Source organism: Equus quagga, chromosome 1 (assembly GCF_021613505.1).
Source record: "Equus quagga isolate Etosha38 chromosome 1, UCLA_HA_Equagga_1.0, whole genome shotgun sequence".
Classification (NCBI taxonomy): domain Eukaryota; kingdom Metazoa; phylum Chordata; class Mammalia; order Perissodactyla; family Equidae; genus Equus; species Equus quagga.
Genome location: NC_060267.1, coordinates 97,888,664 through 97,951,407, shown reverse-complemented (window position 1 = coordinate 97,951,407; position 62,744 = coordinate 97,888,664). Strand labels below are relative to the sequence as shown.

The window sequence follows — 62,744 nt, the reverse complement described above, 5'->3', positions numbered from 1 at the left end:
GGGCGAGGGGGGGGGGCGGGGGGGGTTGCGGTCCTGCTTTGGAAAAGGAAACAGAAACAGAGGGGGAGAAAAGGGGAGAGGCTGGTGGGAGGGAGGGTGGGAGGGACTGGGGGGTTGCCAAAGACACAGACAGACAGACAGACAGCTGCACACCATGACAGGGACCGAGGCTGGAGCAGGAGAGGCAGACAGAGATAACAGTAGTGAAACAGCGGACTTTGGAAATAGCTCAAAGCAGACCAGCCGGGTTTGAGGGGAGGGATACAGTGGGGGATGAGCTGCCTGCAGTCTGGGAGAGCCCAAGGCCCATGCCCACGGGGGCCCAGGCCACAGAAGCACGCAGCCCCAGATGGGCGGGCAGGCACCGTCCCAGCCCAGTGGGCCCCAACCCGGCACCCTGTGGTGCCTCCTGCCTGTGGGCCCGCAGCCCTGGGGAGCACTGCAGTCGGAAAGGGGGCAGGGCTTTGGCCTGGTGGGGGACCAGTGCAGGACGAGCCTGGGACACAGCCAGGCCCCCAAATTCCAGCGCCTGGCTCCGTGCTTTGAGCACACTGACACACTTAGTCCTGCCACATAGAAACTGTCATTATCCCCATTTAGAGATGGGGAAACAGGCTCAGAGAGGCAAAGACATGTGCCAGAGGCCTCACAGCAAGTAAGGGCCAGAAACAGGACCTGACCCCAGACGACAGCATGAATGCAGCCTTGCTGTCCTGCCTCTGGGCACCCACTCCACCCATCCTCCCGGCACCCACAGGCCAGTGGGTGATGTGCCACACAGGGAAACAAAATAGAGACACCCAACAGATCGTCCTAGGCATGCCCACTCCAAGGAAAGTCTTGGCCCCCTGGCAAGGGAGGGCACAAGTCGCTCAGTGGACAACCTGTGCTTCACCACTTTGGGGGGAATGCTGTTTGGTGATCCCCTGTTCCATGAGCAGAGATTCCGACACACGAGTTCTGGTTAATGAGTTCTAGCTGGACATAGTGTTGCAAGACCAGACGCGGAGCTTCCAGGCCCAGCCAGCGCCGCCCGCAGCGAGCCTGCACTGGGAGCCCGCCCCATTCGGTCCCCGCCGTGACCTGGCCTTCTGGAGTGACCTGTGTGCCCCAGGTCAGGGACATTCCCTCCAGCGATCAGGCCTGGGGAGGGACATGTTGACCAGCCTTTCACAAGTAAACAACAATACCACCTTTTTTTTTTTTGGAGGAAATAGAGCTCTCTCCACTTGTATTTAAAATTCAGATTCTACTCACTGACCTCCACAAACCATCTGGAACGGAACCCTGATCTGACCGGGCCATTCTTGGGTAGAGTCCCCTCAGCCCTGCCTCCAGAACCATCAGGAGCGCCCACTCCTCCACGGGAGCCAGCCCGGGGCAAGCCCCATCCACTCTGCCCAGGGCAGTCCCAGCCTCTCCTCGCCAGGCTTCTTATTTCTACTTGCTCCACCTGGTGATCTTAAAACCCAGTGGCTTCCCACCGGCTAACAACAAATCCCAGTTCCTCCCCAGGGCCCCTCTGGGCACAGCTCCCCGCTTCCCTGCGTCCTCACTCAGCTTCAGCCACACGGGCCTTCCTGCAGATCACTGAGCACACTAAGTGTACTCCTACCTCAGGGCCTTTGCACTGACTGCTCCTTCTGCCCGGGACGCTCCTCCAGGAATCTTTACCCTCTGGCATAGAAACTTCTTCTTGTTCAGATCTCAACTCAAATGTCCCCTGCGGACAGAGGGCCTCTCCAATGAACAGGTTCCACACTGGGATCTCTCCCAGTCTCTCCTTTTCCTGTGTTCACGGAGGTTATTACTGCTGAAATCATCTCTGTGTGGGTGACACCTGGCTGCCCTCTGCAAGGGCAGCTCTGCAAGGCAGGGGACTCTCCTGTTTCCCTATAAACGCTGTACCTCACTAGTGCCAGTGGATATTTACTTAAAGACCGATGACTATAGGGAGAGCACCCTAACTCCTGGCCTGCCATTCAAGGCCACTTAAGACTGGGCCCCAACTTAGAATACCTTTCTGGCTTCCACCCCACCACTCCCTCTCATAACTCCTGAGCTCTGCCCACAGCACATCCCTTAACACACCAGGCCATTTCACTTTCCCCTGCTTTTGTCTGTGCCATTCCCTCTCTCTGCAATTCCCTTTCCTCATTTTCCCACCTGGTAAACTCCTATGCCACCTTCAAAGCCCAACTCAAATAACTCCACCCTGTAGAGTAGAAAGCATAAGGGTTTTGGATTTAAACTAGGGTTTAAATCCTGGCCCCTACACTTCCCAGCTGGATGACCTTGAGCAAGGCGATTCCTTTCTCCTGGTCTTAGCTTTTCCTCTAGAAAATCACTGCTGTGGCGAGCCATCGCTCTTGCCAGCTTACCTCTTCTCGCGGGATTCTCTGGAGGCCCAGAAGGTGCCTCTGAGCTCCAGACACTCAGGCAGGACCTGAGAACAGACAGCAGTGTGGCGAGCTCCTATTGATTTGGCTCCCACCAGCCACTCCGTCTCCTTTTGCCAGCCCACCTGACTTCCCTCCAGGAGCAAACTGCCTACATTTGGTCCATGTGGTTCAGATAGGCTGCCCTCTGCCCACAGCTGCTGGGATAGGCATGTGAGCAGGCCAGGCCAGTCAGAGCAGTCCATCCCTTTATGCCACAGCAACTGGCTCTGTGTGGGCACCATGCGACCCAGTCCAGGCCAATGAGATGCATCCTTGGAACTCTGGCTGGAACTACTGGGAAAGGAGCCACCCCTTTCTGCTGAGGGGGAGCTGAGAGTGAAGCCACCATAGAGAAAGGCCAAACCTAGAGCTGGAGACATGGTTTGAGCTTCTGGATCCATCTGTGCCTGAAGGCAGCAACATCTGGCTTAAGTGGGTCTGAGTTGGACTGTCCTTGCTGGGACACTATTGTCTTGGGGCTCCCAATCTCTGATTCCTCACTTGCCTGAGAGGGACCAGGGGCTGGGATTGGGGAAGGAGTCAGGATGTGCAGAGTCAGGCACTGGGGCCCCACTGGCAGGGGTGCTGAAGGAGAGCCTACAGACGGGGGGCCTGCAGGGGCTGAGTGGGAGGCAGTGGACACAGGGCAGCTGGGGAACAATCAGCCTACCCAGGCCTCCTCTGGCTGCTCCTGCGATGGCCGTGACCTCTGCACTGAGGAGCCCTGCTGAGCCCTCCAAGGGCCTATCTGAGTCCCCCTCAGCCTGCCTCAGCCCTGGCAGCTTAGCTCCCCACTAGTCACTGGGCTTTCTGCATAGGACCAAAATACTAATATTTCACTAAAAACGCTGGATGCTCACAGGGCCGCCACACTGTACACTGCATAGGGGCCATGACTGTCTATGCAGCCTGTGCCCCCAGGTGCTGTGGTGGCAGAGCAGGGAGAGGGGGCCAGGGCCCACCTGGGCTTCCTGGGTCTTACCCCTGGAGACTCTCCAGGAAGGGTTATGTGGGGAGAAGGTCTCTGTTAGCACACATCACCCTCGGACCCCGGACAGAAGCGCTGGGCCCTAAGGGAAGGGATGTGGCCTAGAGGAAGAGGAGGACGGCGATCCAGGAGTGGGGTAGGGGGGCTCCTCTGGAACAGGCCCTCCTCAACCCCCACCCAACGTCATTCCAGACCTTCCCTTCCCACCACCAGCCCCAGGGTCCCCTGGAAGTGGAAAGAGGCCCAGCCTGGCTCGAGGAGAAACACCCATGACTTCCAATGTCAGGAAAGATGCTCAGCCCCTGGGAACCCAGGCAGGGGATGGAGGGTCAGAACGAGCTGGGGATGGTCCAGCACCCCCAAGAAGGCCCCTGTGGGCCAGCCGGGGGATCTAGGGTAGCGGCGTCACGGCTCTCCCTGGGTGTGCCACTCGGGGCGGAGGGTGCAGATGGAGACTCGGGTTTTTAATATTGGACATGCTGGCTCGGTGAGGACAGGGACATTAGTCAGTGTTGTTCCCTGTCCCAGATAGACACCTCGCACAAGCAGGCGCCCAGCGAATCCCTGGTCGATGGTGTCCCACAGCAGCACAGTCACCCAGGCAGGGACACAGAGGAAGCAAAGGTGGAAGGGGCCAGGTGTGACAGTGCACCTGCCACTGGGACCCTGGGGGCGAGGGGGGTGCTGAGGCCAGCAGCGTCCTGGGCAGCTGTCCCGCCTTCCCCCTGCATCTTCCTCATCCCCAGGGCCCTGGGCACTAGGTTAGCGTTGGTGGAGTCCTGGGGGCCGGAAGGTGCTGGGGCGGGCTGCTCCAGACCTCCCCACTAGGAAAGGGGCAGCAGGAGCCCCAGGCCTGAGCTGACAGCCATTCACGGGTCCCCTGCCCAATTTGTGGCAACACCTTCTGCTTTGGAGGAGGGGACAGTGCCCGACCCGCCCACCTGGAATTCAGAGAGGCTGAAATTCCTCCTGGGCTCTGGAGGCCCATTCCCAGGCCAAAGGCCCTTAGAGGCCATGAACCACATGCTTCAACCCTTCCAACTCAGGCCGCAGCTGCAGGACACACTCAGAGCTGCCGAAGCCCCACTGACGCCATTTCCAGAGGCCTTGGAGCAAGATCCACCTCCGGTGGGATAGCTGGCAAGAGGCCTTTCCACCCAGCCATCTCTCCTCCAGACATGCAGCCTGTGCTGCAGGGACCCTGTTAACACACCCTCTCTGGCTTGGGAGGGAGAAGAGCCAGCAAGGTAGGTCGGGTAGGTAACCCTTGCTTATCCAAAGTCACCCACAAAGCTGTGATGGCTGCAAAGAGGCCATGGGGAAAGGTCTGAGGGCCTAGCAGGAGCAGAAAGGGACTCTGGGAGGCAAAAGGGGCTGCACTATGGGAGCTCAGAGAAGAGGCCCAGCCCAGCCTAAGGAGAGCAGAAGCAGGGGTCCAGAAGGGTCTGCCAGACCAGACATGGTGAGACAAGCCTGCTGGCTGGGAGGGTCATGGCCAAGGGTATCCCTGAGGCAGGGCACGGCCTGGGCAAAGGCTGGGGAGGGCAATGTGAGCCACCCGAACACCTGCTCTTCTGGGTCTGCAGGAGAGAGAGGGCCATGGGAGGGAACTCAGCACAGGAGAGCAATGCCTTGATTTTTATCTCCTCTCAACACTGGGTGGAGCAGGTTGGGGGGAGATGACACTTTCTCCCCCAGAGCCTCGGAGACACACACTCGCCTCACAGGCAGCCACCCAAACATGCCCACACCTCCACCGATCCTCCCTGAGCACACTCGCCCCCTGCCGGGGCCCAGGCGCCCTGGGGGCCCAGGCGCGCTGGGGTTCTGTCCCCCCACACCAGTGGCTGAGCTCCGGGGCTGCGGGCCACCATGTGCTGCCCCGTCCCAGGGCCTGGCAAACATTCGTCTATGAATGACTGGGCAGACAGAGACTGTCACGGCCATAGACACCAGCACCACAGCCCACACTGTGCCGGGGGACACTGCTCAGCTAAGACCTGGGAGCACCCACCACGAACTGGGAGCTCCGCCCTCAGATGGCCAGCCAGCCACTTCCCAACACAGAAGGTGGAAGAGTGACCGCGGCTCTCTCTTGTGGGCTTGGGGAGGCGTCCAGGTCTGGGCGTCTGTGCCCAGAGGTGGAGGGGATGATGTGAGTGACAGGGTGACTGAGGAGGCTTCCCCAAGCCCTGCTCACCTGGATCCAAACCAAACCCTGGCTTCCAGCCCAGAGGCAGCCAAGAGGAGCTGGAGGTAGGGCAGGAGAAGGCAGCCCTCCCCGGGAAGGAGGGAGCCCTGCCGCCCTGAGGCTCAGGGTCAGCCCCTCCTGTCTGCTCTTGCATAACTTCACCTCCCAGAAGCGTGTCAGGAAGGCCCTGAGCTGCCCATTTGATAGATGGGAGTACTGAGGCTCTCAGAGCGGAGGGAACAGTCACCCGCAGGTAAGGCTGTAGGATGACCCTCACTCACGAACAAGACCCAGGTGGGTGGGTGAGTGCCACCCCAAGAACAGCCTCCTCAGCCTCATCTCTTGGGCCACCCAGCCCCACTGCCCCGGGGTCCCTGGCCATCCTGCGTGTGCTTCCTTACTCCCTGGGACTGTGTCTTCAGGCTCCAAAGATGGGACCCCGAGGATTCCCGAAGAGCCCACAGGGGGCGGGGTAGGAGAGTGCAGACCCCTCCCCCCCCCAAACCGGGGAGAGGCTAACAGCCAGAGGTCAGGAGAACAGGCCACTGCCTGCGCACTCAAGTTAGACATCTACACCTGTCCCTCGGCCTCTCTGACCTTAGCTTCCTCCTATGTGAAATGGGGAGATGCCGTAAGTGAAGGCTCAGCACATGCCTGGCCCTGAGCAGGTACGCCGCAAGGCAGAGTCCTGACTGGCTGCCTCAGTTTCCCCAACTAGACCATGAAGTAGGTGCGAAGGAGCCCCAGTCCTTCTGGCGGGAACTTCAGGGCGGAGCAGCGCCCTCCAGGCAGAGAGCCACCCGCACAGGGGGATCACGGTCGGGACCCAGCAGCGTCAAGCTTCCCCACGCCCGCGCATACGGTTTACGGGGAGGGGCTTCGGGCGCTCGGGGGGCGGTGGGGTGGGGGCGCGGTAAATGAGGCTGCCTTCGCCACTGGGCCCGATGCCCTCGCCGCCCACCCCTGACCCTCGGCCCCAGGCAAACGCTGTGAGGCCCGAACGGTCACCGCTCCTGGGAGCTGGGCAGGAACGGGAGGCTTTCTGGGCCCACCCAGCCCTATCCCCCAGACCAGGAGGAGACAGCAGGTGCCCCCAACACGTCGAGGGGCCAGGCCGCCGGGGGGTAGGGCGACCCCCGGGGCCCGGCGGGCACTCACCCGGGCGCAGGGCGCGGGGCGCGGCGCCCAGGAGCAGGAGCGCGGCGCCCAGACACGCGGCCGCCAGTGCGCGCCGCCGCCAGCAGCGCCTCCCCATGCTGGCCCCGCCGCCAGGCTGCTGTCGCCGGCCGCGGGGCCAAGGGACCGACCCGGCTCGCCCCAGGGCCCGCCCGCCCGGCCGGCGGCGCGGACCAACCGCGCGGCGCGGGGGTGCGAGGGCGCTGCCCGCGGGGAGGTGGGGGCGGGGCAGACCGCTGGGGCCTGGGGAGCGGGCGAGGGCGGGTCCGAGGGCCGGGTCCAGTGTCCAGGCCCCCCTGCCGATGAAGCAGGGCAGAGGTCCAGGGCGCGAAGGGTGGAGACCATGTGGAGGCAGCCCTGTCGCGGGTGAGGCTCCGCCTCCTGCAGTTTGCCCTGGGGTGCCATCCTCCAGCCAAGACCAAGAAGCCCTGTCACGGTGGAGGGTGGGGGACCAGAGGAGCGCCGTGTCCCCTTGCCTTTTTGTTGCCTTATATGCTAAGGGCCCAAGGGCGGGTATGGGAGAGCAGCCCCCTATATGCGACTCTCCCAGGGCCCCATCCCAAGTACCAGGCCTAAGGGTGCCCCTTCCTTGCCCAAGCCCACCCCGTAGCCTTGCTTTCCGTGGGTGTCTCCAGGTCCTGCGTGAATCCTGGCTCATGCCGCTTCCGGCCAGCCTCCCTCCATAGGAGAGGTCTCAGGTCACCACCCTCTGGGCATCAGGACAGTTGTGCCTCACCTGCTCAGCCTCCAGACTCCAGGTGAGCACTCAGAACTTGCTGAGGACTCCTGTGTGTGAGGGGATGAGAGTAAAATCAAGGCTTGAGAGAGAAAGACATCCAGCTAGCCCTTGGGGTGGCGAGACCAGGTCTGGCTCCAGCATCTTGCTGCCCAGAAGTCAGGCTAGCCGGGAACCCAAGGGTACAGCTGGTGCTGTGTGCATGTGCGTGTGTGTGCTTAGCCCACACTTAGCAGCATGAGCAGGTGGGGAAGGGTGTTGCAGTAAATTCCAGTTTTTTAACTGCGCTTGAAAAATCTAGTGACTCCAAACCCTGCGGGTGCCATTTACTGGCTGTGTGAGATCAGGACAGTCACCTAACCTCTCTGTGCCTCAGTTTCCCATACAGTGGGGTGGTGCTAGTGATGCGGGGTTGGTGAGCCGAGGAGTCAAAAGAAAGATTTCTCGGACTCTCAAGGTCTGGCAGTGGTGCTCTTTTATTTAGAGAATAGTACAGAATAGCATGGGGACGGGACCCATGGGCAGTGAAGAGCTGCAGGCATGGGGACAGGACCCATGGGCAGTGAAGAGCTGTTGCTGCTGCTGCATGGGGACAGGACCCATGGGCAGTCAGAGCTCGTGCTGCTGCCCTGAGTTGAGGGTTAGGGCTAAATTTATAAGGCATGGGTATGTGACTTATTTTTACTGGAAAAAGAAAAGATGATGTAAAAAGTCATTAAGTGATTTCAGTGCAGGTGGGGTCTGGTTATTGTGCGGTCATATAACTTTAGATACGAATCTGGTCATATAGATCGGCATGTAGGTGAGGATGCCCTGGGCTTCTCTCCCTGGGGCAGCCCTAATTCATACCATAAAAATCCACCGGGTCATATAGTTTGGCGTGTAGGCCAGGTCACCTTGGGCTTCTCTACCTGGGGCAGCCTTAATCCACATCACTAGGACATACCTCATCATGTTGTGAGAACTAAATGAGATGCAGGAGCTGTTTGGAAGCGGCTGGCACTCAGTGAGTGCCATCTAAGACTTGATATTAGTGATTAACTATTTTTACAGTTACTGCCTGTTTCTGGCAAGTGACTCTGGTTTCTGTTACAGTGGTGGTGTAAAAATTCCTTCCTGTTACATTGATTTGTTTTAAAGGTATATTTAAGGAAGAATATTAATTAAACAATAGTTTTGCTGGTTTAAAGAGCTGTCTCCAAATGGTGATGATAGGAGTCAAATGGCAGAGGGGTGGGAAACCCAGCCCACGTATCAAACCAGAAGCTCCTTATTATGGCTTTCCAAGTGACCTGGACAGAGAGCCTTGGGGAGCGTCCAGCTCACCCCCGGACTGGCCCACAGGCAGGGCTGCTGCTGCTCTGGGCCGAGGCCCCAGAGATTCCGGGTCATCCACACCACCAGCCAGCCCAAATCTCATCTACACCTGCCTTCCTGAGCCGCCCAGGCAGCAGGGTTCTCTGTAGGGAGTCCCAGCCCCTGGCCTCCTTAGGGCCTGAGTCTTGGCCTCCTGGGCTGCCACCTGGTGGCCACAATTGAGAACAACATCTCAACCCATCCGTGTCCGGAAAAGTCCCTGGAGACCTGGTCCCTGGGGGCCCATGGGTGGCCCCACTGTTGGGTCTTCTGGTGGGAGGGTGAATATGCCTCTCCAGAGCCCTGGGGCCTCAGTAGTCCCCTGAGCAGACGCCCTCTGCAGCCTCTGCCCTCTCTCAGGGGCTCACAGGCATTGGTTCACTTGTTCATTCATTCATTCAGCCGGTCCTGAATACCCACCTGTGCTGAGGCCCCAGGGGGAGGACAGGAGAGATGCTCTCTGCCCTCGTGGGTTTACGTCGTAGATGGGGAGGCACAGAAACCAGGGGTAAGTGTATCCCATGGGGACAGTGTAGCTGGTGCTGTGAAGAGAATGAAGCGGATGAACAGATGTGAAGGGTGCGTTGCCTATAACAAGGGTGGTGGGGGAGGCCTGGGAGGAGGTGACACCTGAGCAGAGGTGTGAATCCAGTGAGGGGAGCCATGCTGGGATATGGGAGAGGCGCCTTCCAGGCAGAGGGGCAACCGTGCGAGGTCCTGAGGTGATGTTCTGGGGCTGCGGCTAAGTAGCAAATTTTCCTAAAATTTAGCAGGTTAAAACAGCCATTTAAATTTTGCTTACAATTTTGTGGGTCAGGAATTGGGGAAGGGGCTCAGTTGGGTGCTTCCCACTGAGTGCCTCATGCTGCTGTCAGACGGCAGCTGGGACTGGCTATCTGGAGCCTGGCCCAGGTTGGCCGTTCCTGCGGCTCCCTCCCACTGGGGAGCTCAGCAGGGAGGTTGCCCTGAGCACCTCCACATGGCACGCCCCAGCCTGGGGTCCCAGGGCACTTGGACTGCTCCCACGGAACCCCGACCACGTTCTGTTGGTTACCCGAAAACTGGTAAGGCTGGGCAGGCTCAGGAGGTGGGGCCACACCCCAGCCTCACTTGGAGAAGCAAGATTTGCCAGCATGTTTTTAAACCATCACAGGCGTGAACACGCACTCCTTGAACAAGGACCAGCAAGGAGGCTCTGGGGTGGATGAGAGTGGATGGGAGAAGTGGAGGAGGCAGAGAGGCAGACAGGGGTCCCTGTCCCCAGTGCATCCTGGCTGCGTGTGGGCTCCTCTCAGCACCGGCCACAGCTGTGTCGCTGGTAGGCTGTGGGCGGCGGGGACCGGAAAACAGGCTGGTGCTGTCTCTGGGGGAGGTGCTGGGCGTGGACCAGGGTGTGGTGGTCCCAGGGTCCAGGCTATGTTTTGAAGGTAGAGGGGTCAGGGCAGCTCAGGGAAGGTATCTGGTGCCCAGGGTGGCAGAGTGACAGGAGGGGAAGGACGGGAAGGTGGGAGCAGGCTGATGATCCAAGGGACAACAGTACTGCCTGGCTTAGGAAGGTCAGCTGGACATGCTGGTGACATGGCAGAGATTGGGGTCTAGTGTGGCCTGGATTGGGAGTGCCAGTTGGGCAGGGCTGGGCTGTGTGCTGCTGGTTACCAAGCGGTGCTAGGAGGAGAGAGTGGCCAGGACAGCAGCAGCCACTAGCTAGGGGGCGACCACCAGAGAAACTAAGGCAGACACTTGCTGGCTGAAAAGTGACAGGCCCTGTCCAGCAGCAGGAGCCCCAGGGCTGAGGCCCCAGGAGGCGCACATTGTGAGACAGGGCTTGGCTTGCAGTTCCTGCCCACCTTTCTTTTTTATTTATGTATTTTCTGTGTGTGAGGAAGATTCACCCTGAGCTAAAATCCATTACCAATCCTCTTTTTTTTGCTTGAGGAAGATTGGCCCTGAGCTAACCTCTGTGCCAGTCTTCCTCTGCTTTGTATGTGGGGTGCCTCCACAGCGTGGCTGATGAGTGGAGTAGGTCTGTATCTGGGATCCAAACTCACGAACTCCAGGCCGCTGAAGTGGAGCGCAGGAAACTTTAACCACTCGGCCACGGGGCCGGCCCCCCGGCTGCCTTCCTTTACTCCTTAGTTTTTAAATTTTATTTACTTTGCTTGTTCATGGATCAAAATTCAGAAACACCAGAGTTTTTTTTATTGAGGTCAAATTCGCATAACATAAAATTAATCATTTTAAAGTATACAATTCCATGGCATTTAGTACACTGACAATGTCAAAAGCACCAGAGACTTACAGTGAAGTCTCTTTCTTCCTCATCTCTCCCAGGCCCTCGTGTGTCCTTCAGAAATAGTTCATGCCCAGATCTCTCTCTAAGTATATGTCTGTATATATGTGTGTACATGTGTATGTATGTTTGCATATATTACTTTCATTTCACAGCTGAGGAAACTGAGGCACAGAGAGACTAAGTTACTCACCCAAGCACACACAGCCACTGAGTGATATAGCCAGAGTTTGAACCTACCAGTCTACCATATTTAACAACTGTGAGATTCTCTTTTTTTAAAATAGCTTGTACAATTTTTTAAAAATTAAACTTTATTTTGGGATACTTGTAGATTCATGTGAAAGAAATAATACAGAGAAACCCTACGTGCCCTGTTGTCCCAGTGGTAACATCTCACAAAACTATGGTAAATATCTCAGCCAGGACACTGGCATCGATACAAGCCACCCACCTCGTTCAGTACCATGTTTAACAAATAATTTGAATTGGCTGCAAACATTTAAAAAGAAAGAGATTTTACAAGACCTGTCAGGTTTCTCTCTTCTTTTGAGCAGTCAGATGACAAGGCGCCCCCAGAAGCAAATCCTGAGAGGCTTCAGTCCAGGCAGTTTGTTGAGGGCTGTCTGTTCTGGGAGCGGGAGGGGGCGGGGGAGGGAAAGCGGCCCGCCGAGGGTGGGGGGGGGGGGTGCGATACCCACCAGGGGCGGCTCAGCCCAGCCCTGCTGGGGACTCTGGAGACAGAGTAGAACACTACACTGCCCAGAGTTACGGCCCACCCCCACCGCTGACAAGGGGCGAGGAAGCAGGTACTTATCCCCCAGCCCCCATCTGTTGCTGGCCGAGGGCTGCTCCCGGGCAGGTGGGGAGGGGGCTGTCGATTCTCCAGCCCTCCCAGCGCCTCTGAGCCAGAAGCGCAGGCACCGGGTCACCTGGAGCAGCCCTGGAGCAGAGAGATGCAGGCGCTGGCCGCTGGTAGACAAGGCTGCGTGCAGTGTAGGCCCGGAGGGCGGGGGTGGGGGATCCGGGTCTGCAGCCAGGACTCCCGTCCCGGGGCCTACAACAGGGCCTGGCGTGGGAAGGTGCCCGGTCGATGGTGCTGGAGGATGGAGTGAGTGCGTGAGCGCCAGAGCGCAAGCACGAGGGCGCTGGGCGCTCAGCCGTCAGCAGCCCCCGCTGGGGAGGGGCGCCCGCCTCGCTCGTGTCCTCACTGTTCTCCCGCAGTGAGAACAAGAGCAGCCCGGAGGGTGGCTAGAGCCGGACTTCTGGGTTCCCAGGGTTCAAATCCCAGCTCCACTAGCTGCGTGGCCTCGGGCAAGCCCCCTCATCTCTCTCAACGTCGGTCTCCACAACCGTAAAATGGGACAGTGAGCCCCACAGGCCGACAAGAGGACAGCGTGGACTGGGTCACGTGGCTGGCTCGGCAGCGGTAACACGGGAAAGGGGTGGCTGCTCTTTCCACCTTTCCGCGCAGGCGCTGCGCTGGCGCTTACACAACCAATTTGCGTCTCCGCAGCCTGATGGGTTAATTACCACCCACTTGTGTGTATTGGGATGGGTCCCAAGGCCACAGGGCTGGTCAGGAGCTGCGCTGGTTCACACCCAGGTGGGTTGCTTCCGCGGACAGCCAGGATGGACTCCAGCCACTTCCTGGCTGTGTGTGTGAGACCTGGGCCTCCGTGGCCTATCTGTAGAACAGGGCTAAAGGGAAGTACTTTCTGGAAGATTGTTGATGGGACTGAGGATGAGGGCCATCTCTGGGGGGGCGGAGCAATGTGCACCTCAGTGGGAGCCAACAAGGATACACCTGTTGCTGAGTGGGCTCCAGGCCAAGGGAGAAGTGGCACAGGGGACACTGCGTGCTTTCTGCACAGAGCCCAACCTCTGGGCCAGGTTCAGTATCACACGGCTCCTCTTCAAGACCCAAACCCCAACATCACCTCCTGTGTAACTCCCCGCCTCCACGGCCAGAGCAAACCCCAACACTGGAGCCCCGCCAGCTCTCCAAAGTTGCGTCCTAGAGAACACAGCAGCCCCTCAAAGCCAACACCCCACCAAGAGGACAAATGGGCCTCCACCTGGCCGCCTCCCCTGCATGAAGCCTGCACCCCCCCCCCAAGTCAACACCTCAGGCTGCCAGCCTAGAGCCAGTGACCCTGTGACCTTCTGCAGGCCCTGGGCCCAATGAGAGGCTGGAGGAAGTGGCCCTGGGGTGGGAGGTCCCCGCCCACCTGGACCTTGACTGCCCAGTCTCTTCCTGGCCTCCCCACAGAGCTAACCTCCATCTCAGCCTCCGCTAGACATGTCCAGTCTCCAGGCACTGTGCTCCGGCCTGCCCCTGTGGCCTCTACCCGAGAACCGGGGCCGCCAGGCTGGGGTGCCACATGCCCCCGTCAGGACCCCACGCCTCAGCCCTGCTGAGGAGCAGGTAAGAAGTTGGGCCCCATTCCTGTGGGGACCTTTGCTCTCTGGGTGGTCCCAGTGGGGTTCTCTACTTCCTGCTCTCTCTGCAGGAGCTGCAGCTCCTCAACTCAACGCCCCCCACCCCCGCCCTCCAGGAGCTCCCAGTGCGGGGGCAGTGGGGTGTGGACCAAGGTGTCCCAGACTCCATCACACCCCATATCCCTCATTCTCTCCCCAATGGCCCCCCCTTCAGGGCGGGATTACTGTCCCCATTTATTCATGAGGACCTGAGGCTCCAGGTCACTCAGCCAGTCAGTGGTGGCCCTGTGGGGGCCTCCAGTCGGAGGAGTGGGGGGCCGGTGTGCAGTGCCGAGAAGGCACAGCAGCCCACCGCGAGCCCTCCTGCCCCAGACAGCCAGGACCGTGCAGCTGTACCCGTAGCAGGGCAGCTCTTGTTTCCGTTTGTGTCCCTCCCCTCAAATCTTCAAGGTCTTTTGCAGCTGCGGGGCAGCACCAGTGGGGGATGGATGAAATGAAGTGGGTGACCCATTATAGAAATAGTTCTCGCCTTTTCCTTTACTAAAAATTACTCAGGAAGTTTGGGGGCTGGCCGGTGGCCCAGTGGTTAAGGTCGTGTGCTCTGCTTCCCCGGCCCAGGGTTTCCTGGTTCGGATCCTGGGCGCAGACATGGCACCACTGTTTAGGCCATGTTGAGGCAGCATCCTACGTGCCACAACTAGATGGACTCACAACTAAAATATATAACCATGTACTGGGGGAATTTGGGGAGAAAAAGCAGAAAAAAAAAAGATTGGCAATAGTTGTTAGCCCAGGTGCCAACCTTTAAAAAAGCAAGATTCCTCAGGAATTTCAGGAACAATGGGAAAAAGAAAATACAAATAGCACAAAGATGAAAAGAGGAGTCCCACCACTCCTGATAAACACTGCTTCGCTTCCGGTGGCTGCCCCCCTAGTCTGTGCGCGGGAGTGGGCGCTGAGGAAGGATGGAAGGAGCGCTGGGGAAGGGTGGGGGTGGGGCGGGTGGCGGTGGGGCCGGGGAAGGATGGGGGGGGGGTGGGTGCAGGGGGGCTCTGGGGAAAGGTGTGGGGGCGGGCCGGGGTGGGGGGGCGTGGGGGGGTGGGGCCGCGGTGGGAGGCGCTGGGGAAGAGTACGGCCCCTCTTGCATGGTCCTTTCGACCGGCCTCAGCCTGGTCAAAGCCGTGGTTATATTTCTCCCCCTTGATCACCTCCCTCCTAGGCGTTAACGCCTCTTCCTCAGGTCCCCGGGGGACGAGAGCTCTGCCACCTGCACATCTCAGATGTGTGATGTTGTGTTGTGCTGGGAGGAGGGCACTGAGGAGCTGGGCCACCTGTCTTTGTCCGTGTACGTCGGCGTTTGCTTGAAGGGCAGAAGCCCTCGGAGTAGGGGTGACTTGTTGGTCTGGGGAGTTTGAGCTGTTGAAGGGCTAAGTCTCCAGTGTGGGTGCTGGCCTCAGCCGGCCTTCAGCTCGGCCTGTGAAATAAGATAGGTATGTAGATGGTGACTCTGCCCGCCCTCCCTTTCTACTGGTACTTGGTCTTTGATCCTGGTTTCTGACACAGGGCTCCTAAATCCTTAGGAATTTCCTGGGTGGTAGGAGTGTCTTTTGTTCTAGAGAGGCCGCTCTCGGCGGGCTCCTGGATGGGGGCTGGTGGCCAGAAAGACCAAGCTATGATTAGAAGTTTGGACAGGTCAGCCCCACCCCCCATCCTCCAGAGACGGGACAGGGGCTGAAAATGGAGTTAATAACTGATCACGCCTACCTGCTCAAGCCTCCATTACCTATGGGGGTGGAGAGCTGAAGAGGGCATGGAAGCTCTGGAGAGGCCTAGGAAGAGACTGAGCCATAATTTGGACCCAGGAAGTCTGGCTCCAGTTCCTACTAGAACTGGCCTAATGAAGGCTGGGCCAGAGCGGGTGCAGGGATGGGGTGATTCAAACAAGGCCAGGCCAATTGGATCATGGCCATCATTTTCGGCAGAAATAGTGACAAAAACTTTCAGGTGGGTGAGGTTTGCCCCACAAGCACGCAGCCAGGTTAGAATGAGAGTAAGGCATAGGCCAAATTCTCTCTCTCACACACACACAGTGTAAACACACACTGTGTACACACACACAGACACTTGTCTGTGAGCTAAACAGAGTCATAGGCCAGTATCCAAGGTGGTCAGCCACCACACAGGAAGGGTTTGCTCATGGCAGGAGAAACCTTCTTCCCGAGGCAGGATTCTGTTACTGAGTCAGTCTCCTAGGGCTGCGGTAACAGCCCACCACAGCATGGTGGCTTTCAAGTATCGCACTTGTGTTCCCTTACAACTCTGGGTGTTGGGAATCTGAAATGGTTTCACTGGGTTAAAGGCAAGAAGTATTAGTGCAAATGCAGGCATGTTGAAATCATACTTGTTCTTTTGCTTCCCCTGTTGGGTCTCGTGATTCTCATTTTTTGGCACAAATATTACATATCAGATTGTCCTAGTTTATGTTTTAAAAGTTCATAATCTATTTTTAGTAGCATTAAGTATTTTATAAAATGTCAAGTTAGAAAAGTATATGCAGGGCTGGCCTCATGGTGCACCGGTTAAGTGCGCACGTTCCACTTCAGTGGCCCGGGGTTCACCGGTTCGGATCCTGGGTGCGGACATGGCACCGCTTGGCAAGCCATGCTGTGGTAGGCGTCCCACATATAAAGTTGAGGAAGATGGGCATGGATGTTAGCTCAGGGCCAGTCTTCCTCAGCAGAAAGAGGAGGATTGGCAACATATGTTAGCTCACGGCTAATCTTCCTCAAAAAAAAAAAAAAGGAAGAAAGAAAAGTATATGCAGCAGAGCTGCGTTCCTTCTGGAGGCTCTGAGGGGAGGATCCCTTTGCTTGCCTTTTCCAGCTTCCCAAGGCCACCTGCAGTCCTTGGCTTCTGGCCTCTTGCTCCGCCTTCAAAGCCAGCAGCATAGCAAATTCACATCTCTCTGGCTCTGAGCCTCCTGCTTCCCTCTTGGAAGGATTCTTGTGGTTGCATAGGGCTGACCTGGATAGTGTGGGATCATCTCCCAACTAGAAATCCTTGTCTTAATCACACCTGCAAAGTCTCCTTTGCCGTGTGTTGTGACATATTCATAGGTTCTGGGGAATAGGACGAAGACAGCTTTGGGGGCCGTTATTCTGCCCACCATACCATCAGGAATTCTCCAACCCAATGGCTGAACATGGGACCTTTTATGAATCAATCCTCTGGCCCTAAGGGCGCAGGCTGCTAAGCTTGTTAGATTCTTATGCCTGTTAAGCATAGAAGACGATTTTCCCGAACTAAGGAAAAACATGAAATTGCAGATGAAAAGATAACGTTTATCCTCAAAAGAAGAGAAAAGGAGACATGTCTAGGCTAAATTAGTGAATTTCAGGGATAAAGAAAATTTCAGTGGTCTTAAGATGGAAATCTTATACCAGGGAGAATGTGGGAAACAGCTTTTGTGCTGTGCTTAGGATTCAAGAACTTTCCAGAATCCCCTTGATGTTTATGGCACACGTGCATTCCTTTTAGAACAGACTGATGTTAGTACAGCCTTTAAAACATTTAAAGAGTGGCCAGGTCCATTCTATCGATGATACAATTTAAAAATCATTAATTTTGACGGGAACCTTAATTTTGCTTTTTCGAGTTATATACACTGTTGCAAAAGCATTTGACTCTGTTCAGCCCGGGCCCCCCTCCATCTAGCATCTTAGTGAGATGCCAGGCTCACCCCAGTAAGGAAGCAGCAGTGCTGGGAAACGGGAACACGGGGTTGCAGACTGTGGCTGCCACCTTTTGGCAAGTTATGAAATTGGTTAGGGTGTTGCATTCAGTATTTGTTAGAAAATGAAATGCAAGAAGCTAGAATAGGGTAGACTATATTAGGACCCGGGTAGTAAGGTCAAGTCTTGTGTGTGTGTGTGTAATAGATATTGCTTTTGAAACTTTTCTTTAAATGTTCAGTTTCGCTTGGCAAGCTCTGATTAGAAGCTGTGTTCCCGAACCAGGCTTGTTTGGCCTGCCACGCAGAACGCCCATCACTGAGATGGCAAGTTTGCCGCAAAGAAAGGGGTTATTCATGAGGCAGTGAAGCAGGGAGAGGGGAGCACAGATCTCAAATCTACCTCCCCGAAAATGGGGATTAGGGACGTTTATGGGATAAAAGGGCAGGGTGGTGTGAAGTGTGGGATGGATGGTTGGAGGTGAGCAGGAGTAAGGTAACTGAGGATCTGGGCAGGCGTGGCCCAGCTTCATGGCTCCTCATAGGACATGTGTTCACAAAGTCGTGGCCTCAGCATGATCTGAGGGTGGAGTTTTCGGCCCTCTGGCATCAAAGGGTGCCTGTCAGTTGATGAGTCAGTGATCTTAACTGGCCTCAACTGGACCAGGAGTCGACTCTCAGTTCCTGAAAAACAGCTTAAGCATGCGTTACCATGGTGACCAAGCATCAGAGCTGCTGTCTGTAGGTTGGGCTTTGGTAATGCGCTATCTGACTGCTTTTGCAAATAACTAACTGAGTATAGTTAAAGCAAGTTGGCCCCTGGTTTCAGCTGTACACAAGGAAAAAACGAACAAACAAAAACCAGTCTTTGTGATGAAGTGTAACGTTCACAGAAAGCAGCTGAAATCACCTGTGCACAGGTGTGCCCCTCACAGACGCACGGGCAGAAAGGAGGGGCTGCGACCCCGAGGGCCCGCTGCCCTGACTCCTGAGCGCACCCCTGAACCTTGCTGCTCTTGGAATCCCAGGCTGCAAGCTGTGCAGTGCGCCCCTTTTGCGTTGGCTTCTTTCTCCCAAGCTCACGGCGGGAGAGTCATCCTCCTGCTGCACAGAGCTCTGGATTGTTCATCCTCGTTGCTGTCCTGCAGCCATTCCCGAAGTGGGGCCCCTGGGCCAGCAGCAGCAGCGTCACCTGGCAACATGTCAGAGATGCAAGTCAGAGACTTCGGGAGGCCCAGCCCTGGGCTGCACAGACCTGGGCGATGGTGATGGCCGCTGGAGTTTGAGCGCCTCCTGCTGGGGCGTATTCCAGCCACCATCCTGGAGAAGCTCATATTCCTGATCAGGTTTTTCTAAGGGAGAAGGGAGTCTGTGCTTTTATTCCATGTGAAAATTAAATGAGGGAACGGCTCTGCAAACCTTTCCAGTTTCTATAGCTCCCTGAGCTGGTGTTTTCCCTCGTTATCTGGTCTTGCCCTCAGCTCCTTCCTGAATTATCCCTCTCTTTCTCTCTCCTCCTGCCCCACCCCACCCCTGAGGCCCCCAGTGACACCCTTGTCATTCCATCCTGGGGACATGTCTTAGCCTGGGCTGTGTTGGACCTCTGGGTGCACTGGACTGGCTGTCCTCCTTCTCCACCCCTCTGCCCTCGTCCCTAGGGCGCCTGTGCTCCTGACTGAGCTCCCAGCTCCTGGTCTCCCTGGGTGGCACTTCTGCCACTGCCCCAATACTGATGTCCTCAGGGCCCAGTCCTGTGCCCTAGGCACTTCCCCTGTCGCCTCCTGCCTTCCACCACATCTCCCCTCAACACACACGTGTTGAATGAATGAATGAATAAATTCGTCACACCCAGCTCCTCATCTCCCCTCACCCCCAAAGTGGTTTGTTCTCCAGGGTCAGCTGGTTGAATAAATGGCTTCAATGTGCACCCGTGCACCAGGTCATCACCCTGGGCCCCTCCGCCTTCGCCTGCTCCCACCATCAGGATCCAGTCCTGGTGTTGGAAGGAAGAGGGCTGTGAAGGGTCCGCCAGGACTCTGGCCCTCCTTAAGCTTAGCGAGACAGATTGGAAGCAAGGAAACAAACCGTAGAGCGCTGACAATGTAAGGCTTGGGAAGGAAACAAAGATGGGGAGAGAGGCTGGCAGTCAAGAAGGCGGAGTCAAGGCAGGCCTCTGAGGAGGGGCCTGGGGCCGAGGCCTGGGTGAAGCCCCGCCCTCCGAGAGAAGGCGGGGTGGTGGCGGGGATTCAGGCCGAGGGAAGGGTGAGTGAAAGGCCCTGAGGCAGGACAGGAGCAGCCGGTGTCTGGAGAGGCCTGACGGCTGTGGGGTGTGGGAGTTGGGGCTGCCTTCCCTGGTGGGACGAGGAGAAGCCCTCGAAGGTTCCTCCTGAGAAGAGCTCCCCGGGATCCGCGGGCTCTCCCTCCAGAGCTGCAGGCATGCAGTTGAGCACCGCCTGAGGCTGCTGACCACACTGTGTGCTGCTGGAGGGTGCTCCCCCTGCGCTTGACAAGGTGCCTGTGGGACCTGCAGGCCTGCTTTTCCTCCTCTTGAGTCTGCATCTCTCACTGCAGTCTCGAGCCTCAGAGCAGACCCATCTCTGGTCCTTGCCTGGGGTCAAGGCACTTGATCCCCAGTATGTGGAAAAGAGAGGGACTAGAGGTCTGCCCATGTGAAGGGGGAGGGCAATCCAGGAAGGCTTCCTGAAGGAGGTGACGTTGTAGATGGGCCTGGGGTGAGAACTAGGCAGTCTCTGAGTGGCACCGTATGTTTCTGAGTGGAGCAGAGGCAAATCCAGGTGAGGACAAAGGATGGCCCATCCTGGAGCCCTGCACCGCCTGCTGCCCCTCACCGCTCTCCTCCTGCAGCTGGCACTGAGGAACGCCCTGCGCTACTTCCCCCCGGACCTCCAGGAGCTGCTGGCCCCTGAGTTCGCCGAAGAGCTGCGACTGTACGGGCACATCTACATGTACCGGTTCTGCCCCAGCATTGAAATGAGGTGAGCACCGGAAAGCGCACTTTCAAAGGGGGCGCGGAGCGGGGCTACCAGGAGGGGTGCTGGAGGTCAGGTGCCCGGGAGAGCCAGCAGGAGGGGGGCACATCCGGCTGTGCACCAGGAGCCCCTTGCACGTGGCATGCCGAGCTGACGCACTCGCGCAGAGGGGGTGGCTGCGTTGTCATCTGTGGCGTCTGCAGCCTGGGGCTGGTCTCTAGATACGGGATCCTTATCAGATGGGTCTCTGCCCACCGTCCTGGGCAGTCAGTTCTGTGCAATTCTGGAGCCAAACTGTGTACAAAATCCCTTTCTAAACTTCACATCTTGCCGTCCTGCCAGAGGGTGAGGAGAGGGGTCTCTGTGCATCTTCACATGCTCAGGGTCCCCATTAGGGGTCTCAAGCTGAATCATGCGCGGCACTGGAGGCCCTGTGAGAGCGTGGCTGGCTGGCCTTACCCAACACGGTGGATTCGGTAGTTTTAGGGTGGGGTGGGAGGGTCTGCCTTTCTCACAGTTCCCAGATGCTGCTGCCCCTGCCCAGGGGTCACACGCTGAGCACCGTTGGTCTTGAATGTGCCAGAAGCCAGACTTGTCTGAGACTACCTAGGGACTGTTGTCCTCCCCATAAAGCAGGAGCCGTGTCCCCTCATTCCTGTCAGGGTCTGCTGGCCTGCACCTGCTCTGGAATCAGTGCCCAGGAACCCTGGTGACATGAAGAAAAGAAGGAATAAGTAAACTCTGCCCAGGGTAGAGGCTTCTGGAAAGCAGCCATCAGCTTTGCCTCAAAGTCAGCTTTCTCCCAGTTGGAGCCTGCCAAGTAGGAAGGAAGGGTGGCCCAGGTGGGCTCGGGCCCTACTCCCCACCCCTAGAAGGGGGAGCACAAAGCCCAGCATGAGCCCCTTGGTAGCTTGGAACCACCTCCTGCTAGGAGCTTCTTGGCGACTTGTGCAGGACGCAGGTCTGGCTGTCCACCCCTGTGTGGCCAGGTGCTGGGTTGTGGCCAGTGTGGGCCTGAGCTCTGCCAGAGGGAAGCCTGGTGCGCTCCCATCCTCATGCCTGGCCACTGGCCTCCCCTTGCAGGGCCTACCCAGTTGAGCAGTACCCCTGCCGGACGAGAGCCGCTGCGGCCATCATGCACATGATCATGAACAACCTGGACCCTGCCGTGGCCCAGGTAACGGCTGGGGGAGCCAAGGCCTGGGGGCCAGCGCTGTCCAATAGAAACATGATGTGACCCGCACATGTAATTCCTTTAAGATTTGTACTTAGAAATAATGATCGATTCACAGGACGTTGTAAAGATAGTGCAGAGAGGACCACATACCCCCTCCCAGCTTCCCTCAGTGGTACATCTTCCATCTCTATAGCAGAGCATCGGCACCAGGACGTCAACGTTGGTACAATGACACACGTGTAACTGTAAATTTTCTAATAGCCACATGAAAAAGTAAAAAGAAGCAGATTTAATACTGTATTTTGTTTATCCCAATATATTCAAAATATTATCATTTTAACATGTAATCGATAAAAAAATTATTGACATATTTCACAATCTTCTTTCCTACTAAGTCTTTGAAATTGGGGTGTATTTTACACTTAGAGCATATCAAACGAGCCGTGGCTCAAGGGCTTGATAGCCACACGTGGACATGGCCGCACATGCCTGTCACAGGCATCCTCGAGAGCCGGTCTGTGCACCGGATGCCCACATCTGAGAAAGGATAGCCTCTGCGGGAGTGAGTCCCAGGGTCATACTTGAGGGCAATACATCCCTGGAATCTGGCCACTGTGCCTCATGGTCAGAGCTTCTGCAGCCCTGGCCGTGGCCCCGGAACCTGGTCACAGAGTCCTGACATTGACCCCAGGATGAGTTCCCAAAGTGACCTCAGACCCAGCTCTGACCCTCACCCCAAGCCACGCCCTTACCCCACAGATGGGCCAGTCTTCCGACAGAGGCCTCTGTCCCTGGGTCTCGTCCCCTCTGGCTTCTCCCCCTGCCCCCCCCAACTCCTTCTTCAGGGGCTGTGGGCCACCGTGCCCTGTTGAGCCCAGTGCAGGGATGGGGGCCCTCCCTTCCCAGGCCCTCAGCTCAGACAACACTGCGTCTTCTCCAGTTTCCCCAGGAGCTCGTGACCTATGGAGGAAATGGGCAGGTGTTCGGCAACTGGGCTCAGGTATGCTGGCCTGGCCCTCACTCCCAGGCCTTTCCCCCAACCACGTCCTCTGCCTGGAAGGAGCTTACAAACTCACAGCTCAGGACTCAGGTCTCTGCTCCCCGGATGCCTGAGATGCCATCACTGGAGCCTCTTTGGGGATGTTGAAGGTCCTGCGGGCAGGAGTGGCATTACTGGGGGCCCCAGGAGCCGCTGGAGTGCAATGGAGACCTGGAGGGACAGAGGCACCAGGGGGGACTCCCAGGGCTTGTGGGGGCCTCTGGGCCTGGTTGGTGACTTGAGGCCTGTTGTGGGGCCCCCACTAACAGAGCCCTCTGTGCTTTGCTCTCCTCTGCAGTTCTGGCTGACGATGTCCTACTTGTCACAGATGACAGAGGAGCAGACCCTGGTCATGTACAGTGGACATCCGCTGGGCCTCTTTCCGAGCAGCCCTGGTGCCCCTCGGCTGGTCATCACCAATGGGATGGTAGGTCTCGGGGCAGCTGGGCACAGAGCCTGCCCGGGGGCAGCAGGGAGAACCGGGTGTTCCTGACACTTGCTCAGCCGTCATTTCCGAGGGCTCTGTGCTGCCCCAGCCCTCGGCTCCGTCCCTCTCTTCCAGGTCATTCCCAACTACTCCTCCAGGACAGAGTATGACAAGCTCTTTGCCATGGGGGTTACAATGTAAGTCGCTATTTCAGTTTATACTATGGCGTTTCCACCTTAGCCGTCGTTGACCTTAAAAGCAGAAGAGCCACTCATTTTGCCAGCTAAATGAGTTTATTCAGGGATAGCAGAAGAATTGTAACTCAGGACGTGCAAACTGTGGCAAAATCATAGGCAAGTCCAGAGAACAAAGGAGAGGGACTTGCTTTTATAGAAGAAAGGGCGAAGTTGGGAGGGGCTGTTTTGAACAAAAGTCCCCTGGAGGAGAGAGAGCGTTCAGGGTGGTGACAGCTGCTTAGCGGCTGGGCTGTTGCTGGGCAGGGGGGTCTCCCCTCCTCCTGCTGGCATGGTGACTGACCTGCTTCCTCCCGGAGCTGTGCGAGAAGCTGCGACAGCCGGTGTGTGCACCAGAGCTCCCCCTTCAGGGCTTCCTGGCCTCACTTTGAAGGAGATTTTCCTTTATTCATTTCACGCCATGCTTCATTATAAAACAATGTAGCAATGCTAAATACAGTTTTCAAAACCACTTCCAATCACAGCACTGGAGCACAATTTCATATTTACGTGTTCCCTACTAGTTTTCATGGATATGCTTACAATTTTTATATACTTGTAAGCAAGTGAACATACAGTTTGAATCCTTTTCTCCAATATTTTATTATGAATAATTTCAAACATGCAAAAAATTGAAAGAATTTAAAGTGAACACCAAGATTCTGTGATTAACACACTACTCAACTCACTTTATCCCATGTTTATCTTTCTATCTGTCCTCCCATCTATCCCTCCAACTTGGTTTTTGATGCTTCTCAAAGTAAGATGCAAATATTATGGCCTGGAATTCCATATGTGTTTATATTTTTTCTTTTGAGGTGAAATTTATATGTAATAAATGTACACCTTACGTGCACCATTCAATGAGTTCTAACCAATGCGCGCACCTGTGCAGCTCGAACCCCGTCAAGGTGCAGAGCACTACCGTTTTATGTTGTGCAATCAATGCATGCTCTAGACTGAGAATTTGTCCCTCCAACATTGTAAAAGGAGCTACAATGAAGGGAAATCCTCTCCTACCCTGGATTCCCCAGTTCACAGTGACTCCTGTGTCTGCACGCATTTCTCGTGTGTGTGGGTGCAGGTTTAGGTAATGAGCCCGTCATCAGTGCCCTCGGCACTGGCCCTTCTGCTTTGACCTCACAGCCTGGAGCATGCTCATTTGCGGACAGGTGGTCTAACTTACTCTTGTTTTACCTGTGGTGTCAGTTGCACCATTATTTACTTTATTTAGCCCACTTGCCACCTGATTTGGGTCGTTTCCAGTTCTCTGGGATTATGAATACTACAGTGAGTGTCCTGATTCGTATGTCTCTGTGGCTCTCTGGGAGCGTTGCTCTGAGATAAAAACCATGAGTAAAATGTGATCATGTCTGTCGTACCGGGAGCCAATTAAGCAGGCCTCAGGCTAGTTAGCTTTAGCCTCAGCATTAGCGTCATCGTATAATCATAATAATAGTCACCACTGTGTTGTTCCAGGGTTTATAGATGCCATCACATTTAATCCTCTACACAACCCTCTGAACTAGGTACCCTTATTAACCCATTTTGTGGAGGAAGAAACTGAGGCTCAGAAACCCAGGCACTTTTTTGGTTGGTCATAGTTGTTCCTGTTGCTGTTAATGTTATTGCGAGGCCTGAAGACCTCTTCTGTACCAAGAGAAGCAGCCGTGCAGTCAGAGGGTCCACATCCTGGCTCCACTGTTGCCTACTGTGACTTCGGGCAGTTGCTGGACTTCTGCTTCGTAGATTCAGGATGGAGGTTTAAAGAGGGTACAGCTGCAGAGTCACACCTGGTTGGCTGCACCTGAGGGTTGACCCAGGTGCTGTTGGCACTTGACTAAAGAAAAGATGCAAATCGCCAGTAGGGACAGGAAAAAGTTTGTCTAAGCAATCTGAGAACAACTAAATAAAACAAAGCTTTTTCACTCTCAGGCTGACAAAAAATGAAGCTACAGATGGCACCGAGTGCTGGGGAGGCTGTGGGGAAAACAGCAGTCACAGATTGGGGTGGAGTCTAGGTCAGGACAGCAAGGCCACAGGTGGCCAAGAGGGTCATCCAGTGACTGGGGTAAAAGTTCAAAATGGAGAAAATTTGTCCCCACAAATTTACTTCCAAGAGTTATCTTGGGAGCAGCATGCAGCAGGTCACAAAGGATTGAGGCAGAAAGAGTTGACGTCAGTTCCCAGCTCTGCCACGTGTCCCTGTATAACACCAGAACACGGGTCCTGGCCGTAAAGAGGGCATGTTGATGCTCCTGTCTCAGAGAATTGTGTGAGAACTAATGAACTGATAAGGTAACACCCTTAGCACCGGGGCACGAAGGGGGCCCTTGGGCACTCCGCTCCAGTGGACGCAGGCCCACCAGGGAGCACAGCTCTGGCACGGGCTGGGGGTCTGATGGTTTCACCTGCCCCCGATGGAGGTCTGTTATGTTAGCAGTGTTCTTTTACGTTGTGTGATATTCATACCAAACTCAGTACGTTCGTTTCTTGGTGAGTGCAGAGCTGAAAAGCACAACCAAGGCAGAAGTGGGTGAAGGAAAGGTTTATTGCTTTCACAAGCAATGGAGAACACCAGGGACATTTCTCAAAAGCAGTGTCTCCCTGAGCTCAGTGCCAGTAGAGACGTCGTACACAAGAGTTCTGAGGATAATGGGTTTATTTGCTACAACTGTGTAATGACGGTGCTTAACTAGGGCGCCTGTGTAGTGGGTCAGCAGACCCTCACGCACCAAGTGCAAGGTGACACACCATTACAGAGCAAGTTCCAGGCAACTTTTGGACGCTTGCGGCTGGAGCCTTTTGTAGGGGTTTTGCTGCGTTTCTCTGCAAGATGGCAACATCTGTGAGACCGGTACATCAGCTTCTGAAAAACAGCACATTCAGTTTCTCCTTGTCTGGAAAACATTTGACAGACCTTCTCAGTTATTGATGAGATTCTCAGTAACCCTTTCTTTGCCTGGCTCCCCCGTCACAGAAGCAGAGGTTCCAAGTGGACCAGTGCCTTGCCTAAGCTTTGGGACAGGCTTGGCATTCAGACACAGACCTGTGAGAATCAGGGTCCACCCTTGATCCAGAAGAGAGAAGGGGCTGGGGAAAGTTGCTGGGGGGCAGGAGCCCAATAGAGAAGAACAGTGAACTTGAAGTTTACAAGGAAGTAAGCGCTCAAGACTCTCCTTACCTCTGCAGTCCTCTGGGAAGGGTGAAACTCAGGCAAGAGCAAAAGGCTGTCATTCCCGTCACACGGCCCAGATTCCAGTGTTGATGGCTGTCAAGTGATGGGAACAGGCACACTCATGCATTGCTGCTCACAATCCCTCTGAATTTGACGGTATCCATTCATATTTTAAATGTTTGCACTGAGGACCCAGGACCCAGTGCTTCCCGTTTCTGGTTTCTACCCTGGACGGCATGGCCCCTGGGCCCGAGGAGGGGGACAGGAGGTCACTCGCTGCAGTGTTGTTCGTTGTCCGTGTAGCAGAGTTGGAGCCATCCCGATGATCAGTAGGGGAGAGAAGAACATTCTGTGGCTCCTGGTGCTGTGTACTGCGAGCCGTGAAGGCAACGAGCAGGATGTGTGTGTGCTGATGTGCAAAGACCCCCACAGGCGTTGTGTTCAGGGGAAAAACAAGCTTCAGAAACAATACCTACAGAATGAGGCCGTTGATGTGAATAATACTAACAATAATAATAACTCCTCACGCCAAACAGCTCTCTGAATGCCGTTCCCACACAGCACAGTGCACACACCTGAAGAGTGTGGCTCGGAGAGCCCTGACAAGTATGCGTAGCTCGCTCCCCCCTGCTGGCGGGCAGGCTCCCCGAGTGAAGGTCCTTGAGTGGACCCCTGCGGAATGTACTCTTTTTAATGTCTGGCTTCTTCGCTCAGCAGGGTGGCACATGGGAGGGCTCCGTTCTTCTTTGCTGGGTGCATTCCATCATGCTCACTGCAGTTCATCTTCCTCCTCCTGTGATGGGCGCTTCCCCGTCTCAGGGTTGCTGTGAACGATGGTGTGCGCGTCCTTACGTGGGCACAAGCTTGGAAAGTGCAAGTGCCGGTGCTGGGTCAGGTCACACTGAGCGTGCGGTGATGTGGCTAAGTATTCCCCACTGCAATCCTGCCACTGAGACCACAGCTTCTGAGAGAGCGAAACCTGTTTATAGCAGGTCGAGAGGCCAGAGGGCACCAGGAATGGGGACTGTAGCTTTTTCTAAAATGCTTTTTAAGGAGACTGTACTAATGCATTCTGGGGTAACTAAAAATGAGTTTTCGAGCATCCAAAATGGGTGACGGGGAGAAGCTGGGCCTGGGCTCACCTCGCTGCTTGCCTTCTCTGTGGTCAGGTATGGCCAGATGACAGCGGGCAGCTATTGCTACATCGGTCCCCAGGGAATCGTCCACGGCACAGTGGTGAGACAGGGGCCGCGTCTGGCCGTCGGGGATGGGAGGTGGACATCCTGGGAGTGGACAGTGAGCGCCCCACTCTCTCCCTGCAGCTCACCGTGTTGAATGCCGGGCGTCGGTATCTGGGCACCGAGGACCTGGCCGGGAAGGTCTTTGTCACCTCTGGGCTGGGCGGCATGAGTGGAGCTCAGGCCAAAGCGGCAGTCATCGTGGGGTGCATCGGCGTGATAGCAGAGGTGAGCCAGTAGGAGGGCCGAGTCTGCTTCCCACCCACCTCCCCCCATCCTCCTTCCAGAGCCGCTCACAGCCTCACCCTCTCTTCTCTCACCCCTCCTCAAAGCCTCCCAGGCTGGGTCCCCACCGCAGCACGCCTGCTGCCCTCGATGTGCCCCCACCTTCCCTGGCCTGTCGATGCCCCCATGACACTGACCTTCTGTGGGCACCACTTCCCTTTTCCACCACATCCCTGGAATGTAGGTGGGAGTTAGTAAATGTTTGAGAATAAATGAACACAGACTCCCCCAACTCAGTCCCCATTCGGTGGGGAAGGTGACACGTTGCCGTCTGCTGGGGGCGAGGGCAGGTGGCTTTCCTTCAGGGCTCTCAGCTTTCATCGGTAGTGCCAAGGAGAGGAAGGGAAGCAGGAAGAGGAGGTGAGTGGCTCTGAGGAAAGCCTCTGATACACACCAGTGTGATTTGCTCTTAGTTAATACTAAACCTGTGACATATGTAGCTGTACTTGTTTGGAGCCCATTTGGCTGCAGCTAGCAAAAAACTGAACTAGGCAGCTTACACAAATAGTTTTATTTTTCTCATGTAACCAGCGGTGCTGGCATTGGTTCAGCAGCTCAGTGATGTCAGGGCCAACATCTCTAGATTCTCTTGAGCTTCCTTCATGGATACAAAATGGCTGCTTCAGCCCCAGCCATCCCATCTATATTCAAGACAGGAAGAAGGGAGAAGGGGAAGTGCCAGCTATGGCTGACTCTATTTTAGCAGAAAAATAATGTCTTAGAAATTCCTTCTTTTATGTCATTGGTCAATCTACAAGGGAGGCTGGAAACAGTGGGAAGGACAGTTGTGATTAGCTGGGACATGGTTCATCTCCTGGGACTGAGCACAGTGTCAGTCTGAACAAAATCCAAGTTCTGTTGATAAGGAAGGCACTGACTGTTAAAAAGTGGTGATCTACATGGGGCCTGGCACCTGCCTAGAGGAGGGTGACACACTCAGGGGTGACTAGTCACTGGGTGGCTCTGTGTCTCATGGTCCCAGGTGGATAGAGCAGCCCTCATGAAACGCCACAAGCAAGGCTGGCTGATGGAGGTAGCCGACAGCTTGGACCACTGCATTCAAAGACTCAGGTACAACAACCGATGTGAGGTCGAAAGTGGGGACCTGGAGGCTGAGCTGCCTCGTGTGGCTGTTCAGTGCCTGACACCCGGCCACCGGTGGGCACCACACCAAGTGATACTCAGGTCGTACAGGAGAAGCATCGGGGGAGGGTCTTCTCCATGTCTGTTTCTTGCTGGTCCGTATTGCCAGTGCATAGGAAACCCCTGGGTCTGCAGATTTGTGGTGAGACACTGGGTTCCAAGAGATTTTCAGTCACTCTCTTGGTGTTCCCACAGTTATGCATGATATTCAGCCACAGTTCTGCACAGAATGTGTCTTGTTTCTCCCTGCTGTGGCCTCAGTGCCAGCCCGGACACACCACATAGCATGTGCCCGTCTCACCTGCTAGGGGGCGTGAGCCTTTGAACGGTGGAGCTTTTCCTCAGCGGGACCCCTCAGGTTCCTCCCCATTTAGGCTGGGGTGTCTGTGCCGCATCAGAGGCAGCGTTTCCCTCCTCGCTGATGTCTCCTGAGGTATTTTAGTGGGAATGGGGGGCAACTGGCTGGGAGCTGCCACCCAGATGCGATTTGGGAAGCGCCCTCTCGGCTCACTTGCTAACAGACCTGGGTCCCGCGGGGAAGGCCGCCGCTGCACAGCCACGCTTAGAACCCGGGGCTTCAAAGGGGGTTTGTATGAAATGTCAAAATGCACACTGAAGACTGGGTACTATTTTGACATAGATCTATCTAAAATATCACTTTGACCACATTGCTCTCAGCTGACTCTTCATCAATTATGGGAGAAATTCCAAACTCCTGGTGTGGCGTCGAAGGGTCCGGCCTCATCTGGCTCCTATGTCTGTTAATGCTGTTTAGCATCCTGAAAACACACACACACTTGCACACTGTCACACACGCCCACATACATACACATGTACACTCATTCCTACATATGCCCACTTTCACACACATGCACACATACACACATGAACAGACATACACACTCAACATGCATACGCTCTCACACACACTTCCAACTGCTCTGATATTTTTGTCATCTCTAAATATCTCTCTTCCATCTGCCTTCTCCCTCTTGTAGCTCACACAAAGTTTGGGCCAGCTTAATTCCTGCTGTCTCTCACACACACAACAAAATCACTTCAAGTCAGTTTAACAAACTGCCTTAAGCAGCCTGTCGTCGCACGTCTGCTCCCTGAGCTGCGGAACACACACTTGGGGATGGAGTGAGGCTCCGGGGCCCCGTCCCTGTGCTGGCCCTTCGGCTGGGATGCAGTCCTCCTCCAGCTCAGCACGGTCTGGGGGCCCACTCACTGCTCCGGGACTCGGTGCCTTTTCCTGCTTCGTCGTCCTTGCACTCTTGGGAGAGGAGCGTGCCTGGCCTCCTCCGCCAAGCTTGGGCTCAGTCAGTCTGCATCTTAAGCAGGTGCCGTGCCACCTCACTGACTGCTTTCTGACACCTCTGATACCTGTGATGGCTTTTATATGTTCAAATCTCTTCCCCAAAATATGTTTCACATTTTTGTCCTTTTATTTTTCCAAGTAATGTTTGGAATCATCTTTAATGACATCTACAATTTGAGGATCACCTTGAGTAAGTTCTAGAAAGATCTCCCAGAGCCCTAATAGCAATAGCCCTAGTTCTGTGAGTCTCCTCGTCGTCCTTGGGTGAGGGTTGTCACACTGTTGTGTCCGTTCTCCTGTCTGGGGCAGCCGAGACCACGGCCCTTACAGTCAGGTCCTCAGATGGCATGCCTCATCGGTGCCTGCACCTCAGGCCCTGCCCTCCACTTGCACACAGAACTTTCGGGGGTCCTCTGGGTTTCCTGTAATCTGGCCAGCTTGGTGCCCCCTGTTTGTGGGGGGCAGCTGTGGGCAGGTGTGACAGGAACATCTGTCCTGCTTGTATCCTCTTCTAGGGAAGCAAGGAGAAGGAAGGAGGTGCTCAGCCTTGGTTACCATGGCAATGTGGTGGATCTTTGGTAAGTTGGGGTATGGCATTGGCAGCCTAGAGAACCCCAGGTGAACCTCCCCCTCTGGCCAAGGTCCTCAGGGCGGCCAGTACTCCTGGGACACAAAGCTTCAAGTGTCAGCTCACAGCAGCTTCTCTGCCAGGCCCGGCAGTCTCCCCAGCAGAATTCTTTGTGGGGGGGATGCAGGATTAGTCTCAGCTTGCTGCAGGTCTTGTGGGCTGCAAAATGTGCTACAGGCCAGAGGGTGCCCGCCCCTGCCCCCAGCAGGTGCCACCTGGCAATCACCACCCACCCTGCATCTCCCCAGGGAGCGCCTGGTCCACGAACTGGATACCACAGGGGAGCTCTTGGTGGACTTGGGTTCAGACCAGACGTCCTGCCACAACCCGTTCAATGGCGGCTACTACCCTGTGCAGCTGGGCTTCACAGAGGCCCAGAGCCTCCTGGCCTCTAACCCAGCTGCATTCAAGGCCCTGGTCCAGGAAAGGTGCGCTGGCCCTGGGCTGCTCAGGGGGTGGGTGTGGGCCTGGGGCACGGGCGCAGAGTCGGGGAAGCACACACGGCCGGCAGAAGCTTTTGGACTGGGCTTTTCTGGCCTCCACCTGGTTCTCCAGCGGCCAGGTGCGTGGCCTTGGGCAAGACCCTTAATCTCTCTGAGCCTCTGTTTCCACCTCTGTCAGACAAAGTGGAAGTCAGCAGAGCTGCCTGAGCTCCAAGGGGTGGGGCTCTGGGATGACAGAGGTGGGACAGAGAGGGCCAGCTCTCAGAGCCTCACTGGTGGGCCGAGCTGACCACTGGCCACTGCTTTGTTGCAGCCTGAGGAGGCAAGTCTCAGCCATCAACAGGCTGGCCAAGGAGAACTTCTTCTTCTGGGACTATGGCAACGCCTTCCTCTTGGAGGCCCAAAGAGCAGGTGAGAGGAGAATTGAGGCTGGGTGAGGGGGCCCCAGCCTCCCTGGCTGGGAGGGGCCAAGATGCTGGCACTGGGCAACCTGCCCTCTCTCCAGCCAGGGGTGGCTGGTAGGTGCCTGGGGGAGGTGGGGACCACGGCATGCAGATTCCACAGTGCCCCTGCCCAGGCCTTCTGGAAACTGGCCCCGCTAAGTCTTTGGCCTCAGTAGGCCTTGGTTTCTCCATTTGCTTTGAGAACAACGGAAAGCACCATGGGGAGAGCAGGTGCGATGCTTGGGTATAAGGGAAAAAAGTGCAAGAAAATGCACTTTTACTTTTCTGTGATGGAAACTTCTTTCTATAAAACAGGTGAATCATTCATGGAGGGTAAAGTTCAAAAGGTACAAAAGATAGACAGTGGGAAGTCTCCCTCCTGGCCTGTGTCTGGCACCAGCTCCCTCCTGGAGTCTTCAGCCTCTGGAGTGCCTGTCTGGATGCGAGGCAGATGGACGGGCAGAGGCAGCCGTACCCCGTGCAGTGTGCACAGAGGGCAGCGTGCCCTTGCTCTCTCTCTCCTCCTTATACCTCGACAGAGACGGGTGGTGCTTCCCTGTCGGGACAGGGTGCTCCCATGGTCCTTCCTCAGGCCTTTGTTAAATCACCCTCTGGATGGTGGCATATGTCCTACCTTGGGGGGCCTGCCAGCCCTCGGCCCCTCCAGGTGATTCTGGGCGGGGGCTCTGTCCACAGGAGCCGACGTGGAGAAGAAAGGCGCCCGTAAGACAGAATTCCGCTACCCCTCGTATGTCCAGCACATCATGGGGTAGGTGATGGGGCCCCTCCCAGCGTCCTGGGCCTGGATAATCAGGTCGGGCAAGCTGCCCTCTCTGACCACCGCTGGGGTCGTGCACTGACGCCTTTGCTCAGCCGTAGAGTGGCCATCACACCAGGTCACAGGGCTTCCACCACAAAATGCAGGTGAAGAGGAGCTGAAACCCTCAGTGACCTGGTGCAGGGCCTCAGGGAGAGAGCAAGGAGGCTGGGGGCGCCAGCCGAGGTCACTTCCTGGTGAACACCCCAACCTCTGTGTACCTTGAGTGCTGCATCCACATTGCTGCCCATCTCGTGGCCACAGCCGCAGGCTCCGAGCAGGCAGCTGGTGGCTCAGTCCATGAAGGCCAAGACTTTGAAGCCTGTGTGCCCCCCGGCCTCTCAGGCAGGTCTGGAGAGACCAGCGGCCCAGGACACGGAGGGAGGAGTGGGCAGTGCCCAAGGGGCTGGGCTGAGGGTGGAGGTGTCGACGCCAAGCCAAGCAACCTAGGCTTAAGCAAGACAGATGCGCAGGGGGCAGGGGGGAAGGGGGCGGCGGGGGGAGGGGGAGGTGGGGGGTCGGCAGCCTCATGATGCTGTTGGAAGGTTGGCCAGCCCTCGCATGCACCAGGTGGGCAAGAGGGCGGGAGGGAGGGAGACCAAAACGCCTCCTTCTCAGGCTCACTGGGGGTGGGGAGGCAGAGCCGTGTGGGTGCCGGCCACAGGGGCAGGGGCAGCTGGGGTGTCTCTGAGGAGGGAGGCAGGAAGGTAGCCTGCAAGGGGGCTGGTGAGCATGGGAGGCCAGGGACGCCCAGGCTGCTGCACCCTCTGCTCGAGGTCCCCTGGAAGGCCAGGTCCGCAGGAAGGCCAGATCCCCTGGGAAGGTCAGGTCCCTGAGAGGGTCAGGCCCCTGGGAAGGTCAGGTTTCCCAGGAAGGTCAGGTCCCCTGGGAAGGCCAGGTCCCCTAAGGCAAATGTGGCCAAGTCCCCACTTTCACTTTTCTCCCAACTATTTAGTTTTACTTGACTGATTTTTAGGTTGTCTGTAACAGCAGTTTAAGGACATTTCTGCTCGTGTCCCAGGTCCCTGCTCCCGCAGCTAGAGATGGTGCAGCTCTGAGATGGGGGCAGAGGGCTAGAGGGAAAGGGAACACTGAGGGGGCTGAGGGGGGCACTGAGGTCACGAAGGGGCTAAGGGGAGGGAGGGGGCCTGTGGCAGGCAGGGCCTCCGCAGCTTCCTGTCCAATAAATGGCTTAGGGGCTTCCAGTAACAATTCTAGATGTGGAAGCTCCCACTTCACTACACATGCCCACACGCTACGCACCCCAGCACACGCCCACTTCACACACAGCCGTCACCCCACTCAGTTCTGGATCATCTGCTGGCCTCCCCTCCCTGGATCGTGGTGAGCCTGGCCAGGGGGTGCAGCCAGCTTGGGAAGCCCCAGAGTGATAAGGCACTTTGTCTTTGCAGGGACATATTCTCCCAAGGATTCGGGCCTTTCCGCTGGGTATGCACGTCAGGGGACCCCCAGGACCTGGCGGTCACGGACCAGCTGGCTGTGTCTGTGCTGGAGGCGGCCATTGCTGGCGGAGGTAGGGCCGTGGGCTGGGAGGTGCTCTTGGCAGCCAGCGGTGCAGGCGGTTGTCCTTGCCCCTCCCCACCCCCCGACTTCTCCGCTGTCCCCTGCCTGTGGGCGCAGGAGCATGCAGCCTCAGGGGGGTGCCACCAGCGGTGCTTCTGGGTCTTTGCGGCTGCTCTCTGTGCCCCGTCTGTGCCGTGGCCTTCACTGCCCCCAGCCCCCCTCCGCTTTCCCCACCAGGGCTCGTCCAGTGCGTCTCTGGTTTCTCTGACATGGAACGCCAGCTCTGCGTCCGCATGGGGACGGCAGTGGCGGGCCACGTCTGCTTGCCCCCTCGGTTAGCCGCGGTCCCTTCTCGTGGGGTGGGTTTGCCGTGTCTCTGATCCGGGGAGGGGAGAGGCGCTTCCTGGGGGACGCTTCCTCGCCGTCAGGGCTCCTGCTGGCTCGCTGCAGCTCTGCCTCGGTCCAGGAGGCTTCTCTCCCCGTCTCTGTGCGGGTCAGCCAGCCTTTGCTGTCATTTTACATCCCCAGGGGCCATTTTTGCATCCAGGTTCCTTGGGCCGGGGGTCAGGGCTGCGGAGCCAGGCTGGGGGGTGCGGGGGAGGAGCTGGCGGGGGCGCCTCTGGGCAGGTGGGAAGTGGCCTTTGCTTGGAAATCTGGTCAGAGGCCTCGCAGGTTTCCTGGTGTTAGAACCGCTGCACGGCCCTCGGCAGGTGGTGGCAGGTGGCCAGCGGCCGCCCTCCGGCAGGGGCCTCTGCGCGGGACACATGCTCCCGGGGTGGCTGCTCTCGAGGGGGCTCCACTGGAGCAGCAGCAGTGTTTCCACCAGGCAGGAACCTTGTAGCACAGGTCCTGGTAGAAGAGAGTAAAGGAATTAAGATGTGACAACTTGTGAGCGTTACCTTCATTTTTAATAAAAGCTTTTTAAAGTGTAAGTTTATTTAGTTGAAATTTTAACCACTGGCTCACACAATTCCTGAAGGTTTAACGCCTGCTCTCCTCCCCCGTGCCCTCCGTTCCTTAGCCGACTGGCTGGTCTTACTGGGATAAGCCAAGCTCCTTCCCACCTCAGGGCCTTTACACGTGCTATTCCCTCTGCCTAGAATGCTGTTCCCTCAGATCTTCATGTAGCCGATTTCTCCTTAGCATTTAGGATGTCGCTTGACTGTCACCTCCTCAGAGAGGCCTTTGGTCCCCTGCCCCCCATGCTAGTGACGCCCTCACTGCACTCTTATCTTCTTCATGACCCGTGGAAGTCTTTGTTCCCAGTGCCTGGCGCATGGTAGGCCCTCGATAGCTGTTTGTGGAGGGAATGAGGGTACCAGGCAGTGCATTAATTCACGTGACCGTGTGCATTGCTGGGTCCAGAAGGCGAATGGCCTGGTGTGGTGCTGGGATGGGGTCTCCCTGACCCGCTGTCCGGGCTCCAGTGATGGGTGCAGAACAGGTGGCTGCGCCGAGCAGCCTGCGAGAGGGAGGGTCTGCGCCCCCCGCCACGGGGCGGAGGCCCCTGTGCCATGCCACCCCTCCCTCTCCCCTTGCAGTGAACCCGGCGGTGAGGCTGCAGTATGTGGACAACATCCGCTGGATCCGGGAGGCCGCCAGGCACCAGCTGGTGAGGGCTCAGCCTTGGGGGAGGCAGGGCTGGGCCCCCGGAGAGGGTCTCTACACGTCCCATGAGACTGCTTAGGCGGCAGCCCCATCAGCCTCATAGGAGGTGGCAGCAGCCACCTCGCCACGGGGCCGCTGGACAAAGAAGCCCAGGGCCTTTCAGAAGGTGGCCTGGGGCTCTGGGGCAGCGACCAGGGTCAGTTAGGTCGTTCTTCACGCAGTTACGCCACAAATAGTGCTCTCTCAAGAGGTGGCCCCTGCAGGACCCTGGAGCCAGGCCTCCTGGCCTCTCAGCTGTGTGACCTGGGGTGAGTGGCTCAGCCTCTCTGAGCCTCCCGCCTCATCTGTGCAATGAGATGCTGTGATGGCACATGCACTCTGGCTGTGGGGGTGAGCTTGGAGCAGGCCCTCTGTAGCAGTTGGTGCATCAGGCACAGCCGGGGCCCGGGTTGGGCAGACAGGCGTGCCTGCTGCTTCGTTTCTGTGGCTGTGAGTGTGCGCACGAATCAGGGTGACGTGGGCTGGAGGCTGCTGTGTACAGACCAGGCAGAAAGGTGTCTCTGAGGAGCTGACTCGTGGGTTCAGGTCTCAATGCTGGGGTTTGGGGAGTCGGGGAGCAGCTGTGTGACTGGCACCAGAGGCAGAGGGACCAGCCAAGTCACAGCCCTGAGGTGGCAGCGGGCTTGCTGTACCAGAACGAGAAACGGGCTTGTGGCTCACACATGTTCGGCAACAGACCCCAGTAGCCCGACACTGCCACCACGTCTGGACTAGTGGCTCCTTGGCTGGGCCCTGGGCTGGGAGGGGACTGCCTTGAGCACTGCCCCCTTTCCTGGGCTTCCGTGCTCCAACAGCATCCTCCCAAACGGCTGTCCTCCTCACCCCCTGCCTCGCACGTGTGTTTCAGCCGCAAAACCCCTGTGCCAACAGCGTTTCTGTGGCCAGCCAAGTCGGAGATGCCCAAGGCCCCGGCTGCCGACTTGAGGGCTTGGGGCCCAGGGAGGAGGACAGGGCTGGTCCAGAACGGGGCCTGGAGGGGAGAGCAGCACCCCACCTTGTGGGCGGGCCGCCAGCCCCCGGGAGAAGGGCTGCCAGGTGGTCGTGCCAGGTGGCCACGCGATCAGGGCTCGTGCCGTGGCCAGCTGGGCACTGCTGCGAGGGCCATAAGCAGGCCTCTGTCCTTGTGTCTAAGTTCGTTTATTCAGAGATTGGGTTCTCCTGCTTGTTTCATGTTGCTCTTTCTCTTGTGAAAAATGGTCATCGCAGAAGGTCGTCCTTTGTACAAATTTTAGTTGAGTTTCTTTAATGTATGCTCTTGCCAAAGCTGCAATCCTGTGTCAGTTCCTCCTCAGTTTTCTTTTTCTGGATCGAAGAAACCTGAAAATTTCTGCAGTGCTGATGTATAGTATGGTTTTTCCAAAAAGGGCCTGAGGCCACTGGTGTGAGTACACTAGGGCCGAGGGAGAGAAAGGCACGAGGAAGTAAGCAGCAGCCGGCTGACCGCTGACGACGTGGCGGGGACCGAGCTCTCACTTCAGGCTCCTGGTCAGGCGCAAGGCTGGCTCCACCACGCTCCTGCCTCCTCACCCCTTTCTGCACCAGCTGGCCAGGCAGCTGAGGGAAGCACCTGCAACCTTTTTGGAGAATCCAGGGTTTCTCAGCCTCAGCACTACTGACATTTGGGACCAGATAATTCTTTTTTTTTTTTTCCAAACGTGGTAAAATAATATTAACATAAAATTTACCATCGTAACCATTTTTAAGGTACAGCTCAGTGGCATTAAGTACATTCACATTCTGTGCAGCCATCGCTGCCGTCCATCCTCAGAACTCTTCCATCTTCCCCAGCTGAAGCTCATCCGCGTTAAACACCAACTCCCCACCCCCTCCCCAGCCCCTGGCAGCCCCCATTCTACTTTCTGTCTCTATGGATTTGATTTCTCTAGGGGCCTCACGTAAGTGGAATCATACGGTATTTGTCCTCTTGTGACTGGTTTATATCATTTAGCATAATGTCCTCAAGGTCCGTCCGTGTTGTAGCAGGTGTCAGAATCTCCCTCCTTTTTCAGGCTGAATCATATTCCGTTGTATGGACAGGCCACATTGTGTTTATGCATTTATCCGTTGATGGACACTTGGGTTGCTCCCGCCTGTTGGCTGCTGTGAATAATGCTGCTATGGACGTGGTGTACAGATGTCTCTTCGAGTCCCTGGGGGCTGGATAATTCTTTGTTATGGGGGCCTTTGTAGGATGTTGAGCAGCATCCCTGTCCATGCCGGCAGCACCCAGAAGTGTCTCCAGTCATTGCCAGATGCCTTTCTGGCTGAGGACTGTTGTGCTGCACGGTGACTCCTTGTCATTTGCTGAAGCCTTTCTTTCTTGGGAGCTGTGCCTCGCCCTCCAGGAGCGCTGTGTCCTGGTGGTTGAGTGCGTAGGTGCTCAGCCCTGCCACCTCCCGGCTGGGTGACTCTGGGCTGGTTGCTCTGCCCCTCTGGGCCCCAGTTTCCTCACCTGTAAAATGGAGCCTACCATGAGGGTAACAGCATCTTCCTCATAACACTCACAAATGCGTGAGTGTAAGTTCCTGGAGTTGTGCCGGGTGCAGCCATCAGTGCACTAGGTGGTGTTGCTGTTACTATTATTGGAAGGGCTCATGCAGGGTGATGCTCATAGTAGGATGTGGCTCAGGGTCTCAGAGGCCCCTCCGGGGGTTAGCCCTTGAGGTGAAGGACCACAGAGGGACGCCGGGGGCCCAGACTGCGCGTGAACAGGCGGGCAATTGGCGTGGCTGCCTGGTGGGCTGGATGTGAGGCCTTGCCTCAGGCCCACGGATTGTAGAGCCACCATGTACCTCGGGGGCCTCCAGGACCTTCCTAGGGGTGGCCATCTGGCTGCTGGTGGGACATGTCACTCAAGTCTCCCCCCGTGTCACAGGTCACCGAGGTGCCTCTTCTTCCCTCTCTCCGCAGGTGGTAGGCTCCCAGGCAAGGATCCTGTACTCTGACCAGAAAGGCCGTGTGGCCATTGCCGTGGCCTTTAACCAAGCCATCGCCAGTGGGAAGATCAAGGTGACGTGCCCTGTGCTGCTGGTGGGAGGCCTCCCTTAGGCTCCTTCTTGTCAGTGCCAGCCCTGCCTTGGGTCCCCAGCTCTGTGTGTGTCAGGTGGGGAGCGGGTAACTGGGGGCCAGGAGTGATGAGGCCTGTCCTCAGACCCAGGCTCTGACACTGTTTCCTGCTGTGTGATCTTGGGCAAGTCAGGTGCCCCCTCTGAGCCTCAGTTTCCCTCTTCTGTGAAAGGAAAATAACCGTAACCTCAGATCATGGGTGTGAGGATTAAATGAGTCAGTCCACACAAGTATTTCATATATCTTTGCTGAATTATCTTTTTCAAATCATAACAGGCTTCCCGAGCTTTTCTCCATTTTCCTCCGAGTCAGCCTGGCCCACCTTGGGGTGCGTGGAGCTCCAGGCACACTTGTTCAGGGCCTCTCACTCCTCTTGTGCCTCCTGCCTGAGTTCTTGCTGGCATCCCTCTGTTTGCAAGGACCAGGAGTAGTAATGATCAGATGTGAGAAGGAAGTCATGACGGATGACTGTGAAGGCTGTCCCTGTGGCCCCGGGTGGCACTGGCGGCAAGGACAGCAGCCCCAGCCTTTCTCAGGGAGCACCAGCAGCGTGCATGGCTGCTGGGCGCTTCCTGAAAGCCTAGGTGCTTGTGTGGATGGCTGGCGCAGCGTGGCTGGAACAGCCTTCCAGGCAGGCTCCCATCCAGGCTTTAGTCGGCTGGTTGGCCCAGAGAGCTGAATGAATGAATGAATTCATTCATTCGACAGTGCTTGATTGAGCACCTCCTCTGTGCCAGTCTTGTTCTAAGCACTAGGGACAAAGTGCCAGAGAACAGGATAGACAGGGTCCCCACTCAGCGTATCTACTCGTAGTGAGGGGAAACTGACGATGCACAGCCGGCGGTATAAATTCAGAGTTTCAGGCGGTGATGGACATATGAAGAAAATGAACTGAGGTGACAAGGTGAGGGTGATGGGGTGAGGGTGAGGGGTGACCTTCGAGGGGTGACTTTCAAGGGGTGCTCAGGATAGGCCTTTCTGAGTTGCTGATGTAGAGCTGAGGCCTGAATATCCAGAAGGTGCCAGAACACTGGGTGCAGGTGGTTCCAGGGCAAAGGTGAAGAGGCGGGAGCAACCTTGGCCTGTCCAAGGAAAGGAGAGGAGGCCCTCTTAATTCAGAGTCGGGGGAGTTCCCCTTTCAGTGGGATACCTCCACCTACATGGGGATCCCGTGAAATTCAGGGAACCCTGACACCCAGTGGTGTCACAGACTCAGGGCCACGCTGCCCGAGGGGAGAGCTCGACATAGGGAAACTGTATGAGACTAAATCCCAGCCCGTCCTCTCACCAACTCTGTGACGCTGGGCAAGTTTCTGACTCTCTCTGGCCCTCAGTCTTCCTTTCTATAGAACGGGCATGATAATTCCTCTGGAGCGTTTGTTGAGAAGACGCACTGAGCAACACATGCGTAGTACGTGGGTGCTCCTGTGCATATAGAAAGCATCAAAATCAGCAGAATCTATTCGTAAATATAGAAAGGCATCGGGGATGTCTGCGCTTCCTCTTGCTAAAGAAGATCTATTTTCCAGGGGAAGGGCTTCTGGTGTGGCCTGACCCTTGACCTCTGCCCTCCACTGGGCAGCCATGGTGGACACTGTTGGCTGACATCTCATATCCTTCCACACTGCAGGCGCCGGTGGTCCTGAGCCGAGACCACCATGACGTGAGCGGCACAGACAGCCCCTTTAGGGAGACCTCCAACATTTACGATGGCTCTGCCTTCTGTGCAGGTGAGGAAGACAAAAAATTAAAACAAAAATTTGTTAATATTGGATTTGGATTTCATTTAAAAATCAACTGATTCATTCAGTCAGTCATGATTTTGCAGAAAATGTGCTGGCGTCTAGAGGCCTGCGTGGGTAAGCAGCCCAGGACAGAGGGCTGTGGACATGGAGCTTCTGCTCTTGAAACTGGGCCAGCGTCAGCCAAACGGGGACAGTTAGGTGCCCCAGACTTGAGTGTGCTTCTGGCCCTGGCACTTGCTGGGTGATCTTCAGCAAGGTGTTTAGTCTCTGAACCCCAATTTCCTCATCCAAATAGAAATAACAATAGTACCCGCCTCAAAGCGTTGTTGTGAGAATGAAATGAGTTAATCCACGTGCAGCCTTACATCAGTGTCCCGCAGCCAGCGTTCAGTGAAGGCCAGCTGCCACTGCTGCCGCTGCCACAACCACTCTACAGGCGACCTCAGATGTGTCGTGGGTTTGGTTCCAGAACACCACAATAAAGCGAGTCACACAAATATTTTGGTTTCCCAGTGCATATAAAAGTCCTATTTACACAATGCTAGAGTCTCTTAATAGAAATATGTCTGAAACAAACAATGTACATACCCTAATTAAAAAAGACTTTATTGCTACAAAATGCTAACCATCATCTGAGCCTTCAGCGAGTAATAAGCTTTTTGCTGATGGAGGGTCTTGCCTTGACCTTGATGGCTGCTGACTGAGCAGGCCGGTGGTTGCTGGAGCGGGGGGGGGGTGGTTGTGGCAATTTCCTAAAGTAAGACGACAATGAAGTTTGCGGCACTGACTGACTCTTCTTTCATGAACGATTTCTCTGCAGTGTGCGGTGCTGTTTGATGGCATCTTACCCACAGCAGAACTTCTTTCAAAATGGGAGTCAGCCCTCTCAAACCCTGCTGCCACTTTATCGACTGAGTTTATGTAAATTCTAAATCCTTGTCCTTTCAACAGTCTTCCCAGCATCTTCCCCAGGAGCAGATTCCATCTCAAGAAACCCCTTTCTCTGCTCATCCACAAGGAGCAGCTCCTCATCCGTTAGAGTTTGACCATGAGATTGCAGCACTCAGTCCCATCTTCAGGCTCCACATCTAATTCCAGTTCTCTTGCTGTTTCCACCACATCTGCAGTGACTTCCTCCACTGACGTCTTGAGCCCTCAAAGTCGTCCATGAGGGCTGGAGTCACCTTCCTCCAAACTCCCGTTCATGTTGATATTTTTGACCTCTCCCCATGAATCACAAATGTTCCTAATGGTGAACACTTTCCAGAAAGTTTTCAATTTACTTTGCCCAGATCCATCAGAAGAATCATTATCTATGGCAGCCATAGCCTTACAAAATGTATTTCTCAAATAGTAAGACTTGAAAGTTGAAGTTACTCCTTGGTCCATGGGCTGCAGAACGGATATTGTATGAGCAGGCATGAAAACAACAGTAATCTCACTGTGTGTCTCCATCAGAGCTCTTGGGTGACCAAGCGAACTATCTACAAGCAGTAGTATTTCAAAAAGAATCTTTTTTTTCTGAGTAGCAGGTCTCAACAGTGGGCTTAACATATTCAGTAAACCATGTTGTAGGGAGATGTGCTGCCATCCAGGCTTCGTTGTTCCATTTATAGAGCACAGGCAGAGTAGAGTTAGCATAATTCTGAAGGGCACGAGGATTTTCACAATGGTACATGAGCATTGGCTTCAACTTAAAGTCACCAGCTGCATTAGCCCCCAACAAGAGAGTCAGCCTGTCCTTTGAAGCTTTGAAGCCAGGCAGTGACTCCTCTCTAGCTGTGAACGTCCTAGATGGCATCCTCTTCCAATATGAGGCTGTTGTGTCTCTATCGCACACGTGTTGTTCAGCGTAGCCACCTGCATTAATATCTTACTTAGATCATCCGGGTAACTTGCTGCAGTGTCTACATCAGCACGTGCTGCTTCACCTTCTGTGTTATGGGCACAGCTTCTCTCCTTAAACCTCGCGGACCAGCCTCCGCTGGCTGGTTCTTCAAACTTTTCTTCTGCAGCTTCCTCCTCTCTCCGCCTTCAGAGACTGAAGACAGTCAGGGCCTGGCTCTGGGTTAGGCTTTGGCTTAAGGGAATGTTGTGGCTGGTTTGGTCTTCTGTCCAGACCACTCACACTTTCTCCGTGTCAGCAATAAGGCTGTCTTGCTTTCCTATCGTTCGTGTGTTCACTGGAGCAGCACTTTTAATTTCCTTCCAGAACTTTTCCTTTGCATTCACAGCAGGCTGACTGTTTGGTGCAAGAGGCCCAGCTTTCAGCCCATCCCAGCTTTCGACATGCCTTCCTCATGAAGCTCAGTCACTTCTAGGTTTCAATTTAAGGTGAGAGATGTGCCACTCTTCCTTTCACTTGAACACTCAGAGGCCATTGTAGGGCTGTTAATTGGCCTCATTTCAATATTGTTGTGTCTCAAGGAATAGGGAGCCCCAAGGAGAAGGAGAGAGAAGGGAAAAGGCTGGTCAGTGGAGCAGTCAGAACACACACAACGGTTATCAATTAAGTTCGCTGTCTTATATGAGTGTGGTTGGTGGTGCCCCAGACAATACAATAGTAACATCAAAGATCACTGATCGCAAATCACCATAACAAATATAATAATAATGAAACGTCTGAAATATCGCGAGAATTAGCAAAATGTGACACAGATACAAAGTGAGCAAATGCTGTTGGAAAAATGGCTCTAACAGACCTGCTCAACTCAGGGTTGCCACAAACCTTCAATTTGTAAAAAACACAATCTGCAAAGTGCAATAAAATGAAGTATACCTGTAATTATTATAATCATCACAGAGACTAGCAGGTTTAGTTCTGGGGTAGCTTTCTCATTCCCAGCACCTGAGGGCTCCTTCCATTATGGATGGGATCCCAAAGGAAGCAAGTAGACACTCAGGAACACCATCTGCATCACTTTATCAAGGAATTGGTCCATTTCATCTAAGTTATTAAATTTATAGATATATAGTTGTATTGCTTTATTACCTTTTTCTTATGTACTTTTTTTTCCAATTGGTGAGGAAGATTGGCCCTGAACTAACATCTGTGTCAATCTTCCTCTTTTTTGCTTGAGGAAGATTGGCCCTGAGCTAACATCTGTGCCAGTCTTCCTCTAGTTTATGTGGAATGCCACCACAGCATGGCTTGACAAGCAGAGTTTAGGTCCACGCCCAGGATCTGAACCTGCGAACCTGGGCCACCAAAGCAGAGTACCCAAACTTAACCACTATGCCACCAGGCTAGCCTCACCTTTATTATCTTTTTAATGTCTGTGGGTTCAGTTGTGATGTCCCATTTTTCATTCTGTTTTTTTTTTTAAATTCTTCTCCCCAAAGCCCCCCAGTATAATTGTAGATTCTAGTTGTGAGTGCCTCTGGTTGTGCTATGTGGGACGCTGCCTCATCGTGGCCTGATGAGTGGTGCCATGTCCGCACCCAGGATTCGAACTGGTGAAACCCTGGGCCGCCAAAGTGGAGCACACGAACTTAACCACTTGGCCACAGGGCTGGCCCCTCATTCTTGATATTGGTCATTTGTGTCTTCTCTCTTTTTCCTTGGTCAGTCTGGTTAGAAGTTTATCATTTTTATTGGTCTTTCAGAAAAGAAGTTTTTAGTTTAATTGACTTTTTTCCTGTTGCTTTCTGCTTCCAAATTTGTTGATTTCTGCTCTAATTTTTAGTGTGTTCTTCCTTCTCTTTGCTTTGGGTTTAATTGGCTCTTCTTTCTCTGGTTTCATAAACTTGGAAGCTGAAGTTACTGATTTGAGACCTTTTTTTTCCTTTTCTGATGTATCTATTTAAGCTATAAATTTCCCTCTAAAATGCTGCTTTAGCTGAATCCTAGAAATTTTCATATAATGTAGTTTCATTTTTATTCATTTCAAAATATTTTAAAATTTCCTTTGAGATTTCCTCTTGGACCCATGGGTTATTTAGAAGTATCTTTTTAAATTTCCAAGTTTGGGGAGATTTTTCAGATATCTTCCTGTTATGACCTCTAGTTTAATTGCATTATGGTCTGAGAACTTACTTTGTATTGGCTCTGTTCTTTTAAATTTATTAAGGATTGTTTTGTGGCCCAGAATGTGGTCTGTGTGGGTGCACTTGAGAAGAACATGTATCCTGCTCTTACCTGGTGGGTTCTAAACATCAAGTAGGTCAGGCTGGTTGATATGCTGCTCTGGTCCTCTGGGTCCTTACTGATTTCCTGCCTACGTGTTCTACAACTTACTGAGAGAGGAGTGGTGAAGTCTGCAACTCTATTTGAGGGTTTGTCTGTTTCTCCTTTCAGTTCTTATCAATTTTTGCCTTGTGTTTTAGGTACACACTCATTTAGGTTTATTGTGTCTTCTTAGAGAATTGACTTCTTTATCATTATGTAATGTCCCTCTTCGTCCCTGATATTATTCCTTGTTCTGAAATTCTCTGATGCTAATATAGTTTGTATTCATATCTGTGGCCCTGTAACAAATCACCACAAACTCAGTGGCTTAAAACAACACAGCTGTGTTCTCCCGCAGTTCTGATGCTCAGAAGTCTGAAGCCAGTCTCAGTGGGCTAAGGTCAAGGTACTGGCAGGGCCCTGACCCTAGGAGGCCCTGGGGGAGAGCCTCTTTCCAGCCTCTTCCAGATGCTTGAGCTGCACTTCTTGCCTCTCACAGCCCAGCACCAGGGGGAGCATGATCAGGACTGTCCCTGATCAGTAGGGTTTTTGGCGGAAGACCCTGCCAGAGGGTGCAACCCCTCCCTATATCTGTGTCTCCAGGGGCTTCACAGGCTCAGGCTGGCTCACACCTGTCCTTCAGCGATCTGTCAGACCCTTGTAAGGCAACCAGCTTGGGTTCTGCTTCTCTGTGCAAGTGCCTGTGTCTCCCCAGATTTCAGGTCAGTTGGTTGCCATGGGCCCTCAGCTCTCTGATGGGGTCAGGAAAAGTCATTAATTTGCAGTTCATCCCCCACCTTGTTGTTTTAAGAGTGGGAGTGACACTCTGGCTGTCTGCATCTCTGAGCTGAAACTGCCACCACGTCCCTTTTCATTCTTGTGTTCTTCCTGCCTCTGGAGCCCTTTATCTGGCATTCGGTGCTAGAGAGCTTAGCCACAGGGAAGCCAGTTTGGCCTTTGTCAGTTCCTCCTGCCTTCGCTGGCTCTGCAAACATAAATTATTGCTATTTCTAGACTTGCTTATCCCAGTTCTCTATCTGTCCTTTAGGCCTGAGCGACGCTGGCTAGCCAGTGGGGCCTGCAGAGGCCCACTGTGCACCCACCCCGGCTGCCTCGCTCAGGCCAGACGGGTGGCCTCTGTCTCCACAGACATGGCTGTGCAGAACTTCGTGGGAGACGCCTTTCGTGGCGCCACCTGGGTGGCTCTTCACAACGGCGGGGGCGTCGGCTGGTAAGAAGGCTTCAGAGCCCCGGGATGTGGGGACCGTGGCACCTCCCTCGAGGGTCCCAGGCCCCGCCTCCGCTGAGCTCCGTCTGCTCAAGGCTTTGCTGTTACGTGTTCCTTCTGTGGGATGGAAACTGGAGGGCGTGGGGGCGCCTCATCCAAGCCACTCTACCTTTGGGGTCACACCTGACATGAAGGCCTGTTGTGATGCTGTCAGAGCAGCAACTGCCCTTTCGTGTCAGTTTCCATGATGCTTTCAAAGATGTTTTCTCAGGAATCCTCAGTGCTGTCCTGGCCCAGGTCTTTGCATTCCACCCAAAGTTCCCAGGGTGGCTGGTCTGGAAGGCACGAGATCTGGATTCTGGGCTCCCTTGGGTCCCAGCCCACGGCTTTGTCCTGCAGGCCTGTTTCCAGTCTGTGCCATGGGGAAATTGCAGTTTCTGGAAGGGTCTCATTTGGCTGACAGTCACAGTTCCATTGTGAAGATGTCCACTATAATTCTGCACCCCTAATTCCAACATGTGGGAGTTCTCCTCGCCCCACCAAGCTCTTCTCCAGGACCCTCTGGGTATCCTACAATTCAGCTCACTTCTGGCACTGTCTACTGGAGATAGTATCAGATCCACAGATTAAGGGCTCAGTCCCACAAGGCTGCCTGCACTTCAGATGCCAATGGCAAGTCCACGATGTCACCTGTGCTCCTATAGACCAGAGGTTCCCAGGACCCCCTCCTTGAGTTCCATCCATTTGCTAGAGCAGCTCACAGAACTAAGGAAACCCATTTACTTGCTAGATTACTGACTTATTACAAAGGATGTTAAAGGGTACGAACCAGCAGCAGATAAGGGATACACAGGGTGAAGTCCTGAGCAAAGGAGCTCTGTCCTTGTGGTGTTTGGGGCCCGACACAGCGGAATGTGGAAGCATCTGGTTCCCCAACCTGGAAGCTCTCTGAACCCCGTCCTTTTGGGTTTTATGGAGGCTTCATTACATAGGAACGATTGATTAAATTGTTGACCATTGGGGATTGATCCAACCTCCAGCCCCTCTCCCCTCCCTGCAGGTCAGGGGGTGGGACTGAAAGTTCAACCCCCTAACCATGTGGTTGGTTCCCCTGGCAACCAGCCCGCATCCTCAGGTGCTTTCCAAAAGTCACCTCATTAACATAACAAGAGACACCTTTATAGCCCTTATCACTTAGCAAGTGTCAAGGGTTTTAGGAGCTCTGTGCCAGAGACAGGGACGAAGACCACATACATGTTGATTGTTACAAGTCACAATATCACATCCACTGCTAAGAGTAGTGAATAACTAATGTTTATTGCACGTGGACCATGTGGCAAGCATTTGCTAAACTCTTTGAATCCACTCTCTCACCTAATCTTAGAAGGAAAATACATTCTACAGATGAGGAAACTGGGGCACTGGGAGGTTAATGAGCTGCACCTGCGCAGGGCCGCCTCTGTGGGGAGTCTCTTGGGGGAAGCTCCGCGGTCTGGGCTCCCAGGCAGCTGGATCCCTGGCTACTCCCAGCAGGAGAGGGTGCTGTGGCTTCGGAGAGGAGGACAGCTGCCCAGGCTGGCCGCCTCTGACCCGGCCTCCGAGCCCAGCCTGGCCTTACCGTCCAGAGCCAGGTCCTTCAGCACCAGAGCTTCCCAGAGCATTCCAATGGGCTGGCTGGCCCTTGGGCCCTTCCAGGCCAGAGTTCCGAGCTGCAGCCCAGGCGGGTGGCTCTAATTAACGGAAAATGTGACTAGAGAGCTGTTCTTTCGGATACACAGCCTGGAGAAAACCAGGGTGCAATGTTCCCGGCACACTGGGTTCTTGTCCCCAGGATGGGAATCCAGAGAGACAACAAACCGGGGTAGAAAAGTAAAAGCTGGTTAGTTGGTGCAAGGAGAGGCAGCAGGGAGCCTCATGTTCAGAGAGGCAGGCAGGTGGCAGCCCAGTGTGCTCATGGACCTTTGGACCATGGGCTGCAGAGCAGGAGAGGTCAGTGGCCAGTCTCTGGTCTTGGGCTGGTTGGACAGCTCAGTAAAGACCCTCTGGTCTCCTTTCCTTATAGAGGGTGTAGCCATTTCTGGGAGCTGAGTGGGAAGGACAGGTCCTCACTGTTGGGTGTTGAGACTTCTCCTCAATCCCTGTATTTTTTTTTTTTTCCTTTCTTTCTTTCTTTTTTTTTTTGAGGAAGATTGGCCCTGAGCTAATATCTGCCACCAATCCTTCTCTTTTTGCTGAGGAAGACTGGCCCTAAGCTAACATCCATGCCCATCTTTCTCTACTTTATATGTGGGACGCCTGCCACAGGTGGCTTGATGGGCGGCATGTAGGTCCGCACCCGGGATCTGAACTGACAAACCCCAGGCCACCAAAGCAGAATGTGTGAACTTAACCATTGCACCACCAGGCCGGCCCCAATCCCTGTGTTTTCATATCCATGGTCTCACTTTCAGATGTGCCTTCTGCCCTCACACCCAGATCCAGCCCAGGGGACCTATGTCTTTGAGGAATAAAGGCATATATTTGATCCACCATCTTTACTGGATACTAACCTTTTTTTCACCAAACAATGTCTTAGAGCCATCTCAAACTTGAATGTGCATAGGAGACCCCTGGGAGCTCGTGAAGATGCTGATTCTGACTAGCAGGTCTGGAGTGGGGCAGAGATTCAGCAGACCTCACTCGCTCCCAGGTCGTGCTGCTTCTGCTGGCCAGGGGACCCCTCCACTCTGCGTAGCCAGGCTCCGAGGGCTCTGGTGTCTGTGCACAGCCCTCTCCTTGAGGCTCCCCCTGCACTGTTCAGGAGGAGCATCTTCGTAGGGACCGTTTTGTGGCACAATTAAGAGCATGGATTCTGAGGTGGATCTGTCTGCATGAGTTAAGCTTGTTCAGCTTTGTTTCTCATTGACAAAAGGGTCATAATAACAGCTGCTCCTTTGTAAGCTAGTGGTGCAGATTAAATGAGTTAATAATAATAGCTAACGTGTACGTAGTGCATAATGTGTGAGGCCTTCTTCTAAGAAATGTACATATGTTAGCTCGTCTATTTGCCGTAACAGTCCCATCTAAGACATAGTGCTGCCCGGGAGGGGTCAGTGACTTGGCCCAGGGTTCACAGCCAGCAGGGCTTGCAGGAGGGCTGGCCCGCACGCATGCGCTCACCACCGCGAGTCACTCGTAAAGGAGCCAGAACAGGCCCGGCACGCAGCACACCTCCCGTAAGTGTTAACCTTCATTGTGTGCGAGGTATTTGTGATTGCAGGCTCAAAAAGTGTGGGCAAAATTTTTGGGCCGGGCCCCATGGCTGAGCAGTTCAAGCCCCGTGCGCCTTGCTTCAGCAGCCGGGTGCACAGGTTCAGAGCCTGGGCGCGGACCCACTCCACTCACCAGCTAAGCTGTGGAGGCAACGCACACACACAAAAGGGAGGAGAATTGGCACAGATGTTAGCTCAGGGTTGAATCTTCTTCAGTAAAAAAAAAAAAAAAAAAGTGTGGGCATTTTAAACTTGGCAGCTGCGGCAGTTTCTCTAGATAAAAATCCCTGTTTGCATAACCTCATCTCCCTGGATGTTGCCGCCCACTGGATGTTGACGCGGGATCTGCCAGGCTGGTCGGCAAGAAGTAACAAATCCTTTTTGTTTTGGTTTGAATTTTCCACTCCCAGGTTTTTGTTTTTGAGTCGTGTGCTTTTCCTTATCGATTTGCAGATGTCCTTGATCTATTCTAGGTCTCAGATGCACAGATTGCTGCCTGTCACCTGTCTTTGAACTTTGTTTAAAGTAACTGGCTTGTTGGCTTCTCCAGGAGGCAGACGCTGAGGTTGAGTTGGGAGTGTGCAAAAGGCTTAGAGGGGAGGACCACCTGGGAAAGGAAGAGGGGCAGGACAGGTTGGGGGGCCCTCAGTCTCCATGCAGACCCCACAGTTTTGCTGCCCAGTGTGAGTTCCAGGGCCCAGATGGCCACTGGAGGAGCCTGCACCAGGCAGAAAGGGGTGGGCTCCATGCACAGCATCGCTCAGCCTCCGCCTGAGAAGGACCCTGAGGAGCTATCACGGGGGCTGTGAGTGGACTGCCTTCCCGGCAGGGCTTTCTAGGCAAAGTGCCTGGACTGGCCTCCTCTCCCACAGGGCAGCTTCACATCTTTGTCCAGTGACTTGTCTCTTCCGGCTCTTTGCTTTTTTAAATGTTGCTTTAAAAGACCTCCATTCTTTTCTTTTTTTTTTTTTTGAGGAAGACTGGCCCTGAGCCAACATCCATGCCCATCATCCTCTCTTTTGTATGTGGGATGCTACCACAACATGGCTTGATGTGCGGTGTGTAGGTTGGCACCTGGGATCTGAAGCAGTGAACCCTGGGCCACCGAAGCGGAGCACATGAACTTAGCCGCTCGGCCATGGGGCCGGCCCTGACCTCCTCCATTCTTGAGTTAAGAAAAAACAGGCAACTAAAGTTGCTTTATTCATCCTATAATTTTGAGTGTTCCTTTCTTTAGTGCACCTGGCACTCATCTTCTCCCTGTGTGATGTAGGCCCCTGCTTTCATGTTTTTCTCAAGAGGGACAGTTGGTTGTCCCCACTGTCTGTGAGTGGCCCAAGGGCTCCACTGAGAGCAGTGCTGCCTTTCTCTTCATCCCATCTTTCCATGCTCAGTGTGCTCCGGCTCCTCCCTGGTGGGGTTTGCTGAGGTCACTGGAGCTGAGTAGCTTTGCTCTCTGACTGGGCTTCAGACTCCCAAAACAAAAGATGTAGTACTAATTTCCAAAACCCCTCTCTGGTCAAAGATCGCATCAGGTCCTCGCTTGGTGCCTGTGGCTGCCGCCTGCTTTCCCCTCTGATACCCACCATCAGCCTCTGACTGGTGAATGGTGATGACCTTAAGTCTATTCAAAGCAGCCTCCACCCTGGAGGCTGGTGGGAGACGGGATGGGAGCTGGCTCACAGGCAGAGGGTTGCCAGTTGCAGGAATACAGGCTGAAGGCAGGCAGGGGCAGCTGGCCTGCTTACAAGAGGTGCTCAGCTTACCTGCCCAGAGTGGGGAACGCTGATGGCTCCTGGGACAGAGGCCTCAGCCTTCTTGGTGGGAACTGGCTAAAGTTGTCAGTAAGGTCCAGGCTGGGCAGAGAAGCAGGTAAGGCCAGACGGGCCTGAGGATGTGAGACTAGAGAAACTAGAGGGAGGCACAGTTGCACCTTTTGGGGGCGGGAGAAGAAAGAGCAAATTCCCTGGAAGTGAGGACTGGAAGGCGAGACGCTGTGGTCCAAGGGGCTTGTGTTCGGCAGTACAGCCCTGGCAGGTGCTGACAAGATCCAGGCATTTCCAGTGCGTGTAACTGAAGGAGGCACAAGGGATGTAGGGATGTGAGCTGAGCAGGAACCGAGGCCGGGTCCAGCATCCAGGTCCAGCAGCCCTTGATAATGATGTTGAGGGCGAGGATGGATCCAAGGGCTCCAGGAGGAGAAGGACCTCATAGCTGATGGAGACAAACCTGGGGACAAACATGTGGAAACTGGAGTAGCAGTAATATCTTCAGTGGGATTCAAATGCCATCTATGAAGAAATGAATGACCACAAAAACATATTGACCTGTGAGAGGAGGTAGTGAAAACAGTACTCAGAGAAATGCACTAATTAGAAAACAAGAAATACTGCAAATAAAGGAACTCAGCCTTCACATCAAGTGATCAGGATCCCAAAATACACCTAAAGTTGTAGCAGAAAGAAGGGGTAAGGAAGATCGGGAGCACAGAGGGAAAGCCAGGGGCGTGGAAGAAGGACAATTGAATTGAGCCATACAAGAGACGCCTATAAAGAAAGCGCACCTTTATAGGAAGCACTCTGAGAACCGTAGGAGAGGGAGGTCACGTTGCCTCCGGGAAGTGACACAGGAATGGGTCCCAAAGGTGGGCGCAGGGCCAAGCCGGTGAAGCACAGAGGCATGAGTGGGCAGTGCAGAGCCATGGGACGCCTGCATCCCCGAGGCTGTGGAGAGGGTGCCGGCTCCAGGCTGCAGGGCCCACTGTGCCACCTCCTCAAGCCAATGCTTCCAAAACGTTCCAAGCTGTGCTCTGCCTGCTCCAGCAGGGTCAGGGCCCAGAGTGACCTTTGCTTCTTGCAGGGGTGAGGCGATCAACGGGGGATTTGGCCTTGTGCTGGACGGGACCCAGGAAGCTGAGCAGAAGGCCAAGATGATGCTCACCTGGGACGTCTCCAATGGAGTAAGGCACAGCTCTCCAGGGCTGTTCCCAGAGTCTCCTTTGTATCCCTTGCCTCTGTTCTCACAGGGCCCCAGGGTCCCAACCCTTCCCTCCCAGTGAGATCATGCCCACTGCTGGTGCTGAGAGGCCTCCTTTTAAAGCGCTAGCTTCCCACCATCTCTGAAGGTGGGTCAGATGCAGCTTCCTAAGCTAGTGCAGCTATAACCTACTTTGCTCCACGCAGTCTTCTCTTGGTGTGCGTGGGGAGGGAGCGCTCCATCCCTCCCCATGACAACATCACAGTCTGCCAAGAAGGAGGAAGCAGCACAAATGGGAAGTCAGGTGGTAATGGGGAAGGGTCTGTGTGGACCTGAGCAAAATAGGGAGGAGGGCTTGGGGAGCTGAGTGCAAGGGCCCAGAGTGTGATGTGTGACGTTGGGTGGCCCAGAGGGTGAACTTGAGAGTGGAGCGTCAAGGGGTCCCTGGGGGGGCCGACTTTCCAGGAGCCCCCAACAGGGGTGGTGGTCTTCATCCTGAAGGCAGTGAAGCAGTGAGAGAATGGATGGGGGAGTTGTGGGGGGGACATGGTTAGCAAGGAGGCAGAGGAGGTACCATGGCCGTCATCCGCGTGAGCCCTGATGACAGAGATGGAGAGAAGGAAGCTGACCAGAGAGAGAGTTTAAGGCAGAGCCAAGGCTGATGTGTATTCTATGAGGATGGAGCCGAGGGGTGCTGAGGATGAGTCCTGGTGCCTAGCTTGGAGCCCCTGTGTGGAAATGGGGTAGGCTGGGTGGAAGGGTGGCCAGTTGCAGATCAGAGGGGTGGGCACATCAGAAGTCTGGCCAAGAGAGGAGGAGGGGGTCTGATCCAGGGGTAGGGATGGGGCAGATGCAAAGGACTGCTGGCCCTACCGATAGCACAGAGGGTCCCTGATGTGCAGGAGGGCAGGGGGTTTGGAACCAAGTCGCAGTGTGTCCAGAATACCTTGTTGGGAACCGGGTGATGTTGGTACCACCTGCTGCACCGCCTTCTCTCCGTCTTCCTGGCAGGTGGCCCGCCGCTGTTGGTCCGGGAACCAGAAGGCCTATGAGATCATCTGCCAGACCATGCAAGAGAACAATGGCTTGGTGGTGACACTCCCGCATGAGGTGGCTGATGAGCATGTGCTCCAGCAGGCCCTGCAGTCGTGAGCAGAAATACAAGAGCCAGCCATGGTCCCCTTGTCCCCCTGGTCCCCGTCGTGACTCTCACAGCCACACCACACCTCCTACCACACACCATTGTCTCCTGGGTCAGGAGTTTCACACACACGCCCTCATTTGGCCTCACAACACCCTGGAAGGTGTGCCGCTACTGTTCCCATTTTTCAGATGGGCCAGCTGAGCCCAGGGAGGTGGAGCCATTTGCCCACGACCACAGGGAATGCTTGGAGGGCAGTGAAAGCCTTGTTCAAGGCTGACTCCTCAAGTCTGCCATGGAGCAGGCTCCAGGAGCCTTGGGGGATGCGCGTGCCGTGAATACTGGCTGAGCAGGTGCCAGCCGAGTCCCTCTAAGCTCCTGCCAGCCCTTCTCCTACAAGGGGCAGGGTTTCCTTTGGCCAGGTATTTATCGGTCTCTCTGTCTCCTGTCTGCCCTCCATTCATCCACGCAGCTATCTTTTCATCTGCTGGCCCATCCATTTGTCTATACAGGTACTTTCTGTACCTCGGTGCCCTGGCTCTGGGCACGAAGGAGCATGACCAGGCCCTGGGCTTGGATGACAGACCGGGAAATAAAGAATTGACCAGAGAGCTGTGTCAGGTGTCGTGGGCAGGGGGGACACGGGGTGGCGGGTGGGGGACAGGCAGGGCTCTGTGCTAAAGGATAAGTGATGGTTTCTTGGGAGGAAAAGGAGAGAGGAAGGGCCTCCTGGCAGGCGGCAAAACACAAAGCACAAGAACATGCAGCCTGGTCACTCATGACACAGAAGTCCACTCAGGGGCCGCTTTAGGGGAACGTGCCCTGCAGGAGCCATGGGGGCCTGAGGCCAGATTCCTGCTCCCGCCCCCAGATCCGAGTCCAGCCTTAGATGCGGAGCCCCAGGCAAAGGCAATTCTGTGACCATGCTTTTCCAGACCTTCATTCTGAAGCAGGCACTTCTTTTTTCAAGGGTTCCCACTTTTAGGGCCCCTCCTGCCTCCCTGACCCTTGGTTGCTTGAGGCCTCCTCCCTTTGGGGTGTTGCTTGCTTGCGAGTGGATGGCATTCCCCATGTGACTGTCCGACCCTGGAGCTGAGCCTAGGGCCAAGGAGAGCACAGGTGGCAGTGGGGTGGGGGTGGCAGAGAGTGGGGAAGAAAGACCCCAAAGAGAGCCCTGCGCTCTGGCCCCAGAGGAGGGCATGCCAGGCAAGGACATTTGTCTTCTCTGGTGCAAGCAGTGGGACCTGGGCCAAACCCTTTGCCTTCCCCAGAAGATGCCCCTTTGGGGAGGTATCTTCAGCTCCTCCCTCCAATCCAGGACAGATCTGGCACCACCCTGCTGTAGGACCAGGCCTGGGAGCCGGGTGGGGCGGGGGCACTGGGGTTACTGCTTCCCTGTCCTTAGTAGCCAGTGAGATGGGCCCTTTCCTTTGTAATTAATTAGGCTTTAGAAATGAAACACCAAGCCTCGGATAAAACTTGATTTACTTAAGTCCGATACTAATAGAGAAGGATTATGGAGGCCAAAAGTTGCTTTCTGGAATCTCAGTGTGTGAGTACGTGTTTCTTTATTTCTCCTAAATCAAGAGGTGGATGTGGGGGCCAGGCAGACCTTAGCTCTCTCCTAAGCCTGGCTGCCGGGACCTCCCGGCAACCTTGGCCTCTCTGAGCCTCAGCTGTGTGACAGTAACACCTGCATCACAGTTGAGGGGGGACCTGGCTCTGCTTTCCTCTCCCAACTTATAAAAAGGAGCCAGATGGAGAGACGAGTTCCTGCCCCTCTCCTTCCACCCTTCCCCCCTGCTGTCAGGATCTGCTCCCTTCCCTGTAAACAGACAGGGCCACGCAGGGAGTCAGGCAGCAGCTCAATAGCTCCTGGCTTCAGCTCAGTCCCAGGCGGGGCCCATGGCAGACTCAAAAATGACTCATCCTAAACAAAGAATTGAGAAAGAGAGTGGGGACAGGTCTCTAAGGAGCCACAGAAAACCTGACACGCAACCGCCGTCAACATCTGCAGGGAGAGGGCCAGTCTAGCTGGGTTCTGAGTCCTCTTTCCTCTGCCTTTTGTGCTATTGAGGCCCTCAACAGGTTGCACGATGCCCACCTACTTTGGGGAGGGCCGTCTGCGTTACTGAGCCCACCCATTCAGATGTTAATCTCATCTGGAAACACTCTCAGAGACACACTGAGAAACGACATTTAAAATGGCCCACTCAGGGGCCGGCCCGGTGGCGCAGCGGTTAAGTTCGCACGTGCCGCTTCTTGGCGGCCCGGGGTTCGCAGGTTCGGATCCCGGGTGCGGACATGGCACTGCTTGGCACGCCATGCTGTGGTAGGCATCCCACATATAAAGCAGAGGAAGATGGGCACGATGTTAGCTCAGGGCCAGGCTTCCTCAGCAAAAAGAGGAGGACTGGCAGTAGTTAGCTCAGGGCTAGTCTTCCTCAAAAAAAAAAAAAAAATGAAAAAAAGAAAATGGTCCACTCAAATTGACATGTAAAATTTCCAAAAGGGCCTGACTGAGGCCGATGAGCATGCATTGTATATCTGCTTTAGAGATTCCCTATGGCAAGAGCAAAGGCCCTTGAGATAAAGGTGCAACTTCCCTCCCCCTCCCAATGCTGGCATTTCCTTAAGGATTAAGCATCTTTCCTCAGGCTAGGAACTGATTGCTGGGCTCAACTGTGACCCAGCTCCAGACAATAGACTTGCCTCCTGCTACGCCCACCGAGATAGCAGACCCACTACCTGCTGTGTCCAGCAAGTGCCGACAGGGCAATCTTGTGACTATTGTGGGAGGGACATTTCAATCATGTGTGAAACATTCTGTATGGGGGTATATAACCACTCTATACACCTCACTTCTTTGGTGCTCTTTCTTCCTTCAGGAAGAAAGGCCCCAGACCATGGTCCTCACATTTTAGCTCAGAATAAACTCTTCCAAATTTCCATTTATAGATTGGTTATGGATTATTTTCGTCGACAAAACATATATTTCAATCTTCATCCCCCTTTCTGGCATGGAGCTCCTAATACCCTTGGAATTTCCTAAGTGATGAAAGTGATAAAGGTGTTTTGATATTCCTAACAAACTCCATCCAATCACACCTGAGTTTATGTTAATGAGGTGACTTGGAAAGCTCTCCGGGGTGGGGGTTGGTTGCCAGGGGAACCAACCCTGTGATTTGAGGGTTGTAACTTTCAGACCCACCTCGTGACCTCCTGGTCAATGATTGTCAGTCCTGCCTGTGTAATGAAGCCTCCGTAACAGCCCCAAACCCAGAGGGGTTCGGAGAGCTTCCAGGTTGGTGAACATGTGGAGATTTGGGGAGAGTGGCACTTGAAGAGCATGGAAGCCCCACGCCTTTCCCCAGACCTTGCCTTATGCATCTCTTCCATCTGGCTGTTCCCGAGTTGTATCCTTTTATAATAAACTGGTAATCTAGTGAGTAAACTGTTCCCCTGGGTTCTGTGAGACCCTTGAGCAAATTAATCCAACTGGAGGAGGGGTTATGGGAACCTCCCGTCTATTGCCCATCACTCAGAAGCAGAGGTGACAACCTGAACTTCCAACTGGCATCTGAAGGAGGGGGCAGTCTGGTAGGACTGAGCCTGTGGGACCTGAAGCTATCTCCAGGTAGACACTGTCAGAATTGAGTTAACTGCTTGGCGATACTGTGAAAAAACCCACACATTAGAACTGCTAACCCCAGCCCAGGCCCAGTCCCGCCAGACCTTGGGAAGTCCTGCATACTTAGATTGGCAGTTCAAAGTCCACTGTGATGCCTTTCAGCCCGTTGGCTGTGCTGGACACCCAGCAACATCCGGGCTGGTGGGATTTCTCCCCAAATGCAAACAAGTCCGACAAGCACATGTGTGTTACCTGCTTCTCTTCCCCTGGCTGCCCCAAACCACTTTCTCTACACACTTGTTGGAGAGTACGGGTTCTGGGTGACTGAGGGCTAACAGTCAGTGCTCTGTGGGCCTCCTGATGTGGGGGGAATCTCTTTAGAATATCAAATTCCTGCTTCTGCCTGAGACACCACTGAAGAATGACAACAGCAATGCTTCAAGCCCAGCACGCAAGTGAGCACATCTGCCCCTCACTGGAAACCCTGTTACTTGTTGCAGCAACAGAGAGCCCAGGGTGGTAGGAAGGGCAAGACAAGTCCTTTCCAAACGTTCTGTAAGGCTCATTTCACCCACTTAAAATGTTTAAAAAATACGTAAAAGCTGAAAAACAGGTGAGGAGAAACTCATCCATAGGGCCACCAAATGTTTTTCATTAAAAGTTTTTTCTTTTATTATGGTAAAATACACATGAAATAAAATGTACATTTTAACCCTTTTTTTTTTTTTTTTGGTGAGGAAGATTGTCCCTGAGCTAACATCCATGCCAATCTTCCTCTATTTTGTATGTGGGATGCTGCCACAGCATGTCTTGATGAGCGGTGCGTTGGTCTGTTCTGTGGATCCCAACCAATAGCCCTGAGCTGCTGAAGTGGAGAGCATGAACTTAACCACTACACCACTGGGTCGGCCCCCACTGTAACCATTTTTAAGCATGCAGTTCAGTGGCATTAAGTACATTCACATTGTTGTTGAACTATCACCATCATGCATCTCCAGAACTCTTTGCATCTTCCCAAAGTGGAACTCTGTGTTCATGAACCACTAACTCCCCAGGGCCCCCCCACCAGCTCCCACAGCCCCCGTCCTACTTTCTATGATTTTGACTACTCTAGGGACCTCATGTAAGTGAGATCATACAATATTTGTCCTTTTGTGACTGGCTTATTTCACAGCATAATGTCCTCGAGGTTCATCCATGTTGTCGTATGTGATGTGGATTAAGGCTGCCCCAGCTAGAGAAGCCCAAGGTGACCTGGCCTACATGCCAAACTATACAACCCAGTGGACTTTTTTTATGGTATGAATTAGGACCGCCCCAGGGAGAGAAGCCCAGGGCATCCTCACCTACATGCCGATCTATATGGCCAGATTCGTATCTAAAGGTATATGACCGCACAATAACCAGACCCCATCTGCACTGAAATCATTTAATGACTTTTTACATCATCTTTTCTTTTCTCCAGTAAAAATAAGTCGCGTACCCATGCCTTATAAAATTAGCCCTAACCCTCAACTCGGGGCAGCAGCAGGAGCTCTGACTGCCCATGGGTCTTGTCCCCACGCACCAGCTCTGCCTGCCCATGGGTCCTGTCCCCATGCCAGCGGGGGCAGCAGCAGGAGCTCTGACTGCCCATGGGTCCTGTCCCCATGTGGCAGCAGCAGGAGCTCTGCCTGCCCATGGGTCCTGTCCCCATGCCAGCGGGGGCAGCAGCAGGAGCTCTGACTGCCCGTGGATCCTGTCCCCACGCACCAGCTCTGTCTACCCATGGGTCCTGTCCCCATGCCAGCGGGGGCAGCAGCAGGAGCTCTGACTGCCCATGGGTCCTGTCCCCATGCAGAGGCAGCAGCAGGAGCTCTGACTGCCCATGGGTCCTGTCCCCATGCAGAAGCAGCAGCAGGAGCTCTGACTGCCCGTGGGTCCTGTCCCCACGCACCAGCTCTGCCTACCCATGGGTCCTGTCCCCATGCCAGCGGGGGCAGCAGCAGGAGCTCTGACTGCCCATGGGTCCTGTCCCCATGCAGAGGCAGCAGCAGGAGCTCTGACTGCCCATGGGTCCTGTCCCCATGCAGAAGCGGCAGCAGCAGGAGCTCTGACCGCCCGTGGGTCCTGTCCCCACGCACCAGCTCTGCCTGCCCATGGGTCCTGTCCCCATGCCAGCAGGGGCAGCAGCAGCTGCTCTGCCTGCCCATGGGCCCTGTCCCCATGCCAGCGGGGGCAGCAGAAGCAGCAGCAGCAGCAGCTCTGCCTGCCCATGGGTCCTGTCCCCATGCTATTCCACACTATTCTCTAAATAAAAGAGCACTACTGCCAGATCTTGAGAGTCTAAGAAATCTTTCTTTCAACTCCTCGGCTCACCGACCCCGCATCAGTATGTGTCAGAATTTCGTTCCTTTTTAAGGCTGAACAATATTACTTTGTATCCTTCAGCCACATTTTGCTTATCCAGTCATCTTTCGATGGGCGCTTGGCTTGCTTCCACCTCTTGGCTATTGTGAATAATGCTGCTATGGACATGGATGTGCAAATACCTCTTCGAGTCCCTGTTTTCAATTCTTTTGGATTTATACCCAGAAGTGGAATTGCTGGGTCATGTGGTAATTCTATGTTTAGTTTCTGGAGGAACTGCCATACTGTTTCCCTAGTGTAAAAAAGTATTTAATTATAAAAATTACTTTAAAAACGCTCATGATCTTTAGATCCCCCCTCACTTCAGAAGCAGACGCAGGGACTACAGTTTCTTATGTATCTCTCTAGGAACTTTCTAAGACATGCGAGTATGTCAACATATGTGTAGTTTTCCCTCCTATACAATCGGGATCCTCCTCAACAATGTTCTGCATTGATTTTTCCTAACAATATATTCTTAGTGGAGACATACAGAGCATAAAAGTCATTGTATTAAAGCGTACTAGTCAGTGGTTTTTAGTCTCCTCACTGTGTTGTGTACCCGTCACCACTGTCTAACTCCAGGACATTTCCTCCATCCCAAAAAGAAACCTTGTAGCTATTAGCAGTCATTCCTAATTCCCCCTTTCCCTCTATCCTCTGGCAATCACTAATCTATTTTCTGCCTCTATGGATTTACCTATTCTGGACATTTCATATGGATGGAATCATACAGCACGTGGTCTTTTGTGTCTGGCTGCTTTCCTTCAGCATGTTTTCAAGGTTCATCCATGATGTAGCATGTATTGGTACTTCATTCCTTTTTGTGGCTGAATAATAGTCCAATGTATGGGTATGCCACACTTTGTTTACCCATTCATCTGTTGATGGACACTTGATTGTTCCACTTTTATTATGTAGTATTATGAATAATGCTACTATGAACATTCATATACAAGTTTTTCTCTGGATGTGTTATCATTTCTCTTGGGTATATGCCTAGGAATTGCTGGGTCATATGGAAATTCTATATTTAACTTTTTGAGTAACTGCCAAGCTTTTTTCCACAATTGTGTCACTGTTTTACATTCCCACCAGAAATGTATGAGAGTTCCAATTTTTCCACATTCTCATGAACACTTGTTCTTTTCCATTTTTAAAAATAGCTATCTTAGGGGGTATGAAGTAGTATCTCATTATGGTTTTGATTTCCATTTCCCTAACAATTAGTGATGTTGAGTATCTTTTCATGAGCTTATTGACCATTTATATTTCTTCTTTGGAGAAATGTCTATTCAAATCCTTTGTCTATTTTTAAACTGGGCTGTCTTTTTGTTGTTGAGTTGTGAGGTTTTTGTTTTGTTTTGCTGAGGAAGATTAGCCCTGTGCTAACATCTGTGCCAATCTTTCTCCACTTTACGTGTGGGTCACTGCCACAGGATGGCTGGCGAGTGGTGTAGGTCTGTGCCTGGGATCCGAAGCTGCAAACCCTGGGTCACACAAATGGAGTGTGAGAACTTAACCACTATACCACAGAGCTGGCCCCTAAGAGTTTTCCTTAAGTATATTCTGGATAATAGAACTGTCGACGAAAATAATCCACAACCAATCTATAAATGAAAATTTGGGTGAGCTTAAATCTTAGGATTATAACCCGGGAGAGTCTTTCCACAAAGGAACAGAGCACTCCAAAGAAGTAGGGGTACACAGGATGGTTATATACCCTCAAAGAGGGTGTTTCACATATGATTGAAATGTCCCCCCCTACAATAGTCACAAGATTGCCCTGTCGGCACAGCACTTGATGGACACAGCAGGTAGTGGGTCTGCTATCTTGGTGGGCGTAGCAGGAGGCAAGTCTATTGTCTGGAGCTGGGCGGTCACAGGTGAGCCCAGCAATCAGTTCCTAGCCTAAGGAAAGATGCTTAATCCTTAAGGAAATGCCAACGTTGGGGGGGGGAGGGAAGTTGCACCTTTATCTCAAGGGCCTTTGCTCTTGCCATAGGGAATCTCTAAAGCAGATATACAATGCATGCTCAAGTTGGGAGGAGGAGGGAAGTTGCACCTTTATCTCAAGGGCCTTTCCTCTTGCCATAGGGAATCTCTAAAGCAGATATACAATGCGTGCTCAATGGCCTCAGTCAGGCCCTTTTGGAAAGACAAGGTCAGGCCGAATTAGGTTTACATCAAATGGCTTCCTCATATATTCCAATATATCCTATTACTTGCCATTTTTATTTGTCAGATCCTTACAAGATACATGATTTGCAAATTTTTCTCCCTTTCCGTGAGTTTTTTCACTCTCTTATTGGTGTTCTTTGACCCAAAAAGGTTTTTTAATTTTGATGACGACTAATTTGCCTCTTTCATTGCTTGTCCTTTTGGTTGCATATCTAAGAAACCATTCCCTAAACCAAGGTTATACGGATTTACACCTATTTACTCCTAATCGTTTTTCAGTTTTAGCTCCTACATTTAGGTGTTCAATCCACTTTGAGTTACTTTCTGTGTCTGGTGTTACGTATGGGGTCCAAAGTCATTCTTTTGTATGTGGATATCCAGTTGTCCTAGTACCATTTGTTAAAAAGATTATTCTTTCCTCCATTGAATGGTCTTGGAAAAATCTATTTTGCATAAATTCATAAAGATGTTTTTTATTCTTTTCAATATGACTGATACACCTTGTTTTTAAAATACTTTAAAAAACATTCATCTATTCAATAACTATTTACTGAGAGCCTTCGCTGCTGGTCTCTGGGCATGCAGCTGCGAACGAGAGCAACCCGGTCCCATCCTCAGGGAGTCTACATTCCAGAGGGCGCAGCCCACGAATTAGTAGGGAAGAGGATAAACAAAGCCATCGCAATAGGGAGCTACAAGAGGGGAGGAGGAGAACAAGGCGTTGGGAAAGCCTGTGCTTTGCCCAGAAGGCAGCTCAGTCTTCCCGGACGGCGGCGGGACGGCGCTCGCCAGTGGAGCGGGCAGGGCCGGCGGAGGCAGGCTGCGGGGCGCTGTCCCGCACCCGGGCAGGGGGAGAGGCGGACGGCAGGCCCAGCGCGGCAGGCGTCGGCCGGAGGCAGGAGCCGGCGCCGGAACCGTGGAGGTCTGGCCACGCCCGCGGGCGAGCACGGCCGGCAGCAACGATCGACGACGCTCCGAGCGCCTGACGTCACGCGGCCCAGCAGGCCCCGCGCGCCGCTCCGGCCCGGCCCCGCGCACGCGCAGCTTGGGGCCAGGCTCGGGCCG

At 54.3% G+C, this 62,744-nt stretch overlaps 2 protein-coding genes across 6 annotated transcripts in view; one reads left to right on the top strand and one right to left on the bottom strand.

The window, feature by feature from the left end:
- The window catches only part of CHST13 (carbohydrate sulfotransferase 13), a 30,912-nt gene extending 23,981 nt beyond the window's left edge, over window positions 1-6,931 (bottom strand). Inside the window, exon 1 of the mRNA XM_046640738.1 lies at window positions 6,779-6,931. Coding sequence (XP_046496694.1) covers window positions 6,779-6,875 — 97 coding nt within the window. The 5' untranslated portion in view covers window positions 6,876-6,931. The remainder of the gene's footprint in view (window positions 1-6,778) is intronic.
- A 6,470-nt stretch (window positions 6,932-13,401) lies between these two features.
- Window positions 13,402-54,088, top strand: UROC1 (urocanate hydratase 1). Of its 5 annotated transcripts, none has more exons than XR_006885399.1 (20): window positions 13,408-13,606; window positions 20,216-20,346; window positions 21,424-21,517; window positions 22,458-22,517; window positions 22,855-22,983; window positions 23,119-23,180; window positions 27,564-27,630; window positions 27,717-27,860; window positions 28,900-28,988; window positions 30,897-30,959; window positions 31,258-31,437; window positions 31,766-31,863; window positions 32,592-32,664; window positions 34,125-34,246; window positions 35,778-35,848; window positions 38,815-38,913; window positions 40,601-40,700; window positions 41,536-41,636; window positions 42,950-43,049; window positions 46,033-46,114. XR_006885399.1 is itself a non-coding variant. In XM_046640699.1 (20 exons), the coding sequence occupies exons 1-20, from the start codon at window positions 13,481-13,483 to the stop codon at window positions 53,488-53,490; spliced, it is 2,031 nt and encodes a 676-aa protein (XP_046496655.1). In that variant the 5' UTR covers window positions 13,427-13,480; the 3' UTR covers window positions 53,491-54,088. The 5 variants fall into 5 exon arrangements, 2 of the variants coding, with proteins under 2 accessions (XP_046496663.1, XP_046496655.1); XM_046640699.1 differs by lacking the exons at window positions 41,536-41,636; window positions 42,950-43,049 and adding exons at window positions 52,222-52,321; window positions 53,350-54,088 and having other exon boundaries at window positions 13,427-13,606; XR_006885401.1 differs by lacking the exon at window positions 41,536-41,636.
- Window positions 54,089-62,744: the final 8,656 nt, after the last annotated feature.

What these genes read in the sequence shown, in the direction of transcription:
- UROC1 (XM_046640699.1), top strand. Translation starts at nt 13,481, where the DNA reads ATGTCCAGTCTCCAGGCACTGTGCTCCGGCCTGCCCCTGTGGCCTCTA. An exon ending in GGCAATGTGGTGGATCTTTG is followed by an intron (nt 30,960 to 31,257) that starts GTAAGTTGGGGT and finishes GCATCTCCCCAG; the next exon opens with GGAGCGCCTGGTCCACGAAC. An exon ending in AGGCCGCCAGGCACCAGCTG is followed by an intron (nt 35,849 to 38,814) that starts GTGAGGGCTCAG and finishes CTCTCTCCGCAG; the next exon opens with GTGGTAGGCTCCCAGGCAAG.